We start from the raw sequence: 72,089 nt of genomic DNA, 5'->3' as shown, positions 1-72,089 counted from the left end.
CTGAAATACTTCAAGCTCAAGATTCCAATCTGCTGGTCCTATTTATACAACATTCTAGAAAGGAAAAAAAGTAATAGGAAAAAAAGCCAGGAACGTCCCTCACAGACCTCCCTCTGAATCTGCACTTTCCCCTACGACTTGCCTTCTCATACAGGGAGCTGCTGCCACCCTTCCCCCATAGGAGGGTCTCCCTTGCACTTTCCAGTCCCCCGGTCAGTGTCCCATCCCAAGCATCACTGTCTGGTAACTATAGAATTGCCATCGAGGTCCTGGAACAGGGATGGCCCTGGCGAGGCCACTTTCCCTGGTGTGAGCAGGAAGCCCTTGCAGTGAGGAGCGCTGGGGCTGGGTGGAGCTGGCCCTGAGCTGGAAAGGCTTCAGTCACGCTTCTGATAGAGAGGAAAGAGCAGGCTATCTCGACAAAAGCCCAGATCCAGCCCCAGCAACCCATGTGGCTTAGGCCCCCTCCTCACAGTCTCAACCCTACAGGCCTGGTTGAGGATTTGCCATCGTTTAGGCGCCTGCCGCAGGCTCTTGGATGATGAAGACGGACAAGCCGCGGCCCCCGCATACCACTTCAGGTAGGAGTAAAAGGGCAGGGAATGCTTCCCCTGTTTGCACAAGTCAGAATCATAACTGACACCTGTCAAGTACACAGGGAGCAGTTGACATGAGAGCTTTCCTAATGAATATTTTAATGGCACATAATCCTTGTGCATATTTACAGAGCACAGATGTGATTGTTTAAAATGTACACACGTGGGGCTGGAGGATGACGTGGTCCCTAAAGTGCCTACAGCACAAGCGTGAGTTTGGATCCCAGAACCCATATAGAAAAGCTGGGTGCAGCAGCACACAGCTGTAACCCCAGTGGGAGGAAAGTGAGGGTCTCTGGAGCTCACCGACCTCTCCAAATTGATGATCCCCAGCTCTGTCTCAAGAAGCAAGGCGAGGTGTGACCTCTGACCTCCACACACCTATGCACACATACATGCACACACATAGGTACACACCCAGGTGCACACAAACACACAGAGGTACTTACACACACTAATGTGCATACGCACACACAGAGATGCACATACACACAGGTATACATGGGTGCACACACAGGTGTACACAGGTGCACACATAAGTGCATGCACACATGTACATGCACACAGATACACACACACACACACACCACATATATTGAGCAGATCAGGTCAACAGTGTTTCATCTCCTTGAACATTTATCACCTCGTCCCAGGGCTGCACAAGCACTTCTCAGCTTCTTTCAAACCATTTAATAAGTTACTGTGAAGTCTATGCCTGACCTCCCTCTCGCCATCTCCTACCCCACTGGCCTCTGGGGACCTCATTCTGCTCTCTACAATGGAATCAGACTTTCCAGCTGCCAGGAATGGACATGAACACATGGGGTGTGTCTCCCTGCGCTGCCTGACAAATTCTAAACCTCACAGCAACACAAGTGAGATCTCATGATTATTCTCAAAGCACTGAAGGGGAAACTGAGGCCCAAAGCACTCAATCGCCAGCCAAGCGACAGTACAGCCCTAGGATGGTCCTGTGGGAAGAAGACAAAGAAACACGTGTTCTCTAAGGGCTCGGGGGTGGGAGGGTGACTAACAGCTGAGGGGAGACGGCCTTGTTCTAGAGCCTCAGGCCTCCACCTGGGAGGCAGTGTGGCCTCTGTGTGGGCAGGATGCTGGGTTACTTGGTGATGTTTGCAAATACTGATCCTAGATGGAAAAAAACAAAACCCTGCCCAAACCTATTAATGCTGACCATTGCAGCCTTGCATAACGTGCTGTCCAGTGCTAGGCACCAGCTATGCATTCTGCTGAGGGCCCATAGCCTCCCCATGGGCTGTTATGTGGCAGAACTGAGAGACCCAGACATCCCTGACAAGGGCTGTGCTCAATTATACTCCACATCTCTGAGCGCTCACCTCCTTCATCCACAGTGATTGTGAACTCAGCAGCTGCGAGAGATGTAAGGCAGGTTCCCACTCCCCCGTGCCTCCTCTGGTCTGAGCTGCGAACAGTCCAGATCTATCCCAAGCTGCCTACCCAGGTGGCCGCACATCGGGATGAATGCATAAAACGAGTGTGGGCCACTTATACAAAGGTTACCATCCTGTTATTTAAAATCCAAAACAATAATTTCGATATCGAGCCCACGTTGTAAAATATCAGCAATGCAGAGCACAGGTTAAATATTAATGCCCAACTTTCTTCCATTTTTTATGAGATTATGTGTGTTAGATGATGTGGTGCCTCAGGGGCAGACCCAGGAATGTGCTTCCTGGGCCTCGAATAGACACACATGGTAGTGGTGGGGAGGGGTTGTGGCTTTTACAGTTATGGGGATGGGGAGATCGATCTTGTAGTTCATACAGTTAAGTTGTTTTTTTTTTTTTTTAAATATGGAGGCATTTTTCTGCCTTGTTGGTTCTGAGGATTGAACTCGGGTCATCAAGCTTGGCAGCAGGCTCCTTTACCCATAGATCTGTCTTACCACCCTCATAAGGCTAGTTTTAATGAACTTTCTTGAGAGTGTGCTCTGTGCAGGCACAGAGCTAAGTGCTTTCCACCTGTCAGTTCCCTGAGTATTTCCGAACCCAGGTTGTGTTACCGTTCCCACTTGATAGATAGAAAGAAGCAGAGGTTAGCCCATCCAGGGAGTCAGCAGCAGAATGGAAATGTACCACAGCTCCTTGCAAAGTCTGTGTACAGATGTAAGAGGATTCCGGTTTTCCCTCACTCTGAGACCACAGAGCAGAGAAATAGAGGGTCCTGGGAAGACTGGAGACACTTCTCCAGAGGCAGTGCCAACGGATAGCTTTGGCCTTCCCCAGAGCAAGACACACACACACACACACACACACACACACACACACACAGAGAGAGAGAGAGAGAGAGAGAGAGAGAGACAGAGACAGAGACAGAGACAGAGACAGAGACAGAGACAGAGACAGAGAGACAGAGAGTCAGAAAGACAGAGAGACAGAGAGTCAGAAAAACAGAGACAGAGAGACAGAGTCAGAAAGACAGAGACAGAGTGACAGAGAGGCAGAGACAAAGAGACAGGCGGAAGAAAAGAATGACAAATGCAATCACATCCTTTGACATGGAAAAGCAATATTTCTCAATTCTGTATAACTTACAGAGTCATCATTATAATATCCTTTCTAATTTGATCTATAACGTGCAACCAAGGTAAACAAGATAGTTTCCATAGTTTCTTGTTTTGCTGGGTTTGGCTTGGAGTGGGTTTTTTTACTTTATGACTATTGTTGTGGTTATGGGTGGTGGTGGTGGTGGTGGGGTGTGTGTGTGTGTGTGTGTGTGTGTGTATTTATGCATGATGAAGGAAAGACATGCATGCCATATCATGCCTGTAGGATCAGAGGATAAACTCCATATTGGTGCTTTTCTCCTTCTACCTTTATGTGTGGGTCTGGGGATTACCTACCTGGCTATCTTATTGTCACCTGCCCAGACAGTCCCCTGCCCCACCATCTCATTGGCATGCTTTTGTGTTTTGAGACTCGAGTTCTCACTTACTTAACTCACAACAATCCTTCTGCCTCAGCCTGCTAGGTTCTAGGATTACAGTACGAGCCACCAGGTCTAGTCTCTCCTTCCTCACCACATACCTACAACTTCAATCCCTGGCCGACCCCAGTCTATTTCCAATGTTTCCCACTTCCCCTCTGGGGAACAGACACTAGAGCCTCCCTGGCTTCTGCACCCCTCTGCCCACGCGGAATCAGGTTGGAGTTTCAAACGTGCCTGAGCGTGAACATCTGAACAGGCCAGGGCGCTCTGCTATCCTATCTCACACAACCAATACTAGCACGAAACGAACACTGGAGATGTGTGTGGTCAATTCACCACAGAGGAGGAAGGAGCTGGGTGAAGACTGGGGATACCCCCAGCCCAAAAGATGCCACAACCACATTCAGAGACACAGAACCCACCCCACCCCTGCCCAAGCCCCTGGCCCCGCCCCTGGCCCTGACCCTGACCCCACACTCCATTGATGGCTTGAGCTGAGCAGCCTCTCCTCTCCAGCCCAGCGTGGTTAGGAGGCAAGGCAGTGGTACTGGGTGGGTAGCATCCCCTCTGACTGAACACCAAGGCACCTGGGGAGCTTGGACATAACCCTTGCCTCAGCCGCAAGCAGAAACTACCGTGGTACTGTCCAGCTGCAGCCTAGCCTGTCCCATTTTAAGCCTCATTTCTGATGAATCCGTCTGAGCTGGAGGAATAACACCCAGTTCAGCATTGACTCCTAAATCTGCATGGGAAAGTTAACCCATGCAGAAAGAAGCTGGGGATAAGGGTGTTTGGTGAGTAAGGCTTGGAGTCAAGTGGGGAAGGGAGCCATGTGTCAATAATCCCCATGGGTCCATATATGTGTGTACTTGCATATGTGTGTCTACGTGAGTGTATGCTTGCACCTATGTGCATGCACACACACAAACAGAGGTGGCGCAGAATGAAAAAGCAAAGATCTATAATCTTTTGAAGTATCCTGATGTGTTTGGAAGGCCATGGAAACTTGAGTGATACAGAGAGTGAAACCAGAGTGTTTCAGGTAATAGGGACAGCCTGTGCAAAGGGTCAGCTCTAGAGTGGGAGGAGACAGACACATTCCCTTTAAGGAAGAAGAAGAGAAAATTCTGGAAACCAGAGAGGAGGAACCAAGAGGCCTCAGGCAGGCTGGGGAAATGGCACACAGCAACCCGGGCAGCCTCAGGAACGACGGAAAAGCCTGGAAGGGGTTCCAGGCTGGGGACTGACGTGGTCCGCTTTGTAATTTCTTTTTGCAGTGGTTTTATTTTTTTTATTGAAACATTTATGACTTGAGTTTTTAATGTTCCCCACTGGCTCGTGTGTTTGAACACTTGCTCCCTGGCTGCTGGTCTCTTGGAGAGGCTGTAAAATCTTTAGGAGGTGCTGCCTCAGAGGAGGAAGTAGGTCACTGGGTGTGTCCTTAAGGGCGTGTCACCCCTGGCTCCTTCCTGTCACATTCTCTGCCTCTGTTTAGTCTACTTCACACTTACACGAACACGGGCTGAGCCATTCCTCTCTCCATGTCTGGCCTGGCATCTCGAATTGAAGACTCTTGGAGCTGTGAGCCCAAACCAAGTCCTTCCTCCCTGTGGTGGTTTGAACATGCTTGGCCCATGGGAAGCGGCACCATGAGGAGGTGTGGCCTTGTGGGAGGAAGTGCGTCACGGTGTGGGCAGGCTTTGAGGACTGCTAGTGCTCAGGCTCCGCCCAGTGAGGAAGACTTACTCTCCTCCTGACTCCCTTCAGATCAAGATGTAGACCTCTCAGCTCCCTCTCCAACACCATGTCTGTCCTTGACACTGCCATGCTTCCCGCCATGATGATAATGGACAGAGCCTCTGAAACCGTAAGCCAGCCCCAATGAAGTGTTTTCCTTATGAGTTGCCTCGGTCGCGGTGTCTCTTCGAGGTCATAGACCCTAACCAACACACTCCCTTACACTGCTTCTGTTGGGAGTTTTGTCATACCGATGAGAAAGTAAGAATATAGAAATAAAACACACGTGGCATAAAGCTTAACACTGTAGATCGTATAATCTTCCCTTTCCATGTTTTCTCATCACCATCTAACCCCAGAACATCTCCACAGTCCACAACAGTAAGCCCACGCAACCCCCGTCTCCTTCAAGCCCCTGGCAACCTCTAATCTACTTTTTGTCTGCATGGCATCCCCATCCCTAGACAATTTTATACGTGTGGGATTTTGTCACATACGATCTTTTATATACCGTTTCTCTCGCCGAGCATTCTCTCCTCCAGGCTCATCAGGGACCGCCACCTCCTCCCTTCTTGGGATCATGTAGCACCCCCCACACAGGAATATACCCCACATAACACATTTATTCTCACGCCCACTGATGGACAGACAACTGGGCTGTTGCCGCTTCTAGGATATTCCGCTGCTGTGAACAAGCACACGCCTTGCGGGTGCCTATGTTTTCAACTTTCCTGGATAAACATCTCTGAGTGGAATGGGTGGTCGAGGTAGCAAGTCCCATGTTTAACTTTGTGGAGTGCCGCCAACGCGCTTTCCACATCGATGGCCCCGTTTTTCATCCCCACCAGCCACGTGTGAGGGTTTCAGAGTCTTCCCGTGCTTGCCAACCCTTGGTATTTCCATTTTGTTTCTCAGAAAGCCATCCTACTGGCTGCAAAGTGGGATCTCGCTGTGGCTTTTACTTTAATTTCCCTAATGAGTTGTGGTGTTAAGCTTATCGTTTTATATATCATAAGCTCATTGGCCTCTTGAGACATGTTCACTTAGATTTGAAATTTAAAAATTTTGTTAATTTAAAATTCACATCCCTTCCTTGTTTTTGTTTTTGTTTTTGTTTTTAAATAAGTGTTCTTATTTATTCTTTGGGAATTTCACATCATTTACCCCAATCATACTTCCTTCCCAGCACTCCTATGTCTGCCCTCCCTTACCTTTCCCCAACAAAATAAATACATTTTTTTTAAAGTTCAATTTGTGTTGTCCGTAAACTCACTGAAGCATGGTCAAGCTCTCAGCAGCCCACCTCCTACAAAGAGTGAGCCCCTCTCCCCCTGCAGCCCCACTGGAAGCCATCAGTTGTGGCGAGCTACACCTCAGCATCCCTAGCACAACGTTTAAGAGTCCCGTTTGATGACCTCCTACTTTTTGATGGGGTAGAGTTTGAGGTGGGGGTAGGGGTTGTCACAGAAGCCTTCCATGTCCCTCTTTCTCAAGTGTGTGTCTGCAGGCATCGATATCACTGCCAACGTAGTTCCCTTTCTCTTCACGGCGAAAGACTCTGACTCTAGGCTTCCTTATGGTTTCTGAGCACAGGCCAAGGAGCTGGCACTCAGCTGCAGTAGGACCGCAGACCCAGACATGGCCCTCAGAGGCAGCCTGGACCATGGACACCACCATGGCCTCTGGTGGAAGTGCAAGCCATGCACATCAATAAGGCCCCTGGGGGCAGCATGACCCACAGACATCGACATCAACATATTTCAGGCTGCAGCATAGACCACAGACACCCGCCTGGTGTTAGGTAGTAGCATGGGCCATGGACACTGACCCAGTCTCTGGCCACATTAGGACCACTGACTCACATACGGCCCTCAGCAGCATCATGGACCAGGTGGTCCTTTTTGAAGGTCTAATCCAGAAGGTGTAATAGTTCATCTCAGGCTTTCATCATGGCCTAGAGTTGGGTGGGGGTGGGGGTGGGCTGGGGTGGAAAGAAGAAGAAGAAGAAGAAGAAGAAGGAGGAGGAGGAGGAGGAGGAGGAGGAGGAGGAGGAGGAGGAGGAGGAGGAGGAAGAAGAAGGAAGAAGGAAGAAGGAGGAGGAGGAAGAGGAGGAGGAGAAGAAGAAGGAGAAGAAGGAGAAGAAAGTGGTGGTGGTGGTGGTGGTGGTGGTGGTGGTGGTGGTGGTGGTGGTGGTGGTGGTGGTGGTGGTGGTGGTCTCGTGGCTGGGTGGTCTCATGGCTGGGTGGCCTATTCAGGAACTAAGTCTGCCTCTTTGCAAGCTCCAGGCTGCTACATATTGCCCTGTTGACCTCACTGTGGTTCCCCCAGCCCTCATAGATCTTCAGTCGACAAGGTCCATGGAGACAAAGGGAGAAGAGACGATGACGAATGGGGGTTCAGAAGCCCTGTGAGTAAGACACTGGGACTAGCTGTAAGGAGGTAGGTCAACTTTGCTTTGGGTGATTTAAGGCTTTATAAAGCTTTAGGGGACTGATGGTAGGAACATCCAGGATGGGCAAAGGTCATTGGCTGAGGGCTCAGGGTAATGAAATGCCCCAGTAGCATGGGGAAAAGAAGTTGGTCCTATAATCTAACTGAGGCTACATGACATTCCACAGGTAGAGGCATCAGGAAGGGGGTGTGAATTTCCCAGACGAGGTCACTGAATGCCAAGCCCCAGAAGACTATGTGGTCAGTAGTAGATTTCAACCTTAATTTGTAGAGTTTTCACACACCTAGGTGGGGTGATTTAAAAAAAATAGTGAGTTTTCTTACTATTGTTGAATTACAAGAACCCTTTATATATTCAAGATCCTAGATTTGCATGAGCTATATAATTTACAAATATCTTCTTCTGTTCTGTAGGTTATTTTAAAAGATTTCTTGGGGTTGGGGATTTAGCTCAGGGGTAGAGCGCTTGCCAAGGAAACCCAAGGCCCTGGGTTCAGCCCCCAGATCCGAAAAAAAAAACCAAAAAAAAAAAAAAAAAAAAAAAAGATTTCTTATTTTTTAATCGGTGTGTGTGTGCGTGTGTGCCTGTGTGCCTGTGTGCGTGCGTGCGTGCATGCATGCGTGTGTGTGTGTGCATGCGTGTGTGTGTATGTGTAGATGCCTGAGGAAGCCAGAAGAAAGCATGAGGGCTGGAGGTACAGGTGGTTGTAAGTTGCCCAATGTGGGTACTGGGAACTACTAAGTCTTAGTCTGCTAAAAGAACAGAACAGCTATGCTCTTGACCAAGTTCTCAACATAGGAAACCTGGGAGAGCAGCCACACTCAAACCTTCGGGCCCTCTTCTGAGCCTCTGTGAGGATGAAATTACTCAGTGCCTGTAAAGTCTGTAAGACTCTGTGTGGCTTGACTATCCTTAAGTCGTCAGATCCCAGCAGACGCACAGTCATGGCAGCACCTTAACAATCTGGAGGGTCTGACCCTCTTCTCTCTTCCTTTCACACTGCTTTCCGGCTTGGGCCTTTTGTGACACCGCACAGAGAGAGAATAATCAATAACTCGACTCCTTTCTTCCGGTTTCTTTTTCAATTAGTGAGCGGTTAGGCACTTCTGTGGCTCTTCTACTGTTCTTAGAACTTTATAGAATGGAGTCGCTGCTTAAAAATTCCTTTTAAGGGGCTGGACTCATCAGTAAGAGCGCTGGCTGCCCTTCCATAGGACCTGGGTTCTGTTCCCAGCTTTCCCAGGCTGGCTCAGAACCATCTGTGGCTCCACCTCCAGGGGATCTGACGCCCTCTTCTGGCATCCACTGGCACTGCATGAATAGGCATAGGTGTAGGCAGAACAGTCATACAAGTAAAATAATTTTAAAAACCCTTTCAGAAGTCACTGTTATTGTTCTGTTATCCGAGACACCCAATGTCACTCTGGACTGTGCCCAAACTGGCTGCCCAGTGTGGGACTCTAATACCGACTGATGAAGTGAGGTTACGTTGCCGTGTACTTCCCTTAGTCTGCAACATGCCAAGCTGCCTCCGTCTCCCCCACCTTCAGAGGCCGCACCACAGCTGCAGCACCCATTCCATGACTGTACCATGTCCTTCCAAAGTTCTCCTCCTCTCTGTCTGCACAAAAGTGACTCCAGAAAGTGTGCCACCACCTCACCTAGCAGAGCCAAACCAAAACCATGTCCCTAGCAATTACAGAAGAGAGACAGAGGTGGAAGGACAGACTGGAGGCCACATCAGAGCAGTCACAGACAGAGTGGTGTTTGGAGATTGCCAGGGAGAATTGGGGAGAGCCTCTTGACATTCATCTCAGTCTCTGGACAAAATTATTATTAGAAGTCTAAGCTCAGTGGTGGTGGCACACAGCTTTAGTCCCAGGCAAAGGCAGGTGGATCTCTGAGTTCAAGGCCAGCCTGGTCAACAGAACAACTTCCATACAGCCAGAGCTATACTGGGAAACCTTAGAGAGAGAGAGAGAGAGAGAGAGAGAGAGAGAGAGAGAGAGAGAGAGAGAGAGAGAGAGAGAGAAAGGGAGAAAGGGAGAAAGGAAGGAAGGAAAAGAAAGGAGAGAGAAATCTAAGGATCTTGAAGATGAGGGATTAGAGATGGTCCTCAACATGGAGTCCAAGCGACTTCTCAAGCTCTACGACCATATCCACGCACGCCCAACTCCCTGCCCCGGGCACTCCAGAGCACCCATCCTGGGAGGCAGAAGCTCCCAGGCGTGCATCCCTGACTGATCCTCAGCTCACAGGAAGATGCGGCCACGGAGCCCCCATATCCACTGGCCTCTAGGATACGGTAGACCCTTTCCCTCCATCTCCATTCATGAAAACCTCCAAGCTCCTGCCCCGGCAATAAAGAGAGTGTCATTTCAGCAGGCGAGGTGAGGGGATTGTCACAACTGATTGCAATGCATGGTGCTAATAAACTGTCAATTAGGATCAAGTGTGCTGCCCAGCCCCGGGAAGTTGGTGGCTGGTGGTAATGTTTTGAAAAAGTCTGTCTCGAATGCCTTTATACTGAGGCATTTCTTTGGGGTTATTAAGAGCCCCAATTGATACATTTCTTGTTGACTCCCCATATTCCTGAAGTGATTAATTCTAAACAATGGGGTTAATTAGTCTGCCGACTTTGGAACGCCTCTTCAGGCAGGAGCTTAAGAAACCAGTTTCCTTGGAATGCAATCTCCAAAAGAATTATATTCCTTTCTTCTAAGGAAGAGAGGAAAAAGTCTCCCCGGGGAAGAAAGGATGGCTGTGATCTCACGGAGAATTAAATGAGTGTTCAACTCCAATGAGCCTCTGTGGGTTGGTTTTTACTTTTTAATGCCCGCCCCCCATTTTTATTGCCTTCCTGAGTTAATGAGTAAATAGCTTGGACTTGAGAGGAGGAGGAGGAAGAGGAAGAGGAAGTGGAAGAGGAGGAGGGGGAAGAAGGAGTGGGGAGGGGGAGGAGGAAGAGGTGGAAAAGGAGGAGGGGGAGGAGGAGGGGAGGAGGAGGAGGGGAGGAGGTGTTGTTTAGGATCTGGCTACGAGGCTTCAGAAGAGGAGACCAATCAGGGCAGCAGAAATCACCAACCTTTGTCCAGCCCTCTAACCAGATGTGCATTCTGCCCATAGCAAGGAGTCTTTGGCCTCTCGGGCCTCCGTCCTTCATCCATAGAATGGGGACAGTGACATCTGCCCTCCCACCACCCCACGCATCTGTGGTGACATGAGATCACACATGTGAGAGCCCTTTGAGAATAAAACCTTTCTCTTTTCCTTTTTTTAACCTTTGAGAGGGGGGAAAAAAGGGAACCCATTTTAGAAGTGGGCTTTTTTAAACTCTTTTTTTATATTATTATTCCCTCTTGAAAGGGTTTCTTCTTGTAGCTGGGATTTTTCATCTTGTGTTAAAGAGAGAGAGGGGGGGAGAGAGTTTTAAAAATAGCTATTTTAATGAAAAGAACAGCTCCCCTGAAGAACTGGGCAGCCCTTTCTGCCGGCTTTGCTGCCGAACTCACGGTCCAAATTGATTTTTTTTCTCCCCTCTTCTTTAAAGGTAAGTGATGAAATACTGTGGGTTTGAAAGGGCTGACATTTTGGTAGCAATTAAACTCAGGCCCATCTAGCCAAGGCAGCTGGTGGCGGCCCCTCGTTATGGTGGAAAGGCAGTCAGAGGATTAAGGTGGGTTGATCTGGTTCTCTGAAGAGCTATGGCTGCCTTCTGCAGCCAGGTAATTAGATTTAACAAGCTGGACTGTCCCCTTCGGTCCCCCACCCTCTTTGGGCAGAGGAACCAGGCCAGGGAGCCCACCTCCCACTCCCACCCAAGCGAGGTGGCAGCAGGCAAATCCAGGTTGCTGATGAGCGCCGTGATGGATATGGGGAACTTGAACATTGAGTTTTAATGACGTACTAGAAACAGAATGGCCGAGAAGCCATGTCCAATGGTGGTGGCGGGGTGGCTTTATCATTACAATTGGCCTGAGTGTCTGCTTCTGACTGGCTAGAGAAATGTGATTCAGAAAACATGAGCTCAGAATGGAACGCTGGGCACGTGGTCCTCCATCTCTGCCGTCATCCAAGGGCCTGGGAAAAATATTATTATGGTAAATTATATTTCAAGTACTCTTAGGAAAAGCCAGGTCTCAGACTCCACCTCCCAAAGCAACTTGGGGTATCCCTGTGGAGCCAAGAGGATCTGACTGGCTGAAGGAGATCCCCTGTGGGGAATGGGTGTCAGAGACCAAAGTGAGGTTGGCTTTCTTTTATCCCACTCTCTGTAGGTGACTCTGACGTGCAGGCCACTGGGGGCCTCCTATCCACATGCAGGCTAGTGGTCTGGCCCAGTATAGAGACTCCATTTCAGTACAACACCCTGAAGACCTGGGTTTGTCTGTATTCAGAAGCAGCAAGGTTAAAAGTCTCCGGCTGCCACCTACAGTTATTTCGCTGTTGTACTGTCACAGTCCAAGGGTATCAGTGGCTTCCTGGGGTTGGGGGATCAAATCCAGTGTCTTAGCTGGGCATTGAAGACCTCTGGACTGGGAGGAATCTGGAAACTTAGATCTCATCTCTGAGATGTCCAAACCTGTCTTTAAGCGGCCCCTCCTTGAGACTCCCTTTGCTCATGCTTACAGAGACTCAGTGCGCAGGCTGAGCTTTCCAACTCTCTTGCCTAAAGGTTCAGCAAACCCATTTCCCCAGATCCTCATGGGTGCCGCCATGTAGCCTAGGGCTGTCCTAGTTTGAGTCACCACTGCTGTGATGAAACACTCTGACCAAAAGCAACCTGGGGAGGAAAGGGTTAATTTGGTTTGCAATTCCTCATCACTGAAGTCAGGACAGGAAGTCAAACAGGTCAGGAACATGGAGGCAGGAACTATGAAGAAGCCAGAGAGGGCTTAGCTGCTGCTTACTGCCTTGCTCCGCATGGCTTGCTCAGCCTGCTTTCTTATAAAACCCAGAACCACTGCCCCAGGGGTGGCCCTACCCACAATAGGCTGGGCCCTCCCCATCAATCACCAATTAAGAAAACTCTCTGTCCAGCCTGTGGTGGTTTGCACCTTTAATCCTTTAATCCTACTCCTCACATTTGATCCCAACACAGGCAAAGTCAGTGGGGTCTCTCTGAGTTTGAGACCTGCCTGGTCTCAAGTGAGTGACAGGGCAGCCAGGGTTACACTGAGAAAACCTGTCTCAAAGAAAAAGCAAGAGGAGGAAGAAGAGAAGGAAAAAGAGGAAGAAGATGAGGAGGAAGAGGAGGGAGAAAAGAAGAGGAAGAGGAAGAAGAGGAGGAGAGAGGAGGAAAAGAAAATCCTCTATAGGGGCTGGAGAGATGGCTCAGTGGTTAAGAGCACTGACTGCTCATCCAGAGGGCCTGAGTTCAAATCCCAGCAATTACACAGTGGCTCACAACCATCTGTAATGGGATCTGATGCCCTCTTCTGGTGTGTCTGAAGACAGCGACAGTGTACTTCTATACATTAAATAAATAATCTTTTTTTAAAAAGAAAGAAAGGAAATCCTCTATAGGTTTGCCTGCAGCCCAGTCTCGTGGCAGCATTTTCTCAATTGAAGCTCCCTCCTCTCCAATGACTATAGCTTGTGTCAAGTTGACATAAAACTAGCCAGCACAAATCCCTACCACTAGGTAGTGCCCCCTTAACTGTGTGCTCTCCGCATGCGTCTTTTCTCTCTGTGATATACCTTCTATCAATAGTTATTGAAATTCTTGGGGCAGGGGCCTAGTGGGTAGCGTTTCTTACCTTAACTTTCTAGGGCATCCCCTGCCGGAAGGCCTGTCCTTGCCCTGAGCCCATAACTCAGCTGTCTCCCAGCTTGTCAGTCAGGTGTGATAACTGGTGAGAATTGTCCTTGGTGATGACAGTGACATCAGTTACCCCAGCAGGGAATCACACAGGCCTCAGGCACCCAATGTACAGGGCCATAGAACTAGCCCAAGGAGCTGGCCTGTGGTTACAAGTGGTAAGTGACAAAACGTGAGTGGATATCTGAGTTTATATGCAGAAGTCTCCCCTCATGGCCTGGAAGTTTCCAGATGCTACTACAGATCTGCTCCAGGGCCTTCAGACTGTGCCCCACTCCCACCCTCACCCCCACCCCCACACACAGACATACAGCACACGCACATAAACACATTGAATCACAGACCCTGAAATCCTCCCTAGAACTCAGGAATTCCTGGGCTTTTCCTCAGGCATTTAAGATCTCCTTGTCCTTTGAGAGGCACAGAGAGCAATGAGCTGTCTGGTCACAACGGTCATGACAGCCAACCCCTCAAAACAGCCATTTTCCAGAGAATGGGTGAGTGGGCAAACACAGCCTGGTTCCAGCCAGAATGGGGTGGGGTGGGGTGTAATGTGGAGGACAGAGGGGTCATACAGGAGCTAGGGAGTTGAAGCAAAGAAGTAAACAAACCTGGGAGGTGGGAGAAGAGCTCATCAAGGGCCTCTCCCCCATACATACCCTCTAGATGTCAGGGTCTGCCATGGTGCCCCCTAACCCTCTGCTCCAGAGGACAACAGATCCCCTGGGAATGGGGACTCCATGTCAAGAGGACTCCAGGAGATACTTAGAGTGAGTAAAGTGACGTCGCAGGAGCCTCTGGGTAACTGGAGAAGTTAAAGACGACAGATTCAATTCTCATCCCCTAGCATTTATTCAATGAACAGAGCGCAGGCATCGAGCACCTTAAGTGGAAGCTATTTCACCTTTCCTCACTTCTTCCTAACACCTAATCAGTGATGAGAATGTCTAATCAAGGCTCTCTACTTCTCCCGATCTCATGACAGAGGAAGTGGACTCGGCCCAGCAATCGCTTCCAGGTTAATCCACAGCAGGTCTTACTCTACACGGGTACTGGAAACGCACCTTATTCCCAGAGGTATGGAATTAAAATAACCCTGCTGACTCCAAAAGGAATGATTCATCTGGGGAGAAACTCGCAGATGTCCCATCCTTGCCCAGAAGGTAAGGGTGGATAAAGAAGAAGGTCTTGGGGCCCAGTGTGGCTGCACTTCAGGCCTCACCCTTCGCAGACTCATCAGAAGCACGCGTGATAGCCTCACCTCCATCTGCTCGGCTTCTGTGTCTGCTGCTCAGTTGGTTCTACACCAGCTTGGCGGGAAGAGTGTGATTAATTACCATCCCGGGCATTGGAAAGCAAATATACAAACTCACCCTTGTCTCCTGTCCCTTCAAGGTGAAGAACTGGAAGAAAAATACTGGGGTGATACACGTAGGGAGGGTAAGAGGGGGGAGGGGTCTGGAGCTAGGTTGAGCGTGAGATCAAAATATAAATGTGTGGGAGGGTGTTATTAAAGGATTGATTGGGATAGAATGGACTGTGTGGGATGGGATGAGACGGGATGGGATGGATAAGACCAAGAGGGATGAGCTCCGTCATCCTGACTGGTAGGAAAAGTTCGCTGTACACATTTCCACTCTCGTCTCATTGGTACCTTTGAAGCCTGTGTCCTCTACTAGCCTGGCCGTACCAGGCAGCCCCTTCCTCAGTTGCTCAGCAAGTGCCAGAGACGAGAGAGGGAAGGAAAGCGGATGGCTCTTCAGGAGGCTGGCACCAGTCCCAAGCAATATGTTCCCGACTTCCTCCTGCGTGGGTGGCAGCGACACGTCCCCAGCCAGCCCCCGCGCCTCTCACCAGCCGTCAACGCGCCCTCACTCTCTCCTTGTGTGTGTTGTCAAATCTTCCCGATATAGCAGCCTGGAGTCTGTCAACAGTTCTGTTCCATGCCCACTTTCCCTCTCCAGAGGAGTGCAGCGACAGCCACCCTCCCTCGGTGGGCTCATTGTCTCCACCACATGCCCGTGTGTGGAGATGCCCCACCTCTGCCCCCCACCCCCGACATCCTGCCACCTTCTGAGAGGACGCATGGTTTGGTTTTTCTGACATGAGGCAAGACCTATACCAGAAGTGTTTGACGGACATTAAGAAGAGGAAGCCTGAGGACTGGGAGGCTAATCAGATGTGGGCGGTTATGGAAGTTGAAGGTGATACTCATATTTTTGACTTGCGTGATTTGGGAGAAATGCCATGCACTCGGGCAACAGAGCCTAGATGAAGAACTAGCGGCTCACGCTCTGGGGTGACTGAGAGGCCTGTGGTTCTTCCAATAGGTGGGGGTGGGGGTGTCCCTTAGGCAAAAGCAGACTGGATGCTCAAGAAAGAACCCTGGATGTACAGAAGCGGAAGAGGAATGCAGACACCCACAGGAAACATCACCATATAACCATTTGCTCGTGGGGAATTATTAGTACAGGAATCCCAGGACCTCACTTCACAGAACCTTCTTGAATCCCCAATAGGGGGTCGAAAAGTCTGACCAGGCTCAGTCTTCTGGCTGGGACTCCATCCTCTGGGCACCGTGGCAACCGATCAGCCATCTTCTCTCTCTCTCCTCACAAGCTGTCTCTGTCCTGCTCCCTAAGGACCATTTGTCTCCCTTCCCACCAGACCTTGGCAAATCCTACTGCCAAAGGCCACCACCTTCCATCCCTACTGCTTCCCCATCTAGAGGACCCCAGAGTTCTTCATGGGACTCCAGTACACTGCTCAAGGTTCCTAAGGCCTCCATAATCCCCCTGCTGTCTGTGATTCACCAGGTGACCCCACAGGTCAGAAGCCACCACTAATAATACTCAAATGGTGACATTTATGGCAGTATAGACAGCGTGTGCTTAGCTCTCAGGCTTTGTGGAAATGTCAGACACAAAGTGAATCACTTTTTACAGTGTCTCCAGCAAAATGCTTGCAGTGATCTCTCATTTGCTGACTCTAATTGAAGCTTCCCAAGGAGCTCAGACCTCTCTCCTCCCCTGCCCAGAGAGCAGACTTATTTCACGGTGACCTCACACTCAGGCCTGTCTTCACAGGACAAAGGCCAGGAGGCAAGAGTCTAAAATGAGGAAAAATGCTATGGTCCTCCAGGGAGGCAGACTGGGGTCGGGAGCACTGAGAAGTGAGCCCTTTGGGCCAAAGAGAAAGTGTCATTCAGCTATAGGCTGTGTTATTGTCTGCCCATTGTCCCCAGCTGTTCCTACCCTGAGAGGAGACACAGTCACAGCTGCCTGAGGCCACAGAACCCCTGGCCACTGGAGGATCCAGGACAATAAAAAGTCCTCCTCTGAGGGTCATCCAGTTAAGACTTGGGGAAGACAAGGAATCAGGGAGCACAGCAGTCAGAAACTACCTTGGCTCTGTGGTCATGGCTGAGGTCCTAGAAGGAGCAAGTCTGCAGAAAGAAAGGAAAGCTGTCAACTCAGGGAGGAGGGAACCATTCCACCAGCATTGGAGTTCCTGGAATCCACAGTATGCGCTGGTACGTCCATTTTGCCTTAATTGCCTTGAACTGAGTCTCCGTGTCAGTTCCACAGCTACACACTTGCTCTCTCCATCAGCCCCATGGAGGCAATCCCCTCACCTTTGATGTCTAATCCAGCCAGGTCTGGAGGATGTGACCTGGAAAGCAGGGATGAGTGGACTCGGTGACCACACCCTTCCACCCAACTCACGCCCATATAGGGTGCAGCACCTCACCTCCACTAGCCCTTGTGGCTCTCCTTTCTGCCCTCTGCTGCTCCCTACTGACCACAGGTAGCCACTGTGTCAGCCTCACATCCTAGGACAGGTTGGGGGCTGCACCACAAGGACCAGAACTGGTGGTGCATCCAGCAGTTGGGAGGCAGAAGCAGATAGAGCTCTGTGAGTTCGAAGCAAGCCTGGACTACAGAAGAGAGTTCAGGACAGCCAAAGCTACAGAGAGACCCTGTTTGGAAAACACACACACACACACACACACACACACACACACACACACTCAGACACACACACACACAGGGGGGGGGGGGGAGAGAGGGGAGGAGAGGGAAGAAAAGAGGAAGGAAAGGAAAGCAAACAGAAGCCTTGGGTCTCACAGAAGAGTCCCAATAGAAACTCTTATCTCCAGACAAAAGAGTGCATTAAAAACAAACAACAAGGGGTTGGGGATTTAGCTCAGTGGTAGGCGCTTGCCTAGCTTAAGCACAAGGCCCTAGGTTCAGTCCCCAGCTCCGAAAAAAAAAAAAAAAAGAAAAAAAAACAAACAACAAAACAAAACAAAACAAAAAAAGCCAACTTTGTCTTACACATAGGCTGAGAATTCTCCTGCCTTCCCTAGGGTGAGAATAATAGTAATATACAATGGGAGTTGCCTGGCAGAGATTTCCCTCCAAGTGAGAACATTTAAACAGCTTTCCCATGAGGCAGGAGTAGTGGGACACAGAGACAGAGCCCTGAGGGAGAGAGTCTGGGGAGAAAACAAGTGAAAAATAAGACCCACAAGGACATGCAGTGATTCTGGATACAAAGGGGCCCCAAACGGAGCAGGACTTGGGCCCTCTTTGGGCCTGTGTGCCCCACAGCACAGTGGTAGGGTAGAGCCTGTGTGTGCTTATTGTTGACAGAACACTTTAGCAAATAATACTGCACTTGATTTCACACCACCTGGCGAGGTAGCGGCTACCGTCTCCGCCAACTTTTCAAGTCAAAGAAAGGAATTCAGCAGCTTGTGAAGACAAGTCCTTTATGAACAGAAGAGCCCGGATCCAAGGCCCCATCCAGCCCCAAGTCCAAGGCTTCCTGCTAAAGGACACTCTTTGCACAGGCAGAGTTCTGCTCTTTGTGGATCTAGCCATGCAAAGTGGAAAAGTGCGGGGCTTGTCTGGAGGATAGCAGGAGCCACGGTTGAAGATGTTGACCCTGTGGCTGTGACTTTGAGCGAGCCGCTTAACCGCCCTGAGTCTTCCCCAAGAGTCCATCTCACGGGCTGTTTTGAAAGTCATCAGCTATGTAATTCATCTAAGGCAGAGTTGACATTTACTACATCTGATTATAATGGGCACTGAGTTTAACCCATTTAGTCTTCCAAATACATTTACTCCATAGGATTCTTTTGAGCCTGTGGCTTCCTGGTGAGCTCAAACTTAGATCTACCCCAGAACTTCACCATATCCATCCAACCAGAAAAAGAAAGACCCTGGGTACCTCTGATCTTTGAGAGAAGTTGATTGCTTTAAGGTCACACAGAAGTTGGGATGAATAGTCAGTGACCTTTGGGAGGTCGGTGGAGGCCAAGAAGACAAAGAGGTCAGTGAAGAGGCTTGGTGAGAGGCCATGGTGGCACACTAGCAGAAATGATGGGCAGTAAGGGCAGACTCTGCCTCTATTGAGGAGGCTGGCTTACAGCTGTGGTTGAAGTGGTGAGGCACCAACAGGCTTTCAGTTTGAGCAGCTAAGTGAGAAATGCTTCCTTCTCTGAAATGAGAAGAGGCTTCAGGGAGAGCAGAGTCAGAGATCTGCCTTGGGCCTTCTGGGCTTTGGAGCCTGTTAGATCCTCGAGGGGGAATGTATGGAGAGAGATCTGGGCAGATGTGTCTAGATTCAGGTGAGAGGCAGAGCATAGAAGACAGGAGTTAGGTGGAGTGTCCTAGAGAAGAAGTGGTCCAGGACCATGCGTTACCCTCTCCTGCAGCATTGAGACCCTATAGGGGAGAAGACGAGACATCAGGCATCTGTTAGCTACAATGTGGACCCTGGAAACCAAGGGGAAGTGAGGTGTCATGGAGACAGTGTTGTGAGAGGCTGAGTGTGAGGAAGGCCAGGAATTGACCAGTGAAGCCTGGGGCAGTGACCTTGTTTAGAGCATACGCTGTATGCAACACCTACCCCTGTGCCTAGATAGGTCCCCATTTCTACCCCATCCCTTATCCCTTCATACTTTTTTTTCTGATAGGAATGGTGGCACATCCCAGCACTTGGGAGGCAGAGAAAGACTGATCTCTGAGTTCAAGGCCAGCCTGGACTACATAGTGAGACCTTTCCTCAAAAAAAAAAAAAAAAAAAAAAAAAAAAAAAAAAAAGTTTTCCCTCTGAAACAGAGTCTTGTTATATAGTTCAGATGGGCCTTGAACTTGAAGTTTTCCTTTCTCAGCCTCCTGATCACTGCGGGTGTAGGCCATGCACCACCACACCAAGCTCATACACTGCAATTTTGAGAAAAAGAAAGCCAAAGATCTTGGAGTTTGAAGACTCCAAAGCCAGACGCACCCTGCGCCTGTTTCATATACACCACCTCCAGGCGTCAGGATGGGTCCACTGCAGGAGCAGGGGGCCCGCACGGAGAAAGGCAGAGGGTTTTACAATAGGCTGAGCGGGAGAGGGTGGCTCACTGCTCTTACTGTTGGTTTTTAAGGATGGAAGTCTTTTCATGCTCCTTTTCGTGTCACGATCTAGGATATATGACCATTTAAGTCCTGTGTTAATCATTAAAGAACTGGCCACGACCAAGATACTTCTTTGACTGGGACGTTTACGGGAGAGCAGAAGGGGACGTACCAGCGACTCTTCTCACGCTGTGGCCATGTCCTGATAGAAAACTTCACACGGGGGCTCCAGGAACTCCAAAGGATCAAAGAGAACCTCACAGGAGAAGCAATTTGGTCAAAGCCTCGAGGAATTACTGGGTGTTCAGCCAATAACAGGACTGACACCTCAAAAGAGGGGCTGAGACAAAAGGTGATTGGGTGAGAGTGCTTCAGTGGGAGGCTGGAGCCAATCATGGACGCGGAAGCGGAGAGGTGCGGGGCACCATTCTTCACCAACGTAAACGGAGAGCTAAAACACTCCGACTTTTATTCTGTAGGTCAGCATTTCCTCCCCAAGAATTACCTATAAACACGAGACCTGCTTTTGCTCTGCAAAAATCAATAAATCAATAAGTCCCAAGATAAATGCATCGGGGGCCTGCAGGGCCTCCCCTTCCTCTGGGAGATTCACTGTGTGCCTGGGCTGTTAGATCTCAAAGCTTAGAGGAACGCTACGGAGAGGAAGGCTCACAGTCTCTAAGACTGTGTCCCAGGCTCTATTTGTCTCAGTAATACCTTCCCGCTGTTGTTCCTGTGTGACAACTATTGGGGGTGGGGTGCAAACCAGGACTGGGGACCCAAGAGCTGAGGGCCCCATTAATCCTAGAACCCATAGGTGGGATCATCTGTTTCCTTTAGGAAACAAGAACAATTTTGTTTACTTTAGAAGATATCTAGCAAACATATCATCTGGGCCAGTTACTCTGGTGCTGGCCGTGGAATGAAATAACTCTGACATAGCACTGCCACAGTCCACTGAGTCACACGGAGCCCGTTCACATAATCCCTTAGGTGGGGATTTGAAGGAAAAGAATCCAGCCCTGTGAGAAAGAAATCTGGAATTGAGACGTGGTTTCTTGGTAAGCCAAACCCACTGAAGCCTGAAAAATGGATGGGGATTGGCTAGAAGGGAGTTAGGGAATGGTATTCGGACCAGAGAGAGGAGCAGCCTATGCAAAGGCCTTGTGATGGGAAAAATGTTCCAACCACATCACAGAGAGAGGAAAAACAAAAAAAACAACAACAACAAAAAAAAAACAAAAAATAAAAACAAAAAAACCAAACCAAACCAAACAAACAAACAAAAAACCCAACAACAACATCCCACAAAACCAAACTAACAAAAAAACCAGTTCCTTCCAGATCATTTAGCAACTTGACAATCATGTTGCTCTTAGCAATCTATTTGGAAAACTCTGAAAAAAGTTACCCAGGAAATTGACCAAAGGAACAGGTAGGCTGCCCAGGAGTTCCCTGCTCAATAAAGGAACGGGAACCCTGGGGGACTCCTGAGGCCAAGGTAGCACCTAACTGCAGATCCAGCTTTGGAGACCATGTTCCCATCCCCTTAAGAGTGCCTGGCTTAGCCCAGAGACTCCCCTCTCAGAAGGGGTTTCTCTCCCACTCCCAGGCTAGCAGTGGTAGCCAGGCATTGGCTGTTCTCATAGCGGGGGAGGGGGTGTGTGTGAGCGATGTGTGTGTGTGAGTGGTGTGTGTATGTGTGTGTGTATGTGTTTGTGTATAAGTGGTGTGTGTTTGTGTGTGTGTATGTGGTGTGTATGTGGTGTGTATTTATGAGTGGTGGTGTGTGGTGTGTATGTGTATGAGTGGTGTGTGTGTATGAGTGTGTGTGTGTATAAGTGGTGTATATGTTTGTGTGTATGTATGTGGTGTGTATTTATGAGTAATGTGTGGGGTGTATGAGTGTGTGTGTGCTGTGTATGTGTATGAGTGGTGTGTGTACTGTGTATGTGTATGAATGGGGTGTGTGTGTGTGTGTGTGTGTGAGTGTGTGTATGAGTGGTTTTATGTGTGTGCACCTGCGTGTATACTTTTGTGTGCATGAAAGTGGAGAAGCCAGAGGTTGACATCAGGTGGCTTCTTTAGTTGCTTTAGATCTCCACCTTGGTCTTTGAGACTGGATCTCTCCATGAACCTGGAGTTCACTGATGCCACTAGGGTGGCTGGTCCCATTTTTCTCCATGCTCCCAGTGCTGGGGTTACAGATGCCAGCCACCACACCTGCTCTTACAAGGGCACTGAGGACCTAAACTCAGGTTTTCATGCCTGTTCATCAGATACCTACCCACCAAGCAATCTCCCCAGCCCTGAGATTCATCCCCTCTTTATCGAATAAAACGATCCCAGCATGCATTTCTCCCATGTGACCAAAAATCCCGCTATCCCAACAAGGCCCAGAAACCGTAGTTCTCTTCAGTGTGACCTGTATGGTTTTTCTTCCTTGGTTGAACTTGCTCATGTCTGCAACTAGAACCTTCTCTCTACCCTGCGCTCAACCTCCGCCTTGATTACCACGGACACTACAATGCTCCTTACAAAAGAGCGTTACTAAAGGTTTCAGAGGGAGACAACCTAGCATGTCACTGAACACCGAACAGAAACTCTCAGCCTCAGCTAAGGCCGCCTTTTGCTCATCTCCCATCTTCCCACCACGTTGTTCAGATTCCCATCTCCCAAAGCCTCTTCCTATTTCTTCCCATGTTCTGGGAAACACGCAATTGGAGAATGGGGCAGACAGGACCGCTCTGTCTCACTGATGTGTGCCAAGCCCATGCCTTGGATGAGATCATCTTTACCTTCCACTTTAGAGGAACATGACACCTCTTTCCCCCAAAGACCTGAGGTTTGTAAGCAGTGATTATCAGAAGGGTGAGGGGTGGGTATATGGTCCCATATACCCATTAGGCATATGGTCCACTGAGGCATATCCAGGATGGGTGCTGTATCTAGTGAGGAGCCTCCCCCCACCCCTGCAAGGACCTGGTCCTTGTACAACCACTGGCCAAGGTCTAGCTGCAGGCAAGCCTTTGTGGGTGAACCACCGTGTGATCTTCAGGATTCAAGGAAGGCTCTCCGCTGTGCCCTGAGTGAGTGATGCATCCTTATTGCCTGTCAATCAAGGAGGGCAGGGGCCAGCCATTCTCCCTAGAAGTCCTCTGTTTCTGTACAGATTCTATTTAGACTCCAGCTTTCAGCACCAGCCAGCATCCTCAACGAACCCTGGCACTGTGGTCGGCTCAGTCTTCACCCTGTCCTTGGAAACTGCATGCACACCATTTCCCGTTTCAGCAACCTGCGTCAGCTACAGGGGCAAGCCAAGGCGACCTGCCCTTGCACAGTTTTGTGCCCTGAGACTTGGATGCCCTTCTAGTAGCCTACCGCATACCTCCATCTCAGGAGCACTGTAGACAGAACGCTACAGCATGCTACAACCAGTGTGTGACTGTTGTCCTCCCCCCGCCCCCGCCCCTACTTGCCTCTCTTAGCTCAGAGAATTCAGTGGCTAGCTCCCACTCCTTCCTCTCCCCGCCCTTTGCCAACTGAGCCTCTCTGGCCCGTATGCACACGCACCCCCTCCATTCTTCAGCCAGAGATGTCTGACAAGTTATCCTTAGCCACATCTTCTGTTCAAGCTCTTCAGTGACTCACTGATTTCTCAAGGTCAAGGCCAACCTTCGGGGCTTACGCTATCAGGTTAAAGTCACAGGGCACAGTCTTTCCTTTCTTCCCATCTACACAGACGCCTGTCATGATAATGTTGGGGTAGCTGTCCCCAAGGTTTGCAACCCACCTCCTCATGATAGAGCTGGGAACCATGTCCTTTGTCCTCTGTGGCCAATGGGGATGACAACATGGAAATGAGGCAGGACCTGGGCTGTGTCTGTGAGAATGGAGGCAGAGTGAGAGGCTGGGGAAAGTCCCTGGAGGTGGTGACTGGTGGCAGGTGGAGGGTGCGGGCGCCCCGAGGGACATGAGTCCTGGTTCCTTGTCTTGAAGGAGAAAGCTGGAGCGGGAAGGGCAGGTGCTGTCAGGGAGATACCACCTCCCTCTTGTGACCTTTTCTGAAGACATTTTCTCTGAATGTCAAGTTCATTAGACACGGGACCGGGGGTGGAGGAATTGCATTTTAGCAGAATTAAAGATGGGACAGACAGACACATCATCAGACTGCTGGTGACAAGCCAGCTGAAAGATGGGGAGACACCCCCTCCTCGGGTCACATCCTCCCTCTCTGGTCTAGGGGCAGGGATCCTGGGACGTCTCGTCTTCATATTGTTTCTATCCCATTGTCCCAAGGCCAGCTGTCCCCAAAGCAGCCCCTTTCCATGGTGTTTGTGCACCTGATCAAGCCCTGGATCCAAGAAGGGGCAGCAGCAGCTTTGGCCAACCCGACCCACCCTAGGATATTCAGAGAAGACCATTGAGCTGAGTGGTTCGTGACCTGCTGTATTTTGTCCTGCAAAGCCACCAAGGTCTGAGCCTGACTGAGAAACCCACTCAGGGTCCCCCATGCTGGACACCAGAGAACTAAATCAGGTAGTTCCCCCCCTCAGGGAACTCCAAGTGTCATGAGGAAGGCCCATAGGTCCACAGACATTATGGGGGCCCAATTGGAATGAGGTGCTATAACGAAGTAGGTATGAGGCAGGGGCATGCCCTGGAAGATGGAGTCATGAAGGACTTTTGTAACAAGGGGACATCTGATTAGGGCTTTGAGGGATGAGTAGGAGTTAGTACCTTGTTTATTCTTTCTAGGAGGCACTGGTTTCTGAAACAGAATGGATCATGAGCTCCTAGCCTACAATGTGCATGGAGACTCTGAGAACCTTGATATTCAGGTCACTTTCCCAACCTAGCAGCTCCATCCATGGCTTTGGAGAATACTGGCTCCCACTCCCTGACTCCCTCCTTCTTCCACAGTCCCTCACCATCCTTGGCAGGGCAGAGATGTGCTCTGGACACCAGCTACCAAGGCAGAGGACCCTTCCAGATCTCCAGCTTGGCTCTCAGGGGCCGGGTACTTGTACCACTGCTGTGGCTCTGTGTGGATGCCTGGGACCATGCTGGGACAGAGGAGGCAAGATGAGCCTTAGAGCAGCTGGCTCTTCCTCTCTGAGCCATTCTAGTCTTTTCACACACATGCGCACACGCCCTCCACCCTCAGTGCTGCATCCCTTATCCATACTAGCTTCCAACTCTCCACAGGCTTTGACCTTCCCTAGCAGTGGCCCTCCCTGATGGAAGTTCCTTCTCCTTCCTCTTTTCACCTTCAAAGGGATTCTCTCCCCTCAAGGACACAGCCACCCCCGTCCTCAGTGCAGAGCAGCCTCAGGGACTCCTGGCTCAGAACCGCTATAGAAACTCAGCTGCCAGCTCCTTCACACCTCCCATAGGAGCAGCTGTCGGCATGTGCTGGTGGCCAGGATGCCGGAGAGAGTGACAGAGAGAACGGTTTAGGGAAAGGGGAGGCAGACTGGGAGAGAGGAGCACCTCACGGAGACGTGGGGGATGGGCAGGGGACAGGGAGTTAGAAGCTGAGACTGGAGCAGGGAAGCAAGGCCAACCAGCAGAAAGTGGGAAGCCATGGCCCACGAAGAGGTCTCCCCCACTGTCACTTCTCTCAGGAGAAGCCTGAGGACCCAGAACCTGGGCTTTTCCAGTCCATACCTGGGAGTGAGAAGTTATGGCCTGGAGCGTAGAGCGTAGGAGCTGCGCTTGCACGGGGCTCTGGAACCAGGGCCTTGAGGAAGTAAGAAGCAAAGTTCAGCCTATGGGCAACAAAACTTCAGAGAGGAAGAGAAAAAGACAGAGACAGATACTCACCTGCACAGATACATCCATGGGCAACCACACACAAACACACACGCACCCTGCAGGAACTGAGTATTCGATGGTTCTGTTGGGAGAAAGCCCAAGGCTGTCTGTGGCCCAGGGCCGAGGCTCTTCTCCTTCAGAGTCTCTGAGAGGCCAAGTCAACCCTGACTCCCCATCTATCCCAGGGCAAGTGTGTCCACACAAGGTCCCAGTGCCCCCCCCAACCCAGCAGTTTCCCAACAAGAAGAAGAGAATTCTGGTAGAGCATCCAGGTCGCCATGCATGGAGAGCAAGCCCAGAGACGGAAAGGACTGCCCATAATCTCTCAGCCTGATCCTGCAGGCTGTGCAGAGCTGGTCTTTGAGGCATAAGTCCTCTGGTTCCAGGGATGGCAAAGGGATTTGGGAATGTTGTAAGTACAGAATCTTCTCCTTGGCACCCAGACCTGTTATCCAGGAAGAAGCCCCTGTACTAGGCTTTCCCGGCTGAATCCACCGTACCCTAGGACTATGCCCCACCCCTCTCTGCCTATGCTCCAGTCTGGATGGGTGGGTGGGAAGCAACCTTCACACTCCAGATCCCATGAGACCGGGATTGAGAAAAATCAACATGAAGGAGGAAAGGCTCACTTGGGCAACGGTCATGGAGATCTTGGTCCACAGGTAGACGGCAGCTCTTTGCTTTGGGTTGGGTCCTGTGGTGAAGTAGCACACCAAGGCCGAGGCACATTGCAGTAAAGCCATTCATCCCAAGGCAGCCAGCAAGGAGAGAGGGGGGGGGTGGAGTAGGGTGGGGTGGGAGGTAGAAAGAGGGAGACACTAAGGTCCCAATAGTCTCTCTAAGGACACACCCCCAATGACTTAACTTCTTACTAGGCCCCACCTATGGAAGTTCCCACCCCCTTACCATTGTACCAAGCAAATAGGCCTTTGGGGGACATTTGAGGTCATGGGTCATATCCTTGACCCTTCACTCAACACCTCTCGTGAAGGCAGGGGGCTCTGATGGATTCTGTGTCTTCACTGGTGTCTGCTATACAGTGAACCATGCTAATCTACACAGAGAGGCAAGTGCACACGGTCAGGGCCACATAGTAACCTCAGCCCAAGCCATCTTGGGCGAGCAATTCCGAAACTCCCAGGTACCATCCTTCTACCTCATCGTCTTCTCCATCCAGCCTGTGGCTGGCCAAGCTCGTCTCTATTCTCTTCCAACATCCCTTTCCTGGCTCCATCCACTGCTCAGCTAATGCCACCATCTGGGGCCCATCTGCAGGAGCCTGCCTGCTCACTAGAGAGGGGGCACATCTCCCATCTGCACCCTGGGGGAGCAGCCTGGCACGCCATAGTTCTCAGGACTGCCAGGGCGTAAAACACAGCCCTGTTGGTATCCTGCCAGGGAAAGCACAGGCCCTGCTCCTTGGGGGTGCTCCGGTAAGATCTGTGCAAAGAGGCGACTCGTGTGAAGGGAGTGGGCAGGCCTTCGGGATGATGTGGGATGGAGCTGTGGATCTACTTTCGCTGCGGGGACTCTGGACAAGTGGGCCCAGTTATCTGAGCACAGGAGCCAGTTTTTCTCTGCATATGTGAAGGGAATATAAGACAGATGTCACCAGTACCCCATGTGAATTATTTATGCAGACATGCATGCCCGTGTGTGTGTGTGAGTGTGTGTGTGTGTGTGTGTGTGTGTCCTGTGTATGCATGGAGAGGGGTACACTTATCTGTTCCCACAACTGCCAGGTGTCCTGTTGCATCACTTTTTACCTTATTCCTTAGAGACAGACAGGTTATCTCATTGAACCTTGGGTGATGGTGGAGGATCCAATCTTTGTCATGCGAATGCATGTGCCTGTAGCATGCATGTATGAGCACATGCACATGCACACATACACATACACACACATACACATACACACACATACACATACGCACACGCACATGAATGCACACACATGTGCACACTCACACACACATGCACATGCACACACACACGTACACACACACCTGCATGCATATGCACACACCTGCACACGCATACACACACGTACATGCATGCACATGCACACACACGCACACACATGCGCACACTCCCACACACACATATGCACACACATACACACACACATGCATGCACATGCACATACATGCACACACATGTGCACACTCTCACACACACGCACATACACACACACACACTCACACACGCACACACATGTGCACACTCTCACACACACATGCACATGCACACACATGCACACACATGCACACACAGCACTGGTTTACACGTAAGTGCCTAGCTACACTTGGCTTTTACACAGGTGCTGGGATTCTACCTCAGGCCCTTAGTAGGTGCTCTTACAGCCGAGCTATCTCCCCTTATCTGTGCATTCTTTGTCGTCAAGACAGGACAGCACAGGAAACATGTCTGCAGAAGAAAGAAACGTGTGTCCCCCATCCCCCAACCAGCGTTCTGCCCTCCTTCTTGCTCTCAGAGCCCAATCCAGGTGGGCAATTATACCTCCTGGATCAGAGCACCTGGAGCACACAGAACTGGACATGTGACTCATTTCCAGCCAGCGGCATACAAAGGGGAACTGCTGAGGCTCCTGGGAAGGGTTTCCGAAGACACATGAGGGGAGCTGCTGGGGTCATTGATCCCGCTCTTGGATAGTGGAGGCACAGGGGATGGCAGAGAACTTAGCCAAATGGTAAGCATCAGTGGGATGCTACCACCAAGGGCTGTGGAGGGGCGGCAGAGAGGCGGTAACCAACTCTGGGACGTCCCAGAAATGTGTTCCTTGACAGCCTATCCACTGTGCTCAAGCCATTTCTACTTAGATATTCGAGTGCTTGTGGGCAGCCGGTGACTGAGTGAGTGAAAGGTGTATCAATGAATCAGTCTGGTAGCCTGCAAAACACTGTGCAAATATTTGTTAGTATTGACAATATTAATATGATAACACTCCATTTGTTTAAGAACTCCATTGTTTATCAGCAACGGTTTGGTTTGTTTTTTTCCCCTCAGAAGGAAAATTTCAAGGTAATTGAAGATATTTTTTTCTAACACCCTTTAGGCTCCAAAATGTTGTTTCAGTTTCAACTGGTTCCAATTAAAAATAATAATAATAACATGTGGATCGAGTCACTCCTTCATCCATCTGTCCTCTGTAACTCTCTCCCCACCACAAATACACAGTCAGTGAGGCTGATGGAAATGGATTGAACTCGGCCTGTACATTGTGCTCACGGACGAAGACACAGAGCAGAGGCAAGAGGAGCCTGACATTGCCCTGGAGCTGGCAAAGGGAGGGGACCATGGGGCTACCTCCCAGCAAGCCTCTGCCTGTCACCAGATGACTGCCCCTGCAGCCTCCTCAGCGGCTCTGGGGGTCACTCTCTGCTCTGGGCTGTGAAGCTAAATCATCATGCTCACGAGACTCGTGTGCTAAATGGATTCTTGCCACGGAGCCTGGACCAAGAGGGTTTATTCATTCAGCAAATCAAACTGATACTGGGGACTTACTAAGCCGGGGGACAGAGGTGAAGCACGCAAGCTTGGAAATCAGAGGTCTGAGTTCAAACCGCAGCTCTGCTGCTCACGATGGGATGCAGATCATATCACCTACTACAGACACAATTATCCTCGTCTATAAACGGAACTAATCATGATCCCTTCTTTCCATGGTGATGGGGCAAGGGATGAAGAGTCCGTGTGTTTGGTGCTCTTTTTTTCCCCCACAGCTAGTATTTTAGTCAGAGAGCAGTCTCATTACACATGGTCCAGGACCATTCAAATAAGAACTCAAACTGGAAGTTAAAGATTGGTCTTCAAACATCATAGCCAACAACGCCATGTTTGCCTATGATCTCTCCGACATAAAACCACATCCACACCTCAGTGGCCACCAAACCGTTCAACACAGCTTCCTTCACTGTAAGGTGTTTGAAGCTGCCAGCTTTAGCCCTGTGAATTATTTTTTCATGCTCTGAATAGCTGTAGGGATTTCACCAGGGGTTGGGGGAACCAGCTCAACCTTGGTGTAGTGCCAAAATGTGGCCAATCAAGGCTCCAAGTAAGTCACAGCAGCGGCCACCATGGACAGTGCCTCCTTCACAAAATCACGGATGAACTCGGCCAATGTCTAAGGTGGAAGGTACGTCTCCCCGAACCACCGGCTGAATGTCCAATGCATGGTGCTCTTAGAACACAGCCTTTTACTCTGTGTGTTCTCCAACGAGTGGGATTGTCGTCATTTTTACCATGCATGTCAGCAGAGTTCTGCCCAGAGAAGTATCCGTCAGACAGGCCGGCTGTATTGCTAATGCATGGAATCTACCTAATAGAAAATCATATATCATCTTTTTTTTTTTTTTTTTGGTTTTTTTTTTCGAAGCTGGGGACCGTACCCAGGGCCTTGCGCTTGGTAGGCAAGCGCTCTACCACTGAGCTAAATCCCCAACCCCATCATATATCATCTTGATTGCCCATATAGAAGTCAGAAGCCCAAGGGAAAGAAATCTGGGGATGCAAGTCTGCTGGTAGAGTGTTTGCCTAGCACCTATGGGTGAGCCTCTTGGTTCACACCCCAGCACTGTATACAACTGGACGTGGTGGTGCACACCTGTAAGCCTAGCACTTGGGAAACAGAGAAAGGAGGATCCAAAGTCAGACTCAGCAGCTACCTGACAGGTGAATTCCATCCCAGCCCCTGAGCTACGTGACAAAAGGAGGGGGGTTGTGACCCCAGACAGAGAGGGAAGGGCTTCCCAGAGCCAAGGCTCAAATGCTAGAGAACATACTGGTTTCCCAAGGTTGCCCACAAGCTGAGAGGGTTACCACCAAAGACCCTGTCCCCTCACAGCCCCTGAGACCAGAAGTAAAAACCATGTGTAGGCAGAGTCCCTCCGAATGTTCTAGGAGTCCAGCTATCCTTGCTTTTCCCAGATGCGGACAGCAGTCAGAACCCCTGGTGACCATGCCCATTCAGTCTGCTTGGCTCCACAGACCCTCTACTCTGGACGCACATGTCCTCTCTCTTCCATTATAAAGGCAGCTCTCATCAAAGGCAGAGCCCACGGGGACGATCCAGTACCGTCTTTTCTCAATACCCTTCATTCAACTATGTTTGCAGAGACCTTCTGTTCCAGATAAGTTCACACTAACCAGTCCTGGGGGTGAAGAAATGACATTCATTTTTATGGGTTATCAATTATCTGTCATAGCGATGACCTTCCAGGCAAGAGGAAGCCAGCCGTGGCCTCAGATCACTGAAGACACCGAAAGACAATGAAAACGACTACTAGGACGGGTTTCAGGGCAGGAGAGGCGCTTGCCTGATCTAAGGAAAGTGAGACCAGACAGAGGCAAGCAGCCTAGAGTGCCAGCACCCAGACAGCCTTGGATATCAGCAGCAACATCAGCGGGGTGCCCACATCTCCACTGCATGTGGAATGCTTGCCTTCTAAAGGGAACCTCAGCTTTACATCACCGTGGCAAAATGCTGGAGGCAGACCCACTTAAAAGAACAAAAAAAAGGTTTCTTTTGGTTCACAGCATCAGAGGGTCCAGTCCACAGCCAGTTAGCTCTGCCGATTTGGGGCCTGTGGTGAGGAAGGGTTCAGTGGTACAGGGCTGACCACCTCATGAGTCACAGGAAGTGGGTGGAGGTCTCAGTATCTTTCCAGGACACGCCCCCAATGACCTCACTTCCTCCCACTGGGCCCCACCTCCTAAAGCTTCTGCCATCTCTTAGTAGCCCCACAGACTGCTGACCACGCTTTTAGTAGGTGGACTTTAGGGGATATTCGACCAAGCTCTGGGGCTGAGGATGGAAAAAAAGGGGGCTCTGCTCTTCTCCCAGTCCTCCTGCTTCCTGGGCATGGAATGTTGATGTCAGATTAAAAAGAAACAGACTTACTTGAATTTAATATGTGTGTGCATATGTATGCAGGTGCCTGCAGAGGCCAGAAGAGGGCGTAAGATCCCCTGGAGCTGGAGTCCCGGGTGTTTGTGAGCTGCTGTACAAACTCAGTCCTCTGCAAAGGCAGCAAGCACGCTTCCTCACTGAGCCATCTCTCAGGCACCCCCATCAGTCCTTTCGAAATGAATGCGCGCCTGCGTTTGGTACACTCACTTATAAATCATATTCCCATGCCGCCAAGTTGGTTCTTTATATTCATTATAAGATATAATTGAAATTACTCAGAATCAGAGTGATAAGATAAAATATTTTAAATTATTGCATACATCTAATGGCTCAAAGCACTTTTTCTGCTCTCGCAAAAAGAGAAAAAATTTGTGCAAACCATGTGATTGGAAATGCTCTAGTTTTCCAAAACAAAGCTTTATGATACAACAACTCAACGGTCTGCTCCTTAATTCAGATTATTTTTATACTTGGTTTTAATTGATGTTATGGCTGGAGAAGAAAAGAAAAAAAAAAAAAAAACAAAAACAGAGAGAAGGATATCCCGGCGAAGATGCGCTGATCCAAATGGGAAGGCAGCAGTGCCAGGCTGGGCTTACTAAATCCTCAATTCTTTTTCCTTCCTATCCACCAATTATGCAAAGTTTTTTGTTGAAATTCAGCAAGCAGATTTCCATCTTCTCCAATGTCAATCAGCAGTTCTTACAAACTAATCAAAAGGTGTTACATTTTTATATTTTTAGCAAACAGGTTCGGGAACACTTGGGAAGATTTTTTTTTTAATATAAATCAGGTTAAATTATTCTGCTTCCAAGTTCTTAAAGTTTACATATAGAGGAGCTGTAATAGGTGACACGCACGAAATGCTTCCCGTCAGAGAGACTCACACAACAATGGAAACATGTCCAAATGTTTGTTTTAAAAATACTCTCTACTGGTTCCTCTTTCGGTTATTATTTACATATCAGACGTACTGGAGGGAAGCAGAGAAAAATATGTACTTTTTTTCCCCTTTCTTTTCAAAAATCTCAGTTACCTAAATGCAATGGGGGTGTGCCTGGATTGGACCACGGGACAGAAGAGAGATGTTAGTGGAAAAGCTGGTGGAGATTTGTTAATAATAAATACATCAAGAACATTTTTTTTTCAGTTTTTTTGGAACAGGATCTCACTGTGCATCCAGGCTCGTCTAGGACCGACTCATAAGCCTCAGTGCCTCGAGGGCTGGGATTCTTGGCTTTCACAAACCTACCATGGCCACACAAAAAGTTGCACTAGGGGGTCTTCAAGAGGCTCAGCGGGTAAAGGTACTTACCAAGCCTCGCTCACCTGAGGACGAGAGTTCAAGCCCCGGTAACCTCATGGTGGACAGAAAGACCTGATTCCCACTGTGAGATTCTTAGGGGCTGTCACACTTGACACATGCCTACAATTCCAGGACTGGGAGATTAAGCGAGAGGATCAGGACTTCAAGGTCTCATTTAAAAACAAAATTAATGTATTTAAACGGTTTTTAGCTGGGATGGTGGAACACACCTTTAATCCCAGCACTTGGGAAGGGGACACAAAAGGATCTCTGTGAGTTTGTGGCCATCCTGGTCTACATAGTGAGTGTGCCAGGCTAGCCAGGGCTACATAGAGAGACCCTGTCTCATAAACAAACAACCAAAAAAGTTTTTGATTCTCTCACATACATTTCAAGCGTAAAAATTGTCATTAAAAAAAAATAGCCAAAAAGCTCGACTCACTTCTCAGCTTGAAAAAGACTCTGTGATTCATCTTCAAGTCCCCTTTTCATTATTTTGCAACGTAACCGCCAAAGCTGTATACACACTTGTTATAAAACACTGAGAAGTCTGCCATGCCAACGGTCTTATTTTATATTAACCCACATCAAGGACATCCTGTTCTTATTGTCACTTTGCTCTCCCACCCTCGACTCCTTTGTCTCCACAGCCGCTCCTGAAGGGATGTCATGTCTGTGATAATCTGTGGCGACTCAGCTCCAAACCCTTCATGCACCGCAGTTAAGCGGCCAACCTCTCAGAGTGACACTTATACTGTTTTTCCATAAAACATTGTTTTCATTAAATAAGTCGCTGATTATTGAAACTAAATCTTCCCCGGTACAATTCATAAAAAAAGGTAATTCTTTTGTGTGTTTCATTATTGAGACCCAAATCCAGCCGGTAGCCTCAGCCGAGAGGCCACATTGGGTGCCTGGCAGATCCCATAGGCTGCCCGGTTTCATCCGGTCCTCGGGCCTCCCCATCTTCAGCAGAGTCCTCGTCTCCAGCTGCACGTGCTGACAAAGAGATGCATTTAAGTTTGTGCCTGGATTGTTTCCTGTGAGTTATTTCATCTATTTTTTTCCCAAGGCAGGGAGAACAAGTGCTTTCTTGAGGGTATGAGGCTTTTTATCTGTCACTATTAAGTAAGAAATACTCTCAAACGAATCATCTAAACACTTGTCACAAACTGTAAGAACTCATGTAAGGAACCAGAGGGGGCACCACATGACTTCAGACATGACTAGGGGTGAGGGAGTAGGAGCTTGCCTCTGTAATCCAATGATCGATGATAGTGTATCAGTCAGGGAGTACCAATTTGCCTCTGTGATCTGAATGCTTCATTGTTAATGATTTTGTATCAGTCAGGGAAGGCTACATTATGTTCTGATAACAAACACTCCCATGTGTGGCTCAGTGCCATATGTGTATACCAAACACTACGTGATGTCATAGGTCAGCTGTGTGGGGATCATTCTAGGATCCAGGCACACAGAATAACATCTTCCAGAACGAAATCGTCCCCTTCACCTAGTGTTCTGTTGGATCTGATTAAACCATCATTTGCTCAGAGTAGAGGTGCCAGCCTGTAAATTCCTAACTGCTTGCTGAACTCCTGTCTGTTTGCAGCCACTGCCTTCAGTCCACTGCACGATGACGGCCTGACCCCGTCTTAAGATCAGTAGCCAACCTGTTACAGGTCAAGATTAGTTTGTTTCTGTTTTCTATAAAACATAACTTTCTGTGTCTTAGAATTTGACCTGACCTGGAATTTGAACCATCCTGGAATTCAGCTTGATCTACACCCAACTGAGCCTTGACCTACATCTACCTCATAAGTTGTTCTGCCAAATGATGTTGGCATGTTCCGCAAGCTTCTTCCTAACCAAGACTCCTCTGGGAATCCCCCACCCCAATTTCGAGGTTGTAAAAACATGGCTTTTCCTGTGCTCAGGATTGACCTCTCAAACTCCACATTTAGGAAGAGGCCGTTGCTATATTATTCGCTATTTAATATATATATTGCATCTATAATAAAGCTTGCTATAAATTTGGCGAATCCGAGTGGTGGTCTTTCCTCTCAGTTGGTGGGATTAACGGTATCGTAGTAAGGCCACATGAGCATTTTGTAGAGGACTGGTTCAAACCAAATTGTTTCCTAATGATGTGCATTTGAATGTTCTTGGTGTCTCTGCTTGGAACCACTCTCTGTCCCTTTCCTCGTCACACTGACTAAACACCTGCCAGCAGCAGGTTAAGGGGGGGATTTCATTTTGACTCACAATGCAGAGGTCCAGTTCATCATAGCAGAGAAGGCGCCAGAGCAGGAGACAAGGCAGCCGGGAGACACAGAGAGAGGAATGTGTGCGTTCAGCCCCCTTTCCCCCATTTCACACGATCTAGGACCACAATCCATGGAATGGTGCTCCCACTCCCCCAACATTAATTTACCTTAATTAGCCTAAATCCCTCACAGACATGCACAGATAGATGTATCTCGGAGATGCTCCTAGATCCCGCCAAGGTGACAATATAAACCACTACAGTCCCCGAACTATGAAAGCCAAAAACTGTCCATTTATTTATAGGAGAGGTATGTGCAATGGACTATTGGACAAAGAGAAAATCACACTAAATTTGATACGGACCAGCCTCACCGCTGCACAGTTTGCTGAAGGAAACTGTTCTGTGTACTAGTTCATCTACATGAAACTCAAAATAAGACATGTGAAAATCCTAGCTGGCCCCCAAAACCAGGATGGGGGCTACTTGGGGTAGACAGTGACTGTAAGGCACTGGCTTCTAGCATATCAGGAGTTTTCTCTCTCCTTTCCTTTTCTCTTTGACTTTATGTGCAGGGGTATTTTGCCTACATGTACGTCTATGCACCACATGTATGCATGCTCCCAGAGGCCAGAGGAGTGCATCCATTAGGCCCCTTAGAACTAGACACAGGCAGTTGTGAGCTGCCATGTGGGTTCTGGAAACCAAACCATTGAGCCATCTCTCCAGCCCCAATTTTGTTTCTTGATCTGGATCCTGACCATATGGACAGGTTTGTGTCATGAAACTCATTGGCCTGCATCCCTAAAATGTGTATGTGTTTCTTGTATCTAGATTATATTTCAATCAGAAGCTTAATTTGAAGTAGGATGTGTAATGCATAGATCTCACCACCTATAAACTGGAAACAAAGACGGAGAAGCTATCAGTGGCCGCTGTCAACCCTGGATGACTTTCTAACTGCGCCCTGGACGCACTTCGCCCCACCCTATGCGCAGCAGCTGCCCAACACGGATGACAAAACACCGACATTAATCCACGTGTTAAATAGCAAAGCCGAACTTGATCTTTAAAGTAGGCCGGTCAATGCCAACCATGGACTCTATTTTCTTTCCATCTCCAGAGAATTTCTTAAACAGTCCGCTTGGCAGACAGCTGCTGCTGTAGGTCTGGGGCCCGCGTCAGGACCACGGACAGGGCCTCCAGAACTAACCAAGGAGAAGTCCTTCTCTGACTCCTCCTAGTCAGCTTGTGATGGGAACCACTGCACTGGGAACCTGAGAACTTTTTTAGAGGAAATCCACGAGCCCCGGGAATGCAAAGCTAAGGGGTCTTATTAAGCAAAATAAGCCCAGAAGTCTGGAGTATCCCACCCTGTGCTGACACCAATGCTGTATTGAAGCCAATATTCAGCATACCCTGGTGACAGGAAAAACTTCTCTCTAACACCGCACTAGCCAGGGGGGATGCTTTGGATAACAGAGAAAAACAACAGAGACTCAGGGGTGCTTTGAGACACATTCTTCATAAGAAATTGGGTTTGCATCTGAATTTGTGCTCTAAAATACATGTACTTTTCCTCCACCGTGTTATTATTGGTTTCTTTTTTTTTAAATGATATAATCATAAAAATATAGAAAGCTCACAGGGGCTGGAGAGATGATGCAGCAGGTGAAGCACCTGTCATGCGAGTGTGCTGGAGTTTAGATTCCCCAGCGCCCACCTAAACGCCAGGCCGTGTGGCAGCCCACCTCTAACTCTAACGTTTGAAAGACAGAGAAAGAATTCCCTGAGCAAGCTAGCTAGCTAGACTGCTCCGTCAGCAGGCTCTGGATTCAACTGAGAGACTGTGCCTCAAGGAATAAATAGACTGATCAAGGAAGACACCAGACATCAACCTATATGCCTGAACACACAGGCACTCACACACACACACACACACACACACACACACACACACACACACCACATATACTCACACTCACAGGAAGGAAGGAAGGAAGGAAGGAAGGAAGGAAGGAAGGAAGGAAGGTTGGTTGCTCAAAGGACTGCGAGAGAGAACACACCCGTAACTCAGACTCACAGGCTTCTGATACTGCTCATGTTTCTTCCAAATAGACCCTAACACCAAGGGCGTAAATGCTTTACCTGAGATGAGATCCCCAAGATCATGTGAGAAAATGGGGACATAAGCAGGGAAAGCAAAGCTAAGGCAGGAGAGTTGCCTCGAGTTCCAAGATAGCCTAGGCTGCACTCATGTCACAAAGGACGAGGGGAAACGGATGTGGAGGGGAGAGGAAAGAGTTCCTGAGTGGGTTACTGCTGTGAGCAAGTGCCCACACCCGAAATCCATATCCCATCCCCAGAGCCCGTGGACATCTTTTATGTGCTAAGAGAGACTTTGCGGATTTGATTAAGAACCCCATGGTATGACTGGGCAGTATGGTGAGTGCCCATACCCAAGTCCTCAGTAGGCTGATGCAGGAAGATCTAGAGTTCAAGGCCAGCCTGAACTACAAAATGACACCCCATCTCAAAAGACAAAGTCACAGATCTTGAGAGGGGAAGATTCTCATGGGCTATCTAAGGGGTAATCTCAGGACAATTAAAATGTTCATCTGAGAGGGAGGCCTGAGCAACAAAACATGAGAAAGGGAATCACAGGGGACTGGAACACGTGTTATTACTGGATTTGAAGACAAGAGGAGTCAGGAGCCAACGAAGGCAGGATGCTTCTGGAAGCTGGAAAAGGCAAGGAAATGGATTCCTCCTTAGGGCGTTTGTGGAGGAGCACAGATCTGTAAACACCTTCATCCTCCCCTGCAAGACTCATTTTAGACTTCTGACCTCCAGAATTATGAAATAACAAGTGTGTGCTGTTCCGAGCCATTAGATTCGTGGTGAATCGTTACAATGGCAATAAGAAGCCCATGGATCCACGCGCGCGCACCACACAGCCGTATTTACGCGAGGGCGCTGATGCTGTGTTGGTTCCTCATCCATTTACTCTCCTTTTTTCACGAGTTAAAGGCTCTAAAGCGATGTTTCCCTCAGCCAGGGAACTTCGAACTTCCAGGCACAGGAAGCCTAGATGTTAGGAAATGTATGCAAGTGTCGAGTGGTAAGGTTGGCAGCGAGCATCCTAGCAACTGCGAGCAATGAAAGAGAAGACCGGTTTAAGGGGCCTCTTCCCTCCTCCTCTCCCTCCACCCCTCGCCCATGCCGGGCAACCACCTGCCTTGGAGGTACTTTCTCAATCCACGGTTTATTGAGACAGGACTCACTCTGTTTCTGGCTGGCTTTGAACTCTAGATTCTCCTGCTTCCTCCCTCCCTCCTTCCCTCCGCCCCCTGTCCCCACCTTTTCCTGATGCTGTCTTGGGAACAAATTTTCTCTAAGAATGTGAGAGGCACATGATTATAGCACTGGTCATAGCACTACCACAGAGCAGCCAGCTAACTATCAAGGCCTGAGTGTTCCCAGCCCAAACCAGTCGAGCCTCCTCCATGGCAGAAAAGCCAACTATCTGACCTGCAGAGCCATGAGCAGTAACAAGCTGTTGCCATGAACAAACATTGGGATATTTTGTTACACAGCAGTAGCTGACTATGGTACACAGACTGGTACAGGACTGGGTCCCAAGCTTGTCCACAAAAGAGTGACCATGAAGAAGTCAGTTCATCAGTTTAACTTCAGTGGACACCAACCTCCCTAAGGAGTTACTTCTCTTCTACTGCAGCCTGCACGAGCTGGGCTACAAATGTCACCAGCATCCCCATGTGACAGAACTTCTGACCTGTGCACAGGCCGCCTGCAAGTGACTTTATGACCTTCATAGGACATTGGTAAAAATGGACCTTTGCTCACCCAAAACAAAAGCTTTCAGATCTCAACACCACAGTGAGACAGGGGAATTCACAGAGGAAAGGAGGGAAGGGAGAGAGATGATGGAAGGGAGGAAGAGAGATGGAGGGAGGGAGGGAGGGGAGGGGAGAGAGATGGAGGGAGGGAGGAAGAGACAGAGGAAGAAAAGGATGGACAGAGATGATCAAATTTGTTCCAATAGCTTGGAGAACAAGGTCACCTAAAAGCCACATCAAATCGGAGTTCAGCTAATAGAAAGAGAACGGAGGCTGCAGCCTGGGTTGGGGCGACTGTAGACTGAAGTCTGATCTCCGGAATGCTTGCTCCTCCTTGCTCTGATTCTCAAGTGTTTAAACCCAGGATACCTGGACATTAACTCTCAGACAAGAGGAGAGGCCACATGGATACAGAATCTTGCCCTGCATAAAAAAATGCCTTTGATGGGATTTCCCCCTCGAAGGACATCCACTGCTGTCGATGAAGTCCAGGCACTCGCTGTTAAACACCCAGGTAAGAAGTCCAAGTGCAGGCGGGATAGGCTGCCGGAAACAGCCTTGCCTGGCCCGTGTGCAGCAGCGTCCCCACAGACCAATACACATCTATTACTCTGACTACATGTGATTGGGCATCTGTATTGTCATCCCGCTAAGAAATTGTAACCAGATTATATGACCCATGATTTCCTGTTATCTGTTCCTCGTAGGAACTGTCAGCCTAACTGTGACGGATGGCGTCTATTTTCACTCTGATACTTCCTTACACGAACGCAGCACATATATTGCCATAGCTGTGTGGCACTGCACGTTCCCTCTCTAGCTCTGTTCCCTGGCTGTTTATCCACTGTGGTGTAGCTCCAGGTCTTCTGCATGCGGGTAGCCATGGCTGCATGTTACGGCGATGACCTTCCTACATCTGCATGTTGACGAATCCACACAACGCAAGTATCTGTGTGCCGGTCTCTCCTCATGTCCCCATAGCTGTGGCCCTCGTGGTTCCGTGACTGCATCTGAGTGTTGTTGACAGTTCATCCCCAAGCTCCGTTTTCTGCGACACAATAGGTGTTGCTGTGGGATGGCACTCACACCGATGACAAAATAGTCAACTACGGTTCGTCACGCACCTTCTGGGGCTGGGGCCACAGCTCAGTGAGCCCTGTGATTCCTGCAGAAGCATGAGGTCCTGAGTTCAGATCTTCAGGACGCACATAAAATAAAAAACAACAAAAATAAAAACAAAACACAACAACCAAAACCCTGGTGTGCTGACGCATGTCTATGACACCAGGGCTCAGGGAGAGGTGGAAATAGGTGGCTCCTGAATCCCTTCTGTTTTATTCTCTTTTGCTATCAGCTTCACAAACAACTACCTCGCTAAATCTTCCAACACTTCTGCAAGGCTATTGGAACTGTACCCATTTTATAGATAGAGAAACTGAGGTATGGGTAGGCTGTTACTTGCCCAAGGGCATCCAGAAAAACCTGGAGCCCAGGACTGTCTGACCAGCTGTCACAGTGACGGCATAACCATGACCTTGAACCACGATCTTGATCCATGACCTTGACACATGTTCATTATTGTAGGATCCAAGTGCAGACTCTGGGTGCGGAGGTAGGAAAAGCCACTTTCCAGATATAAAATAGTGTTTTTTTTTAACTATCCACTCTATTTCTTGACACTTTTGTTGAGTTAGGGCTTCTTCCATAGCAATGAAATTAAGTGGCTAAAAGAATCCTGATTGAGTTAGCACATAATAAATTCAGAGTAGAAGGAAATCCATTCTCCTGCCTTCCCATGAATTTGCAGAGAAAGATGGTTACATGAACTTAATTGTTGACTGGGCTCTGTGCTCATGAACTTGATCAATCCTCCAGCAGCCTCCATGCCAGGGACCCTTGTGTCTGTGACATATAATCTCTCAAAACACCTCCAGGATGGTATCTTCTTCAGGATGGCACCCATTCCCTCTTACCCTTGGCTCTAGCTACATTCAATCCTGCAATCTAGAAGGACCTCATGTCTCTGCAAAAACTATTTTAGAACTTCTCACGCACAGGCCAAGTCATCTCAGCCTTTGTATCTTACCTGCAGTCTATGTTCAGGAGGCAGCTGTGGCAGGAACTAGGCCAATATGGCTGAGGGTTTGGGCTACAGTCCAGAAACGGAAGTTCCCAGTACAAAGGCTTGCCATGTCCCAGCCCCACCACCTAGAAAATGGGAAGAGCCACCCGTGAGAAGGGCTCCCTTGGTTTCATTGACTAAAACCCCTCTGGCTCCAGGCCTCAGTTCATAGGCCTGCCTGCTTCTGGCACTTTGTGACATTTACAGGCCTGCCCCCTGCCCAGCTAGTCATGGTCACATCATATACTTCCCCTCCTAGTAAAAGACTGCTTTTCATGGTGGTCACATGCTCTATACCACGGATCTATAGTAGATGGTGTTTCCCACCAATCTGAGAAATAATGAAGTGCAGGGAATGGAGCTTCCTAGAATTAATGCCTAGATTTTGTCTAGACGATTAGTATCATGGTGAACACTCACAGCACTGAGAAGTTTCTAGATCAAGTATGTGAACCCCTCCAAAATCAAGCAACCAGCAAAGACAAGATGCACAGAGTACCTCTTCTCCATCTTGCACCCACTGCAGACATCACTAATCGATAGCAGATAGTCTGTCCTACTGAGCCTGAACTCAGCTACTACCATAAGAATAGTATAGGAAACCAAATCAATTTCCCTTCTATACCAGCTCCTTCTTTCTATAGATAGAATCACAAAGAAAAAGCAAATGGCCCATATTCACACAAGTCAGAAACAAACCCAGAAAGAGAACCCAGAGTTCCTGGCTTCTGACCCCAGGCATGAGGGCAAAACATTGTAGCCATATCATGGGGCTGACCTGGGTTGGGAGGGCACTGGGTCTGGATTCTAAGGATCCCAAAGCACCAAACAGAGAGCAGCCAATGAGAACCCTGATCCTCTAACCCACGGTTGCCATAGCAAACCTCTGGTTCACCCTAGTTTGTGATGAGGATGGGAAATGGGACGTGCGAAGCATTCCATTGCAGACAAAGGATGCACCAAAGCCAAAGTCAAGACCATTCATTGGTTAATGAACAGCCTTATGAGTGGGTATGGAGGCTGCCTCTCTTTTCCCACCTGGAAACTAAGACATGGAAAAACAAGTGACTTGTCTGCAGCCACATAGTTTCAAACTCCATTGACTGCAGAGTTGATGGAGCAAATCCCTTACAACACACACACACACACACACACACACACACACATCCCTACCCTGTGAACTTATTTCTCTTGTGATTCTGCAAACTCTACTGTCCCGTACCTGGTGGAAGACCCACCCTAGCCCCAGTGCAGACCACAGACTCCCCTGGGCAGGGAGACTCGGTCAGAGCACCATCCCTAAAGGTGCAAGGCTTCTTCCTGCAGGAGCGAAGGGGCAGCACTCTAGCCTAGGGAGCATCTGCCTCTGCAGAGGAGGGCCAGCTACAGAGGAGACCTGAGCAGAGGACAATAGATCATCAGTCACTGGGATTAATGAGGCTTCCCTGTGTTTGTGGAGAGGTGATTAAGGAGCTCGTAGCTGCTTCGCCTCCTGTCAACAGAACAAAAGACTCAGTAGCCTTTGAGGAACTGGAGGCTTGGAGGGAGGGGTGTGCAAAGGGGCTCGGTAGTCTGTGCTTCGTTCTGACTCTGTGTGTTCCCGAGTAGATGGGCCAAGTAGGCCTCATCCCCACCCTCATTCCCTTGCTACCATGTTCTCTGGGATCTGTGAAGCCACTGATATGTGGCAGTCACCATGCTATGTCCTGCGGCTACAGAGAGCCAGGCCAGAAACAGGTCCTGACAGAACTTGTAGTCAGGCAGGAAGTGTGACAATGATGTCACAGCTGGGGTGTTGTGTTGCTACAAGAAAGCAGGAGAGTGAGGTGTGTGTGTGTGTGTGTGTGTGTGTGTGTGTGTGTGTGTAGAGAGAGAGAGAGAGAGAGAGAGAGAGAGAGAGAGAGAGAGAGAGAGAATCAGAGGAGTCTCCTGGGAGAAAGAGGAAGGGAACTCAGGGTCTCAGCCACATTCAGGGTCTCTTAGGGAAGGCAGATTTGCCAGGACTCAGCATCTGGTCACATGGTGGAGGTGAAAATGACAAGGCCAGGGAATATGATGGGATGTACCACTAACCTACAGGGGAAGATGGAATAGCAGTAGGGATTTGGAGGAAGGACCATGGGTCCAGGCACCTGTGAGTCGCTGTCTAGATAGGCATGGTACATGGGAGCCCCATGTGGGCTGAAGACTCGGGGTTAAAAGAGTAAGGCACTCCTCCAGGAAAGAGATCAAAGGGCCAAGAACTGTTCTTCAAAGGAGCCACAGCAACCAGAGAAAGGACTGAGGAGAGAGGAGACAGGTGGAATCCAGAAAAAGCCGGTGTTTCCGACCTAGAGAAGAGAGTCAGCAGAACAGCGCAGCTGACCCTGTCGGGTGCTGCCAGGAGATCCACTAGGATAAGACACTCAGAAGTGTCTCTAGATTGGATAAGTGGGTCGCTGGTGGCCTTGATGAGAATGTGGTGTAAGTGGGGCCAGCAGGGAGAATAGAGTGGGTGGGAAGGAGGAGGAGGAAGCACGGAGGAAACAGGAAACAGGAAGGAAGCTTCTCAGAATGGCAGTGTGAGGTGAGGAGAAATGGGGCAATTGCTGAGGCGGCTCTGCCAAGCCTAATCTGAGGCTGGAAAGGCCTGAGCCTTGTACCACTGGAGAAAGGCCAGGGACGTCGAGTGGATGGATGGATGGATGGATGGATGGATGGATGGATGGATGGATGCATAAATACATGAATGCATGTATAAATGGATGAATGCATGCATGAATGAATTCATGGATGAATGCATAGATGGATGGATGCATGGGTGCATGGATGGATGGATAGATGGATGTATGGATGGATGCATGGGTGCATGGATGGATGGATGGATGGATTGATGCATAGATGGATGTGTGCATGGATGGATGGATAGATGGATGAATGCATAGATGGATGTGTGCATGGATGCACGTATAAATGGATGGATGCATGGATGAATTCACAGATGAATGCATAGATGAATGGATGTATGGATGGATGATGGATGGATGGATGGATGGATGGATGGATGAATGGATAGATGGATAAATGGATAAGTGGATGCCTGGATGCATGCACAGATGGATGCATGTATGGATGTGTGGGTACATGGATGGATGGATATATGGATGGACAGACAGACGAACAAAGACGACGAGCAGAGACCTGTTGGAGGAGGGCATGGGAGCCCTCAAAACCAGAAGCCCGGGGGGAGCCCCAGAAATAGAAGGAACTCATAGTTGATGTCTTTGACCTACACAGCAAAGGGTAGAGGTTGAAGCAATGTTCAGAATGTGACCATGGTGTAGAGAAGGTGAAGGTGAGAGAGGTGGGGAATTGGGGTCACAGAGCAGTTGGAAGTCATTATCAGTGTCCATTAGTTAAGCATCTGTCCATAAGCAACTAAAAGCCCAGAGAGAAACTTCTTTATCTCTCACATATAGGCCAAGAAACTGAGCCACAGCGAAACTGAGTAACTTAGAACATAAGATACAAGGTCATAAGCAATGTTAACATACAGTGCCACCGATACCAAGCCTTGGAGGGGAGCCTCCGAGTCTGTCGGGTACCAACTCTTGTGCCCTTAACAACGACTTGTGAACCACACCCTGTCATTGTCTTCAGCACTACCTGTGAGCCCAGAAAGGAGACAATGGTGTGGGATCTGCCCAGGCCTTAGGATGGCGTTGACTAGAAGGATCATGGGATGGTAGACTGGTGAGATCCAGAGAATAGTGGTCAGGCTCTGGCTAACAAGGAGACAGAATAGATGCTGGAGGACTGAGATGGGTTAGGACAGTAGAGAAAGCTAAAGTTATACAAGGGACAGCACAGGCAGAGGGAAGCATCATCCAAAAGCCTGGAGATGAGACCAGGAAAGAGAAGGCTGGGCAGAATTCAGGATGCTCCTTAGTGAAATGGAATCTGATTCCCTCTGTCATTATGATATCGATCAAGCAGCTTAAATCCTTTGTGCCTCATTCTCTTCCATCTGCAGAATGGCACCAGTCACCCTTCTACCCCTGTACCTAGACATAGCATTCTCCAAAGATGCCCCATCCAGATTCCCACCCAGCCTGCATAAACTGGTCCTGCTCATCATTCCAACCATCAGTGCCCTCACTCCCTAGAGCCATGATAATCCTAGGCAACCATCTCTCCCCTAACTCTGTGTCTGTGAATTGACTGGGTTTCGGCTGCTCTAACTGCTCTTGACTACTAGCTGTATATTTGAGTTTTGGTCTCCCACCCAAGTGTCTTATTCTTCTGGGACACTGAGAGTCTGGGGCATTGTTAGGCGTGCCTTGCTCTTAGCAGTGGCAGAGTATGTACAAATGGAACATTTCAAGATGTCTACTTGACATCCTGCTGGGCAAGGCGGGTTGCGTGGTAAATATGCTCCCAACACCATGAGACCGTGGCAAGTACGTGGGCATGTGATGCAGTCACAGAGTGCAGACTTGGCATCTGTCCCGGTTAGGTTTACTCTGGCTGTGATGAAATGCCATGACCAAAGCAACTTGGGAGGGAAGGGTTTATCTTACTTATGCTTCCACATCACAGTTCATCATCAAGGGAAGTCAGGACAGAAACTCAAGCTGGCCAGGAACGAAGAGCAGAGCCTAGAGCGCAAGTAGAAGCCATGGAGGACTGCTGCTTACTGGCTTGCTCCCCATGGGTTGCTCAGGCTGCTTTCTTATAGAACCCAGGACCATTAGCCTAGGAATAGCTCCACCCACAAGGGGCTTAACCCTCCCACATGGATCACTAATTAAGGAAATGCCCCAAAGGCTTGCCTACAGTCAGAACAGGAGGTTCCCTCCTGTGTCATGTTGACAAAGAACTAACCGGAACACCATCCATTACTCCCTCTCCCAAATCCATTCGTCCAAGTATCCATTCATTCCAGCATCATACACCTGTCTCCATCTTTTAAATCTTAAACATCTTCTTCCTAGTTTTTATTACATGTGTGCCTGTGCAGATGCATATGTATGGGCCTTCACATGCTGTCCTGGCTAGCTCTGTGTCAGTTTGACACAAGTTAGAGTCATGTGGGAAAGGGGACTCTCATTTGAGAAGTGCCCCCATAAAGTTTGCCTGTGGGCAAGTCTATAGTGCTTCTTCACTAGTGACTGATGAGAGTCTAGCTTATTGTGGGTGGCACAACCCCTGGGAATGGTGATACTAGATGCTAGGCAAACTAGAAAAGCAACCTAGGAATTAGCATTCCTCCGTGGCCTCTGCTTCAGTTCCTGCCTCTAGGTTCCTGCCTTTACTTCCTGCATCATCTTCCTTCCATGATGGACTATGATGTAGAAGTGTAAAAGAAATAAACTCTTTGCTCCCCCCAAAAGTTGCTTTTGGTCATGGCATTTTATCACAGCAATAGGACCCCTAAGACACCCACCTCGAAGTTCATGTGGAGGTCAAAGGACAACTGTGGAAGTTACTTCTCTTCTTCCACCACTTGGGTCCCAGGGATTGAGCTCAAGCCATTAGCCTTGGCTGCAAGCACCTTGATGAGCTGAGCCATCTCACCAGCCCCCAGCATCATCTCTGTTTAGAGGCTGGAAAAGGTAGTCTTGCAATCTGCCCAGAGAAAGAAATAAAATAGGATTTGGTGAGCATATCACGTTCTTTCTACCGCCACCCTCCAATCAAACAGAATAAGGATCCCTGTCTGCTAAAGCAGCCTGCCAAAATGAACAGAGATTAGGGCAGAACCCCAAGAAAACAGACAGAGGTAATTAGAGGCCAGGAAATACAACCAAAGAGAAGGAGGGGGGAGAGGTAAGGAGAGGGACAGAGGCCACAGGGTTCAATGGGAAGAAGCCACAGAGTAAGTGCCCATGGCTATACAGATGAGTCACTGAGTCACTGAGCCACTGAGCGGTCCAACCCACCAGGGGGCTGCAGGAGAGATGAGGGTGGGGCAAGCTGAGGCAAACTTGCAAACTCACAAAGTCGGAGCTTGCAGCTTTTGGCGCACTTCTTCGCTTCATCCCTCGGCTGTCACCCACGCACACCAGGCTCTGAAATCTAATTTGGCCTTTGTCAACTCCGTAAATGGTGTTCTTTTGGGGCAATTCACTGGTAAATGGACGGAAATTCTAAATTGGATATCCGCATTGGCCATCCGGGACCCGTTCTCCAGAACTCTGAGCCCCTCGTCTGCAGCGGACAGGTCGTTGTGTGAGGACTAATGCCAGTGACAAATGGGAGGGCGTCAAGATGCTTAGGCGGCAACTTCGTACAACGCACTCCACGGCCCCAGAGATCTCATCAGCCCAGACCAGACCCCTGATCGCTGTGGCAGCAGGAAATAACTAGGCCTCAAGAGGACTAAAACCTGGAGCTAATTAGTGCAGGGAGGGGAAGTCGGGGTCCAGAGGAGGCTCCTGTCCCATCTTCCTGGGGTACAGAAACCATTTCCTCCCCAGCCCTCAGACCTGTCTTGTACTGACAATCACACTTCGACTGCCTTTCTGTGTCTTCCTACTTCTGCCTCAGGACCAAGGAGCCTCGGATCTCCTCAGCCAGAAAGTTCATCTGGGTGTTATTGCCAGAGAGCGAGCATCCTGCCTCTGCAGAGAGGCCGGGCCTGTCAGGAGGTCTGTGGTCCCACTGTCCGCAGAAGCATCAAGGACTACTTACTTTACTTATTTTTTTTCCCAGTGTGTATGTGTGAGTGTCTCATCTACATGCATGTCTGTGCACCTGAAGAGACCAGAAAGAGGGCGGGTGGGACTGGAAGTTACTAGTTGTTGTGAGCTGCCATGTGGGTGCTGAGAATTGAACCTGGATCCTCTGGAAGAACAGTCAGTGCTCTTAACCACTGAGCCATCTCTCCAGCCTGTCTCTCCAGCCCCAGGCCCAGTTGTTCTGCAGACTTCTCCTTCCCTGTCTGACTTCCCTTCTCTTGTCCCTAAATCCTTATACTCCCTAGAAAACCCTGCCTATATTCAGTGACCTGTATTCTGCCTATATTCAGTTCCACTTCCGGTGATTTTCAGAGGGTGTTCCTCTGAACCCCAGGGCATCTTGGGATGCTCTGGCCTCTCTCCCATCCCATTCCCGTTGGAGCAGAAGCTCTGCTGTGACCATCTTGACATTTTTAATCTTGAACAAGGAACTCCCATGTTTTCATTTTACATTGTACCCTGCACAGTGTGTGCATGGCCTACTCAGATGGCTGGCTCTCAACTAAGCCTGGAACTTCAAATGGAGCATTGGGCTTCTGCCCCTTGCCCCCCTCTTCTCTCCAGTTCCCCTGGTTTGCTCCTGACCTGGGTCTCAAAGGCTGTCAGGACTCTGGGTAAAACAGCAAGAAGAGCAATACCTGGGGATTTTCCTAGGGCAGAAGGGAAGAGGGAGGCTGTGTTTTGCATCCTGCTGTCCCTGCGATCTTCTCTGGTCACCTCCCCCCCCCCCCGGTGAGGAACCCACAGGCTCTCGGTCCAAAATGTCATTGCAAGGTTTTTCCTCCGCAGTTTAAAAGACTCCATTCGAGATGATGCGGAATGGCCCTAGCTCTAAACCTTGATCACAGAGAACAGCTTGCCACAGTGACGGGGTCGTGCACCCAACACGCTACAAAGACCAAGGTCGGCTGAGGAGCTCGAGATTTAGACGCAAACAGACTCTAGACAAGACACGGCTCCAAAGGTGGAGGGTTTGGCCAGGAGATGAGATCAAGAGAAGAAACGCTTTTCTTAATTGGAAAAAAAGAAAAAAGAAAAAAAGACAGCCCCGGGAAAATAGAGCACGCATGTCGCATGCTCCCTTGCTCTGCGGTTTTGCACTCTGAACGCAGAAGACGTAGGGGCTGGAAGCTCAGACAAAGGAGACCAAAGGCCTTTCCAGGGATTTGCAGAAAGCAATCATAGATAAGGTTCTTTCATGGGGCAGTTAAAGCTGCAGGAGGGGAAGGTGGAGGAAGGTGGCTTAACACCTTGAATGGCTGACCAGAGGTCTCAGGGGGCTCAGACATGGCTCAAAGAAGCCAAAATTAAATTGCTCAAAGGAGTGAGGAGTAAAAGTAAAATTAAGCTTAATTATTAGCAGTTAAGGGATAATGAGGATGCCTGATTTACCTAAGCAGTTGGCTATTTCTACATCTTGCTCCAAATTAGCCTTCACGTTTTATATGCAGTTATTAAATTGGTTACTATATGCTATTTAATAAATCCTGCTACATGTGCGTGTGTGTGTGAGTGTGTGTGTGTGTGTGTGTGTGTGTGTGTGTGTGTATGGGGGGGGGTTCCTGTTTGTTTCATTGTTGTGATGCACAGACTTGTTATTTAATGTCTCTAATTACCGAGCCCAGACTCTCCAGCCCACCTAGTGGCAGCTAACAAAATTGCATTCAGCACGGCCTAGCAAAACCAACCGCTTCTAAAGCTGGAATGGTAAGCAGGCTGATTATAGGGGAGGGCTCAGTCCCATGTTGGGGGATCAAGAGGGCACCATCAGGATGACTACTTGCAGCAATTCTGGGGGGTTCTTGGAGGCCAGGGAGGTCTAGGTGACTATGCTGGGGTTAGAGACCACCCAGATTCAGAATGAGACCCTGGTTGGGTGCGAGAAGTAAGGGGGCGATGGTGAGAACCTTGGCCGGGAATCACAGCTCCAGGAAGTCAGCTGAGAAGCCAGACGGCAGTGGGCAGGTGCGGGTGGCGTTTCAGAGGGGTCCAAAAGGGATCGGAAATGCAGAAAATTGGCCAATGAGAGAAGGAAGACAGAGGAAACCCAGTTCCTGGTTTCAGCTAGCCCAATCACATGCCTCCCTGGCATGGACGCATGGAAAGGAGGAAATAGCTCACCTGTCTCAGCCAATCCTCTCTGCCTCACAGTACCTGCCCCAGCACCTTCCCTCATCCAGTTGTAAATTTTTTTTAGGGAGCTGAGGACCGAACACAGGGCTTTGCACCTGCTAGGCAAGCGCTCTACCACTGAGCTAAATCCCCAAGCCCTCCAGCTGTAAATCTAAACCAGGCTCCAGCCAGAGCTCTCTGGAATGCGAAGCTGTAGGATTCCTGGACATCACTTTCTATGTGGATGCTCTCAGGGGTTCAAAGCCCCATCTTCCACGTGGTTACTGGACATCACTTTCTATGTGGATGCTCTCAGGGGCTCAAAGCCCCATCTTCCACGTGGTTACTTGTTCGAACCTCAATAGCATTCCCTCTCTTGACCTGATCCCTGAGCTGACCGTTTCCCTGGAGACCCAGCAGTGTGGAATATCAGAAGGTGAGGTGACAGTTACCAGCCTTAGAAGCGACTTGAAATGGAGGCTGGAACGGGGCTTCTGGCTGCTTCATTGGGTTCTTTTTTTTCTACCACACCCTTCGCCCTCCCAACCCCACAACACTAGGTAGGAGAGAAAGAGGGTTAGAGGAGAAAGGGGGGTATCAATTTCATTAGACTTCTTCCTGCTGATTAGGGGTGTCAAGTTTCCTGGGGCCAGTTTGATCTTGGTTGTCAGGGTGTCTCCATCCAGCAAACAAACAATAGAGGCCACAGCCCCTGTTACACCCCCTCAAGAGTCCCCAGAATTCCAAATGTGAACTGTCTTCAGCTGGTAAAATCACGCTCCTCAAGAGCACGAGACAAATCATAGTCAGCGGCCGTAGACAATCTGAAGCAGCCCAGTATTCCACACCTGGGATTAAAACAGAAACATAGTCACATAACATGTCTAAAGGACCCAAAATTCTCACTACGAGAGTGCACTACCCAGGAGTCTTACACCCCACACACTGTCTCTCAGGAAGACCTCCCTGGTTCCTGGATATCCCATGATCCAACTCTGAAACAGCAGCGTGTGTCTGGGTCAAAGCCAGCGAGCTGAGGAATAGGCAGCCTCCTCCAGCCTCGCAGCACAGTTTGTCTATAAGCACCTCCGAATCCCTGTCTCCGGCCTGACCCAGAGAGCTAGACCAACGTGACCATGTTTGATGGCCGCCCAGGGTCCATCAGCTTCTCACTGACTTCTTGAGCAGCCTTTACTCAGGCTCTGGGACCCCCGCCCAGAACTGGGTTTTCTCCCTCAAAACTGTGGCATGTGGGGGGGGAGAGAACAGCAGGCTCCCAGTGAGGCCTGTGCTCCTCAGACGGGGCCCGAGGTCCCAGAAGGATAGCAGTCTCTGAGGAACCATGGTTCTGGGCAGATATACAGTAGTCTTTGGGTGAGAAAACTGACCAAGCCCTATGCCTGATAGGTGGGCAAGCAGGGCAGCCCGCAGCCAGAACGAATGAATCTCTGTTTCCACGTCGTTTGCTCCAGCCCCATACCTCTCTCCCACCCCAAGGCAGCCTCAGGGAGGTCTCAAACAGACAGTCTCGGCCACCACCGCAAGGACCACTTCCAGGACACAGGCTGGAGAGACTCTTCCCACTTCAAAACCATGTGACCTGGGACACGCTATCTCCCTGCCCTGAGTCACCTTGTACACTCAACACAGTAGGTGGTAGAGAGGAAACAGCCAAACTCGGGGAGAAAGAGGTGAGGAGACTCATAAAGGATGAGGGAGCCTCCCGAGGAGAGAGGCCCAAGGCAAGGAATCAGTGAAGCCCTGCAGACTACAGTGGAGGGGGCTTGCCAAGGAGGAGTCCACGAGAGGGTTCCAGAAGATGGCAGACTGGAGGGTGAGTCAGTTCTCACTGCTGTGAATTATTCACAGCGCAGCCAGGGTGACATTTGCTTCTTCCAAACCACCCCTCCTGCTCCCCATCAGTTGCCTGGGAAACAGCCTCTTCCTCATGGAGGAAGGGTTCCACCACCACCACCACCCCACCCCTTGTGAACCTAGGCAGGAGGGCCAGAGAGGAGAGAGTCATAGACCCAGAGAAGAGTCATCTGTGTGAGTCCCTGCCAGGTCAGACAGTAGAGACACCTAGTAAGCAAGAGTCAGGCGCACCCCCATCATAAGCCCTAGAGATGCTACAGGAATTCTCAGTAAGGAACAGAAGCTGAAGGAGCTGACTCCAGAGCTCACAGATGAGATGGGCATGGGTGGCCAGGTCTGGGACAAACATGCGCTCAGGGTCGGGGATCTGTAGGAACTCAACTCTCTTTCTAGGTCTGGTATCTGGCTTCCTCCTGGATAACACTCGTTCCCTGTCCGAAGTTTCCAAAAGCCACGGAGACCCAATCCTCTTTAGGCTTCATTGGGCCTCTATTTCAATCCTTCCCAGCCCAATCTCACACATATTAGCCAGCACCAGCCTCCTGCCTGTGGAGGCCACATGGTCCTCGGGTTACCCCTTTCCAGCTGCCTTCCCCATGGCCTCAAGGCCCTGCCCATCACCCAAGTCCTGGTTTCTTATCCCACATTCTCAAACACCCCCAAGAATCTTCTCATGCCTGTGCTGCTCAGTTCTCCCTTGCTATGACAAAATACCCGAGCTAAACAACTTAAAAAGTGAACGGGATCGGGTTTTACTCTCAGTTTTAGACGTTTCCGTCAATGGTCACTTGGCCCCATCGCTTGGGACCTAACTGGGAGGAGTGGCTATGAGTGTGTGGTGCTTATCCAATAGCAGTCAAGAAGCAGGGACACAGAGATAGAGAGGAATGGGCCAGGGTCCTAATCTATCTCTCTCTCTCTCTCTCTCTCTCTCTCTCTCTCTCTCCCCTTTTCCCATTTGCATTTGTTTCTTCTTTCTTTTTTCCTTCCTTCTTTTCTTTCTGGATCAACAGATAAATGGATAATGAAAATTTGAGACTATGTATTTATGTATATTATCAAATAGAAACATATTTGAATACATCAATATATTTATATAAGTGTATACTAGAACTAGTTAACTCTAAAGAAAGATGAAGTGAAAATTGGCAGGGAAATTATGAACTTGGGATGTATGATATTCAGTGAGGTTACACAATCTCACCAAGAAAGGCACGCCATGTTCTCTCTCATGTGTGGAATCGGGCCCATCATATATGTACATACATATTGAAATGTACACATGGGCTGAGTATAATATGCAGAAAAGACAACCAAGTAGGCTGAAGGTTAGGGGCTGAGGAAGAACCAAATGTAGTCAAGGGAGAGGAATATAAAGAGGATGAAAAGTTCATGGTTTTTCCAGTGCTAATTCTATCCTGGGTTTTTTGGGCTGAGCGGTAGATGAGTGCATAAAATATATTCGAAACTGAAGGTGTAAAATTTGACATGAAGCTTCTCAGCTTCCATTCCAGATGCCAATTCTGACTGTATAGCAGTTCATTGCGTTATACAGACTTTAGGTCTGGTTAATTTTTGCCAGGTCATGTCTTTATTTGTAAGGTTTTTTTTTTTAAGTTCATAAAACCAATTTTTAAAAGACAGTCATCTTGAAAATCACGCTGTCCCTTTTAAGGCCACACCTTAAAATGTCCTAACTTAATGTTGAGCCATATCCCAGTGCCACCAGGTGGGGACCAAGTCTACAGCACCTGGGCCTGCCAGGGACATGAGGGATCCAAACCACAGCACCTGCCTGATCCTTCCAGGGCTCCAAAGTGCCCTAGCGTTCCCAGATGGCTTCCCAAGGCCGAAGACATTCATATCCGCCTTACATGGTACAAAATACAACATCGGAAGGCCAAAGGATTGAAGTCGTCTCCAAGAGGTAGTTGTTATGGAACTGGGTCTAGATGGAACTGAGAGCTTTATGGCATCCTGACAGAAAATCTTTACTCACAAATGCACCCAAAAACATCCTTCCCAGCCATAGAATCTTATGTATGTGATCTAATCTCTCTGGACCTCAGTTTTCCCTTCTGTAAAATAGGCAGAGCCCGGCCTCATAGGGCTATATAAAATAAGAGAGTAGATACCATGGTGAGAGTGTACGTGTTCATGTTGTCTTAATACCTGTTTTACTACTAGAGTAAGTACCTGAGGCAAACTAACTTTAGAAAGAAAACATGTTTACATACTCCTGTTGGCTGCACCGAAAGTCCAAACAGCATGGTATTGGTTCTGGTAAGGCCTCTCTTGTTGGCTTACCTCCTGCCAGGGGCTGGTGGGCAGCAGAGAGGAGAGATCACAGCTTGAAGTGGGATCCAGAGAGCAGCTTCAAGTGTAGGCTCACTCATAGCAGCTCCCTCTTGGAAACAACTTTAATCCTTTCCAAGTGCAGCCCCCAATGACCTCAAACCCCATCCAGAGTCACAGTCCTGCGGTTCCTTCCTCCGGAGTCCCAGGATTACAGGCCTGGGCCATGACACGCAGCAACCAACATCGGCTTTTGAGAGACCCGCACAAACCATTACCCAGACCTCTTCCCTCTATTCAAGACTCCAGGCCAGAGCTGGTGTCCCCCTGGGTCCAGTTCCAGGAAGGCAGGTCTTTTCCCCCCTGGCCTCAGTTTTGCCCTTTTTCCTGTGTGTTATCTCATATCAGCTGCAAAGGATGGAATGGCACCCTCCCTCCTCCCCCATATAAGAAATATGTTAAAAGTCTGATTCCCTAGCACCTGTGAGTGTGGCATTATTTGAATGTGAGTTATGATTGTTGCTTTGTTTTTGTTTACTTCTGTAAGTATATTTTGATTGTTTTATGTATGGGTGTCTGTCTGCATGTATATCTATGCACTGTAAGTATGTGTGATGCCCAGGGAGGCCAGAAGAGGCATTGGATCTCCTGGAACTGGAGCTACAGACAGTTGTAAGCTGCTATATGGGTGCTGAGGAAGGAAGCTGGATCCTCTGAGGAAGCAGCCAGTACTGTTAACCACTAAGCCATCTCTCCAGGCCTGTTTACTTTCCGTTTTGTAAGAGACTGTCTAAGTTGCCGGGGCTGGCTTTAAATTCACTCTATAGCCCAGATAGGTCTTAGCCTTTCAATCCTCCTGCCTCAGCATCTGGAGTGGCTGGGAAGACAGGCCAAGGAGGAGACAGCGGTGTTGGACAGAAGGATCCAGAAGACATGATCTTGGAGACAAACCATGGCAGGGTGAGAAAGCTTGTACCAAGGAACTCCCTGACTCCACCCCATCCCACGGCTGTTCTAATAGAGTGGAGTGTGGCTGCTGAGAGAGGCCAGGTAGGGGCCAGGGACTCCAGAAGGACCAAATGGCTGGTCTAGACAGTGAGGAGAATGGAACGGGCAAAAGGGTCCTGGATGGTGATGCTTCTATCAGGCGGGGGCAGTGGGGGCAGGATGAGGGCAGGGGAGGCACTCTGCCAGTCTGGGCTCGTTCGTGTGTTCTGCGATCGCTCTCTGACTGTCAGACTGTGTGTCCTGGTTTCTGAAAGGAAAAATATGTCGCCTGCTGTATCAGTTAGGGTCTCAGTGGGAAACAGATGGCACACTCAAATTGGGTGATTTAAGGAGAGCGAGTGAGAGGTCTATTTACAAAGGTGTGGGCAGGGTGTACGGAGCTGCGTCAACAGCGAGGCTCCCTCGGGCTTGTGGAGAGCTGGAGGGGGCTGTTACTACGTTATCTCACTAGAGCTGAAGAGACTGAGAGGAACCACGAGAGCGCCTGGTGGCTGATGGAGACCTTTGCTCAGCCAACAGGGATGAACACCAGAAATAAACAAACATCCAGCCATGCTCTCCTCCCTCCCTCCAATCTCCTGCTGGCCTCCCATTGGCTGAACAGGAAGCCAGAAGGCAATAGAGCCCATAGTTATGGGTCCCTGCAGGTCAGCACAGGAAACAGAATGGGCTGGACTAAGCCAGAGAGTGGATCTGGAAGGGGCAAACACAAGACTAGAACAGAGAATGCAGCCCCACTGTGGGGATTTTTTCTTGCAGACACTGCCTTACCAGTAAAGAAGAGAAGACTCATGGGGGCCACCAGAAGGCTCAGCCATCTGAGGCAGATTCCTGTATACGTCAGGAAGGGAGGGTATGATGTGGGGAACTAGAAACACTTCTCATGGGCGTCACAGATCCCCCCCATTCTGCTCCCTGCCAACGCCTGATTCCTCTCTGGCAGCAAAGTGGCAGTACTCCTGGTTAGAAAGGAGGTTGGCGATAAGCTTGTGTGATTATGAGGGAAAGAGAGGGTGGCAGTCGGGGAGAAAGAGAACACAGCAGTGGGTGAGAGCCTCCCAGGCTCTAGGGACAGCTGGGTAACCAGGCAGACAGACTAAGAACTCCCCACACCCGCTGACCCCAACCCTCCTTCGCGTCCCATCAAGTCCAATTGAGTCAAAGGTGCTGATAGATCTCTGGGAAAGATAGATGGAGTAATCAGAGTAAATGAAATTAACATGCACAGGGTAATCAACACTCATTAAGCCAATTTAGTCAAGTGATGACCTCAGTCAGCTTTTATTTAATCATATACTTAAATGTCAAATCAATATGCAAATCTCACCCAGGCCTTTTCCAATTATAACCCATTAAAACTTTCAAGTAAATCAATGCAGCCAGGCAGGGTGGAAGGGCGCGGTGAGAAGAACCCAGTAGCCCAGCCGATTGGATAGTGGGCCTTTATCATGCATAGTTCTTATCCCAGCTCCATCATGAAGCATGCAGATTACCTTCTCCAGGTCTGCCTCTCTCTCCCCCGCCATGGTATTAAAAGAAAACAGAGAACTGCCTTATCTCCTAAAAGCCTCCTCCTCAAGACCGTCCCGTCACTGCTGCAGGGTGCTCAGTGCTCCTCGTATACAGTGATATTGTGTCTGGTGTCCCTACTGGACCTATCCCAACCTCCTGTGAGGTAGACATTCATGGCCCAGCTCACAGATAACCAAAGGAAGCTGAGGGCAGCCCAGGGAGCAGGGTATGGTGGCTCAGGCCAGTAATCCCAGCTACTGAGGCAGGAGGATGGCAATTTCAAGATCTGGCTGGACCCCAGAGTGACTTCAAGGCTAGCTTAGGCAACCTAGTGAGACCCTGTCTCAAAATAAAAAGTAAAAAGAGGCTGAAGAGTGTGGCTCAGTGGTAGAGGTCTTGCCTAGCATGTCTGAAGCCCCAGATCCACCACCAGGCCACAGAAGAGAACCACACCACGCCAAGACGGTTCTTCTTCTGCGGTGATGTCATGTTGACCAGAGATCAACACTACAGGTTATAAAAGGAGCAGGGTCAGAGCAGGTGGTTACTATCCCCGAAGCTGCACAGCAAGTGAATGGGGAGTTTAGGAATAAGCACCAGATCTTCCTGAATCAAAGACCTCAAAGCCCATAGGTCATGTGTGTCCAGGGGAGCCCAAGGACGCATTCACATAAGCCCTTTCCCGCCATCCACTGTCCTGGGGATAGGAGCCTGCTTCCTGGAGCCCAGGCCCAGAGTCTGCTGGCACAGCAAAAGTAAAAAGACCTCTTGGACCCTGCTTCCCAGGCAGCCAGGAGCTGTCAGGTGAATCCTAGAAGTTTCTGCATACTATAGTAGCTGACCCAGATTGGATATGTGTCCCTGGAGAAATGCCCGGTAATTGACTTGCATATGGCACTGTGGCATCAGGTAAGCCGGCTGATGGGAAATGACTGGGCCTATCAGTGACCATTGGTGTGAAAGAACCACTGCTGACAGCTTTGATGGTTTTAGGGCCGCCTGTGCAGCCCTGATTACCCGCAAGAGGTTGGAGCTAGGAGGCCCCAGGATGAGTGAGGCATGAACCTACATATCAGTGGCCCTGGCCCAGGGCTGCAACCATCAGCCATGAAAAGGTCCCTGCCCATTGTCCCAGGTAAGTCAGAGACAGCATGGGCGGAGCCTGATCCTGGCCACAGAGTGCCCAGAGAGAGCCACTGAGCAAGGTGACAATGAGGGCTGGTCTGCCCGGCACTTTCTGGGGGTCAGCCCTGAAAGTCTGTGAATCAAGAACCCTTCCATTCTAGGTAAAAAACAGATGGCTGGCCCTCTAGAGATGAGCTGGAGCTGGGCTTGGATGAGAACGGCAGCCTTCCGTCTTCCACGGGAGCTCAGGCCTCGGGCGTGGTACTCCTGAGGGTTCACGGCCTAAAGGTAGAAAAGAGAGAAACAAATAGCAAGAAAGGAAGCTGGACGGAGACAATGGTCAGCCAGGGCTTACAGGCTCACTGAGCTGGGACCTCTGGGACATGCTATCTATCTCATGTCATCTCTTTTAGCTTTTATTCCTTTTTATATATATAAGCCCTTTGCCTACCTGTAAGGATGGGTACCACATCCATGCCCAGTGCCACAGAGATCAGAGGAAGGCATTTGGATCAGCTAGATCTGCAGTGAGCTGCTATGTGGGTGCCGGAAACCAAACCAGGGTCCTCTGGCCTCTCTCCAGCACCCTCATCTAGTCTTTGAACAGCCTCGGCAGTGAGGGGCTGCTGAGATCTTATGTGCCAATAAGAAGTCAGAGCTGAGGTAGGCAGGATGATGGAGTGGTGAGAATATGGTTTCTGGACAGGCTTCCCTGTACATCGCCTCTAGGGAAGAAAGAGGAGGGGCATCTAGGGGCCTGGCTGTGCCAGGACAAGCCAAAGCAAACCACAGTCTGACGGGTGACTATCCCATGGGGAAAGGTGGCTTCGAAAGCAGTTTCTTCATAGACTGCTGCCAGCTTTCGGCCAGGGCTTTGGAGGGGAATGGGAGTCCTAGCGGGGCAGCAATAGGAAGGCCTGAGGTTCCCATGGCGGTTCCCAGTGTGGTGGGATCGAAGGCGGATCATTTTGGTACACTTTTCAAACTGTTTTACAAAGTGAAGACTTGGTGCTTGCTGGTAGGTTTCCCACCCCTCCTCTCTCCAGGATTCCCTAGACTTTCTTGCCTTCCTGTTGGGAATTCTCTGGGGTCTGCTTTGTCCCTTCCTGGCAGGACCAGCTCCCTCGGTGCCTCTTGCTTCTGCTTCCCCTGGAGTGACTTACTGAAAAGTCTGTCCAGAAAAACAGCACCGGCTGGGGCAGAGTTACAGCCCCATGGGAACCATCAAAGCTCCGAGTTGCCGGGCTGCCAAAAAAAGCCAATGGGATTGGATCACAAAGAAGAAAAGCCAGGCATACATCTCCAGACACTGGGGGAAAATTCTCATAAGGGCATGCAAAACAGTAAAAGAAATCCTGGAAAGCCAAAGGGGGGGGGGGGTGGGGATAGGCGTGGGAATGGGGGTGGGGGTGGGGCAACCTGCCAGCAGGTGTCTCCCTTTTGTGAATAGGAAAAGTGCAAGTTGGGGAGCAATTAATTTCCCAGGGTTCAAACCACACTCGTGAGATACCCTCTCAGTCCTCTTTCTGCCCAAGGATCCTACGAAGATTTAAAGCAATCTCCCAGCCTTCCAGTAGACAAGAGCTCAAGAGACAGGCTAGCCGCAGGTGGTTCAGACACAGTGGCCAATGGCTTGGTAGAAGGAACATCGAGATTTGCTGAGAGTCTCCGTCCTGGGTATTCCTGGCCATGTCAGACTGAGGAAGTAGATGAGCAAAGGCTACAGGATGCTAACCTCTTATGACTCAGCCCTGGGCCCACCCATACCTCGGACATTCTTCTGATGCTGTGAAACACCTTCTACATGCTGGGCATGCCTCCTAGCTCTGGCCCACTACCATGCTAAGGGAGAGAGCTAAGGCCACTGTCCTGGTAATAGTTTGAACTCTACCCACCCACCTGCCAGCCTTCCCCTCTCCACACCACTCTCAGCAGGTGCCATGCATTTAAATGTTCCTGGTTCACTGAGGCCTCTGAGTTTGTGTCTCCAGCTGAGACCTCACCCCTGCTGCCTGCCCCATACTCTCAATGACCTCCCTCGAGTCTGCTTGTGGAATTTCTAACAAGTATCTGACCCAGCATCCCTGAAGCAAAATGAGTCCATACTGTAGCCCTCTGCAAAGGCTGTTTCTACCCTTCACCCACTTCCGAGGAAAATCCTGGAAGTGAAGCTGTTCTCCCTTCACTCCACGTAAGCATGCTCACACAGTCCAGTCCATTGCCAAGGCCTTTTGGTCTCAATGGTGGAAAAAAAGGGGATAGAGAGCTCATATACCAAATAGACCAGCTCTTCCAGCCATTCACCTGCTCAACCCACCGTGTGTTCCAGGTAGCCTTGAGTTTAGAGCTACCCTTTGGCTTCAGCCCCTGAGTGCTGTGATTACGGGCCACGGACCATCACGCCTGGCTCTACTTGTTTTAACAGTCTACCAGACTGTTTCAGAACCATCAACAAACCCAGCTAGTACCTCCCTCCTCGGAAAAAAACACCTACAGGACACCTGACCCTCTCCCTGCTCCCCAACAGCCACCATCTTTAAAGGACTTGCCTCTTCTCTCATTTTCTCTGTTCCATTGCCCCCAGGACCCCAGCAGCCAGTACAGCTCTGTCTCAGTGTGATTCAAAACTGTTCCGTGGCCAGATCTAAGCTCTACTCAATCTCCTGGATCTCCCTGGGGTCTCTGGATAGCCGTGGCCCTCCTTGGTTCTCTTGTTTCTTTTGCAGCCACCCCCTCTCTATCTCTTTCTCTAATTGAGATATTAACTTTTTATTGCTACATAACAAACCGCCCCAAGGCTGCAGGGCTCAGAATCACTGTCATCGTAGTATATGCGTCTGTGTGTTGGTTAAGATTAGTTGGGCTTGAGCCGGCCACTCACGGTCTGGGGGAGACCCACTTGGCTCTAGTCTGGACCTCATGGGCACATCCTCCTCTCAAAATGTTCAAGGTCTCTCAAGACTCAGACTCAGAACTGACACACAGTTAATTTACACAGTTGGTATCCCAGACAATATGTGCAACTGAACTAGTATCTTAAAGTTGGGGAAACATACTGAGGCCTTGGTGGAAAGATCTACAAGTCACCTAGCAACAAGTCTGGGGCAGACCTGAGATTTTAAGCCATTCATGTAACTCGCTAGAATAGCTTCCCATTCTCTGTGGGGTTAATTATTATCGCAACCTTCTCACAGGAAGTGCCCTGGCTGCAGCCACCTTTCCTGCCTCTTCTCCGCGGCTCTGAGCCTCTGCTCGCTAGCTTACCAAGCTAGCCAAATGTTTCCTCTCACCTCACAGACCAGGTTTGCCTCTGCACAAACCTCCTCTTTGGTCCCAAGGCCATTTCACTTCGGGGACTAAGTTAGGGTTTCTATTCCTGCACAAACTTCATGACCAAGAAGCAAGTTGGGGAGGGAAGGGTTTATTCAGCTTACACTTCCACATTGCTGTTCATCAGCAAAGGAGTCAGGACTGGAACTCAAGCAGGTCAGGAAGCAGGAGTTGATGCAGAGGCCATGGAGGGATGTTACTTACTGGCTTGCTCCCCCTGGCTTGCTCAGCTTGCTCTCTTATAGAACCCAAGACCACCAGCCCAGAAACGGCACCACCCACAATGGGCTGGGTCCTCCCCTCTTGATCACGAGTTGAGAAAATGCCTTACAGCTGGGTCTCATGAAGGCATTTCCTCAACTGAGGCTCCTTTTTCTGCGATAACTCCAGCTTGTGTCAAATTGACACACAAAACCAGCCAGTACAGTCACAGCCTCACAAAAAATGTCCATTTGTTAACAGCTGGTGAAGTGCCCGAGGGCAGTAATTTTGTATGACATTGCCACTGTGAGAACCTGGGTACTTGGTGACTATGTCGGTTTGAATGAAAATGGCTCCCACAGACTCAGAGGGAGTGGCATTATTGGAGGCGTGGCCTTGTTGAAGGAAGTGTGTCACTGGGAGTGGATTTCAGCTGCTCAACCCCAGGCCCACTGTCTCTCTCTCTCTCTCTCTCTCTCTCTCTCTCTCTCTCTCTCTCTCTCTCTCTGCCTGTTGCCTGCACATCCAGATGTAGAAGTCTCAGCTCCTTCTCCTGCACTATGTCTGCCTGCTTGCTGCTGTGCTTTCCTGCCATGAAAATAATGGACTAAACCTCTGAATGGAAGCCAGTACCAATTAAATATTTTCCTTTATAAGAGTTGCCATGGTCATGGTGTCTCTTCATAGCAATAAAACCCTAATTAAGACAGACATTGATAGCAGGAGTGAGGTATTGCTATAATAGGCCAGACCATGATTATTTTATTTTATTTTATTTTATTTTATTTCATTTTATTTTTGAGAGATGTGAACTTTAGAGCTTTGGATTAAGAAAGCAGTAGAATGGGATTGGGGATTTAGCTCAGTGGTAGAGTGCTTGCCTAGCAAGCGCAAGGCCCTGGGTTCGGTCCCCAGCTCCGGAAAAAAAAAAACAAAACAAAAAACAAACAAACAAACAAAACCAAAAGAAAGCAGTAGAATGATTTAAATGGGGGCTTAATGGTCCATCCCAGTAGGAACATGGAAGACAGCGGTACTGAGGGTGATTTGAACTCTGGGGATCCAGGTCAAGAGGTTTCGGAGGAGAAGAATTTTAGTATGTGGCCTAGAGACTGATCTTGTGATAGTTTGGCAAAGAATGTGGCTGAATTTTTTGCTCTTGCCCGAAGAGTCTGCCTGAGGCTAAATTGAAGAAGAGTTTTGGATTAATTACAAAGTTGGCAGAGAAAATCTCAGAACAGCCTAGTATCGACTCTGTCGTGTGGTTATTAATGTTCACTCTTATGAAGATCTATAATGAAAAGGAGCAAGCTGGGCAAGGGACAATACAAAATGTACAGCTTGAGGGAAAGGGGGGGACGGGGAGACCAGGAGATGGAGTGGAGCTAAATCCTGTGTTCAAGGAGATAAACAGACTTAAAAAAAAAAAAAAAAAAAAGCCTGGGGCTGGAGAGATGGCTCAATGGTTAAGAGCACTGAAATGAGATCTGATGCCCTCTTCTGGTGTGTCCAAAGAGAGCTACAGTGTACTTATATAGAATAAATAAATAAATAAATAAATAAATCTTTAAACGATTTTTTAAAAGCCTGATATAAAATGGAACAAAGGAAATGGAGACCTGATGGCAAGACCCAACCCAGCTAAGCTTCCAGTCTGTGAAAAGGAATTAAAGAAAATTTAGGGTTAGGTAGTACCCACATTTAATCCAGCACTGTAGAGGCAGAGGCAGAGGCAGAGGCAGAGGCAGAGGCAGAGGCAGAGGCAGAGGCAGAGGCAGAGGCAGAGGCAGAGGCAGAGGCAGAGGCAGAGGCAGAGGCAGAGGCAGAGGAAGAGGCAGAGGCAGAGGAAAGGAGAACTATGAATATGAGGACAGCTTGGTCTGTAAAGCAAATACCAGGACAGGACAGCCAAGTTTAGCCAGTGAAGGAAACCATCAAAAACAGAAAGATGGTTAAAAAAAAAAAAACTGTATTTGAACAAGGGTGCCATGTTCTAGTCCCAGAAAGCAGGAGAATTTAGCAGTTCAGGTACATGGTTCTGGATTTAGAGGCAGGGATACAAGAAAGGGGTTATAGAATCTCCTTCTGCAAGTAAGAAAAGCCAGTGAGGCCAGGTGTGTGTCAGGTGTGTCCCAGCTTGGAGGCCTAGAGAGACCATCGTGTGAAGTTGGGAAGATGAAGCCTGGATTGCCTGGGAGACCCCGAGATGTTGGAGATGTCAGAGGCATGCGATACCTGCTGAGGAAAGCTGTTAACAGGGAGTGGAACCAGCCCAAGAGAAAGAAGTGTGTTGCCGTCAACACAGCTGAAAGGAGTTGGAGATTTGAAAAGTGCTTTGATATCAGCCATGGAGATGCACGGTTTGGAGTTTGCTCAGCTGGTTTTCAGTCTTGCTTTGATCCAGTATTTCCTCACTGTTCTCCTCCCCGCCTTGGAATGGTAATGTATATCCTGTGACGTTGTATGTTGGGAGTATGTGAGATCTGTTTTTTCATTTTGATTTTTATAGAAGATTACAGTTAAGAGATTGCATGAGACACGGCAGAAATTGTGGACTTTTAAACAGAGTTGAGACTGTAATAGGCTACGAGGACGTTTGAAGTTGGACTAAATGCATTTCAAATTATTATATGGCTACAACCTATGGCAGGCAGGAAGTGGAATGTGGTAGTTTGAATGAAAATGCCCCCCCATAGACTCACAGGGAGTGGCATTATTGCAGGAGAAGGTGTGACCTTGTTGGAGGAAGTGTGTCATGGTGGCAGACTTTAAGGTCTCAGATGTTCAAGCCAGGCCCAGTGTCACTCTCTCTTCCTGCTGCCTTCAGACCTGGTTGTAAACTCTCAGCTCCTCGCTAGCACCATGTCTTGCCACCATGCTTCCCTCCATGACCTTAACGAGCTAACCTTCTGAAACTGTAAGCTAGCCCCAATTAAATGTTTTCCTTTTTTAAGAGTTGCCCTGGTCACGCCGAGTCTCTTCCCAGCCACAAAACCCTAAACAGACTATGACTTAAAGCATTAACGGGCTTGCTACAGTTCTGAGGCCAGAAGTTCAGTCAGTCCCACCAGGCTAAGGGGAAGTACATCAGGCTAGTTCCTCCTGGAACCTCCCAAAAGATGTTCTGTTTCCTGACCTTCTCAGCAGCTAATGGCTGTGTGCATTCCTCGGTGTGCAGACCCCTCTTCCAAGGCCAAAGAACTCTGGTGTCATTCACCCTGCTTGCCCCGCCTCCTCTGTGCCAAAGCTCCTGCCACCTTCACCTCCAAGAAGCCTGTGAAGACATTGATTGGTTTTATCTGATCAGGCTGAGAGGCACCCCCTCCCCTCTACTCTCAAGATCCTTTAAGTGGTCGGCATGGTCTACACTGCCCTCTAAGGGAAGAGACACAGGTGCTGAGACTCGGGTGGGGATCAAGCTTTCAGGAATGTCCTCCAACCTGACACAGGAAGCTTCCAGGCTTGCTCGAGTGATCCACCTGGATCGGGACTCGGTGCACAGAGTGCTTGATGCACTTAATGAATGAAAACAATGGATGGAGAACAGAACAAGTGTCGGGGCTCCATCGGAGGCCCAGGGGCCGCAGCAGGCCAGCTATGAGGTCAGCCGTGAAAACTGAGGCTCCCAAGACTCCTTCCCCTCCACTCACCATGACAGAGAATATTCTCTGTAATAAATAAGAGATCAAACCAGGCAAGTCTGTGCAACGCGGGAGTCAGGCTGCTGGAGCTAAAAGGGAAAGGCCTCCTCCTGGGGACTGGGGACTGAGTGTGGAGGGTTAACAACCCCTCCTCCCAACCCACACACCTCCTGCCACCTTTTCCCAGCTGCACCCATAACAAGGTGCTGTTTCCCAGTGAGCACTCTCCCAGTCCTGCTGGTCATCCATCAGAGAACCCCAGATGCTACTCTGGGGTAGTTAACAGAAATCTAGTCACCAGCCCCTGAGCTGCCCTTAGTATGCTAGCCACATACTGAGTACTGAAACATCCTGTCTCATGTGCCCTTTGCACCGTAGGGCTGTCCCTTGAGCATTCCTGACCCTGGGCTTATGTACCCCTGGGGCTTCTGCAGCCACAGCCCCTCTCAAATACTGCAGAGAAGTCAATACCCAGAAGGTGGCTGGAGTGGCCACTGGGAAGTAGTGGGCGATCCAAACTGTAGAGCATTTGGTAGGTAGTGGAAGGAACCAGGTTGCAGTCAGCTAAGGACCGCATGGGAGGTGAGACTCCTTTGATAGAACCAAAGCAACAAGAACGGCAATGGCTTCTGCTTCTAGCTGTCATTGTGCCAGGCTGCTGTGTGCACAGCAAGCATGAACTCCTTCCATCCATCTCAGGTGCTGGGGAGGTGAAGATTATTAAGCTACTCTACAGGTGAAGAAACCAAGGCACAGAGAAAGAAAGAAACTTGCCAAGGTGAGCAGCTGCAAAGGCGGGATTTGAATGAACTGTGTCTAGACTATTACTTCTAAAAATCTGACTCCAAGAGAAAGTAAGGAAATGGGGGTGGGGGGGGTGATGGGCTACATTCATGGCTCTCATGGGTGGGGATATAGTTTCCTAAGAATGTGTTATATACACAGGAGTCCCTCCACGTACAGTGGGAATTTCAGCCTGTCATAGGTGGACATGATCAGAGGCCAAAAACGGATCTTATACAGGAACGCACCTGTCCTGCTGAGTGTCACAGCTCGGGATGCAGACTCTGCAGAACATCAGCTGTCTTCCCTCATCAGTGTGTGGCTGCCTGATGCTGTGCTCACTGCTGCTCGCTGGTATGAAGGAAGAAAAGCGTGCTGCAAACTGCTAGGTGGAGAAAATCAAGATTCTCTACAGAAGTGTGGCTGCTACTGACTGAGAATCCGTTTTGCACCACCGTTAAGTTAATAGTCAGAAGGTTGAACCATTGTAGGTCAAAGGCTGCCTATAAGATGTGCTGGGGGGCGGGGCTCAGGTGACAGAGAAGAGAATCCTGGATCTGGAGGATGGCCAGGCTCAGAAGAGAGAGAGAGAAGGGGATGGTATGCTGGTCAGCTGACCTGAGGACAAGTACCAAGCTGGATGTAGATGGGGTCAAATGAGTTCTACAAGTTGCTTGGTATGTCCTCCCAGCAAACCATGAAATGGGTGTGGACAAAGCAGTCAGGTGTGTGTTGTGTGACGCTGTACCTGGGGAGACAAGAACAGATATCTACTGTCGAGGGCTCCAACAACAGACCAAAATAATAATACCACCAAACTGGTAAACTCTTGAGTATATTAGAGTCACTTTCCAAAGTATGGGAAAGAGGTTACTCATAGGAGCATGGAAGATGCAAAAACAGATGCATCATTAAAAGACCACCCCAGTCTGGGTGACAGACTGTGAAAGTTGCAACCCTCTGCACAACCTACAGACAACTCAACAGGAAGATCTCCTCTTCTCAGCAGTCTTTACTACTTATATAACTTTGTGGAGGGTGGGGACTTGTGGTAAGTTTCAGGGGCTTCCTAAGACTTGTGAATTGTTTATTTCCTGAGCCTTAAGGAGCCTTCCTTACAACTTCATGAGTCTTAGGGAGCTTCCCTCTGGAATGAAATACTTCAATTCAGAGGAAATTGCTACACAATGATGTGGTGAGGTCATGTGACTGTCCAAGGGTCCAGAAGTAGTGCCAGAGCTGAAGCCCAAACCTACTTGTTCCACAGATCAATGTCAGACCCTATGTAAAGGGGATGGGTACAAGGGACTCAGAAACAGCTCTGTCCCCCCAGAGCTTACAGCCCAAGGACACACAACCATCTTGTACTATGGAGGAACTGCCTCACCAGCGAGAGGTAGAATCATGTGACTGTGCCACTCACATAGCAGGGCCACATCACACATGTTCGGTGCCTTCTATAAAGCACCTTCTGCTCGTTATCTGTCAAACCATCTGTCTTAGGGTTTCAATTGTTTTGACAAAACACCATTACCAAAAAGCAAGTTGTGAAAAAAAGGGTTTATTTAGCTTATACTTCCACATTACCATTCATCCTCAAAAGAAATCAGGATAGGAACTCAAACAGGACAGGAACCTAGACACAGGAGCTGATACAGAGGCCGTGGAGGGATGCTGCTTACCGGCTTGCTCCCCATGGCTTGCTCAGCCTGTTTTCTTATAGAACCAGGACTACCACCCATAATGGGCTGGGCTCTCCCCCATCAATCACTAACTGTTAAAATGCCTTACAGCCGGATGATATGGAGGCAACCTCTCCACTGAGGTTCCCTTCTTTCAGAGGACTCTAGTTCGTAATGTAAGACTAGCCAGTACACCCAAGGCCAAGCAGCCCCAGAGCAAGGGGTGGACTTCAAACCTGACTGTTAGGTTCTCGTTCTCACTAGCTCCAGGACTTCCCTTCTGCCTGGGTGGGAGGGGGGAGGAGTGGAAGATCCCAGAATGTGGACCAGAGATCCACTAAGTTGGCAAATCTTAGGGTCTGTCTCAGTTTTGTTTTGGTTTTAGAGACAGTGTCTTGGTATATAGCCCAGGCTGACTTTGAACTCATAGTCCTCCCGCCTCAGCCTCCCAACTGCTAGGATTACAATCATAAACCACATTGTCTAGCTTTGTTCTGCTAATCCCTTTTTCAAAAAAAATTTACAAGTACGAGTGTTTGTTCTCATGTCTGGGTATCAGATGTGCTGGATTGTTTTATTTCAACCTGACACAAGCTAAAGTCATCTGAGAGGGGAGGAACCACAATTATGAAAATGCCTTCATAATATTGGGCTGTAGGCAAACCTGTAGGGCATTTTCTTAATCAGTGCCTAGTAGGAGAGGGTCCAGCCAATTTCAAGTCATGCCATCCCTAAACTGGTGGTCCTGGGTTCTGTAAGAAAGCAGGCTGAACAAGCCCTGAGGAGCAAGTCAGTGGGCAGCACTCCTCCATGGTTTCTGCATCAGCTCCTGCCTCCTGTTTGAGTTCCTGCCCTGACTTCCCTCAGCAATGGACTATTTCCTGGAAGTATAAGCTGAAATAAACCCTTCCCTCCCCAAGTTGCTTTGGCCATGGTGTTCCATCATAGCAATAGTAACCCAAACTAGGACACCATGTATATGCCTAGTACCCTCAAAAACCAGTAGAGAGCATCAGACTCCCAGAAACTAGAGTTACAGATGGTTATGGCTGCCATGTGGGTGATGGAAAACAAACCTGGGAGCGCTGGAAGAGCAGCCAGTGCTGTTAATCACTGAGCTGCTCCTCCAACCCCTATTCTACTTAACTTACAACAACACTGGGTAGGCAGCAGCAAAGCCTCCAGGTTGAATGACTCAGGAATGTGGGAGGGGCTATGTGGGAGAGGGTCTCCAGGAAGACAGTGTTGAGAGGAAAGGCTTTGGGCTGCAAGGGGGCTTGCAGAACCCCAAACCTTGGAAACAGAACAACTCAAGTCACAAGCAGGGTTGACCTTATACAAATACTACAGTCAGACAGGTGTGGGTTTGAACTGTGGCTGTTAACCCACCCACTATGTGACCTGGAGCTCATGGCTTCACTTCTCTGAGACTCTACTTCCTAAGGTTGGGTGCAGTCAGGTGTGGGTGGGCTTCCATTGTACAACTGATACAAGGAGACTGGTTCTCATGGACGGTGGGTTTCTCCTCCCAATACAGTCTATGCTTTGTGGACACATGGGTGAGACACTGAAGGGACATTGAGATCAGGGCTTGAGATAACATGTGCTAAGGTTGGTGAGAACATCCTATCGCAGTCAAAGTTTCAATTCAAACTACAATTATGTAGACTAACGGTACTAGCATAGATTAAAAATGGAACCAGCGGTGTGTGTAATCGCTGGCAACATATGGGTTACCCGCACTAAGACTAGCAGCTAATGCTCAAATAGAACTTGTTCTGTGCCCTAGTCTAATTGGGGCTCCAATCTTTCTAAGACACTTAATTCTCAGAATAATTCTAACTAGTAAATACACCAGAAATTCCATGTTTGCAGGCAACACCTTGAGATGTTTAGCAATCTTCCTGAGGCCATCCAGCTAGTAAGGTCCAGTACCTAGGTCTAAACCAAGGCAGTTGGACTCCAGAGCCCAAGCATGTCCAGGTTTCCCAAGCACTCACTCTAACACAGCCTTCCACTGCTCCGCACATCAACGCTTTGACGCTGTGTCCATCTTGCTGCTTCTAGTTCCTAGATGAAGAAACTGAGGCTTAGACTGCAAGTTGGACTGGGTCAAGGTCATACAGCTAATATCAATGGCTGAATTTAGATTCCAGGACTTGAGGGTGGCAGGGGTTGGAGTGACGAAAAAAGAAATTGGATCACTGGGGCGATATTTGGTGTCAACAAGCTGACTCATTCATTACTTTGGGGAAAGGAAGATTTGTTGAAATGACATAGGTGCACAGGTATGATAGAATAATAAAAAATATCATATTCTGTCCCCCAATTCCTGGCACACAGCCCCTAAAACCCTTGTCTCTCCAGGGTGATAAGAATGCCTTTTGCTTGCTACTAAGATTACCAGTAACAGGACCCCTAAGTTGCTTCAGGAGAGGACCTGATGAGAGGGCTGGAAAATGGCAGCCCCACAGCCCGTCGTCCAGGGAAAGGGGAAGAGAGATATATCATCAGGTTATCACAGATGACTAACACCAGAGTGGGAACTGCCTGCCAGTGGCTGTCTGCCTCCACAAACTGCTGAATGAGGGGGAGGGGGCTGGTGAGCAAGAGGTGCCTGGAGATGCTGGAAGACGACACAGCATCCAGAGAGGGTAGGAAAGCCTGGTATGACCTTCTCAATACCTTGCCCTGTGCATCTTCTGGATTTGACTGCTGCACTTAAGCTATATTCTCCCCCTCCCTCTTTCCCCTCCCTCCCTCCTTGCCCCGCCCCTGTGTGTGTGTGTGTGTCTGTGTGTGTGTGTGTGTCTGTGTGTCTGTGTGTCTGTGTGTCTGTGTGTCCGTGCATGCACGCATATATGTATGCATGCTTGTTGAGGTGAGAGAGGCTGACATCCAGTATCTTCTGTGGCTTCTTTTTCCCACCCTTTACCCCACAGTTTCACCCACTGCTAACACCAGATAGGGGAGAAACAAGGAGAGCAGGGAGAGAGAAATTAGAAAAAAAAATAATCCCTGAATCTAAATTCTTTTTCCCTTTGTTTCTCCTTTCAGCACAACTACTAACGAAGCACAGCCAACCGCCACCAAACCCGCCCAGCAGGGCTCTACCATTTATAGACCCTGAAAAGTTCCCAGAATCCCATATCACACAGTCACGAAACTATCCAAAGCTGGCAAAACCACAGATCTCCGAGGGCACGAGGCAAATCCATGGCTGCGGTGGACAGTCGGGAGCAGCCCAGCAGCCCCATACCTGGGATTAAATCGAAAGCATTCTTACAATATTTGTGGGTTGTTTTTTTTTTTTTTTGGTTCTTTTTTTCAGAGCTGGGGACCGAACCCAGAGCCTTGCGCTTCCTAGGCAAGCGCTCTACCACTGAGCTAAATCCCCAACCCCTGTGTTTTTTTTAAGAAACCAAAATTTGAGAATCATCACTACAGCCTTCCTCAGATACTTTCCACCTTGTTCTTTGAGACAGGGTCTCTCACTTAAGCCAGAGCTCCGTTTTGGCTAGACTGGCTGACCACCGAGATCCAGGGACCCAGCATGGTGGGGGCAGGGGTTACAGGCACATGCTGTCATGCCCAGCTTTTATGTGGGTTCTGGGGAATCAAGTCCCCAAGTTTATCCAACAGACACTTTACTGGTGGAGTCCTTTCCCCAGCCCCTGAGTTGCAGTCTTACCAGTGAGCTGTCTGTCATAAGTAAAATGTCCCTCAAAGCCGTGCAAAGCCAGTCAAGCACATTACAGAGAGTGTGGTGAAGATCAGGGGTATCCTCAACCCACAGCAGGCCTGGAATTTAAACCTGGTGTCAGACATAGGCGCAAGTCCCGAGGACTGGATCCCTAAATGTGTAGGGTCTGACACTTACTCCAGGCTGACAGCATCAGGGTTGAGCTGGTTGGCTGAATACCCACTTGATGTCCAGAGAAGCAGAAAATCAGTCATGATGTCTGGAGATTCTGCGTTCCTGGAGTCAGAGTGTCGTGAACATAACCAGTTCAGTGGGGCCATGGCCAACCTGTGGAGAGACCTCCCTTGCCAGGGTGTGGCCACACGCGCTCAGTTAGAAAAGGGCAATGCACACATCGGGTGGAGAGCAGGTGTTGTGGGAGTGGCTGAACACTCACCAAGGGTCTTAAGGCTGAGCAGAGGCAGTTAGCTTAGGGCACGGGGGAGGGGCAGGTGGGATGGAGCAGGGACAGCGAGGAGGGTCCTGTATGAAGATGAGCACCAAGAGCCCGTGGTGGAGAGCCGGTTGCTGGTGACACGTTAGCCGGGAGGGGATGGAGAAGAAATCTAGCCAGGCTTCCCAACTGGCCAGGAAGGTCAGCAGAAGGAGGGGCTGGTGAACCGGAGTTCTGGGGATGTCCACAGGGCCTGAGAGATGTCAGAGTGGTGGAATGTAGCTGTCTCGGCCACAGTCGGTGTTTCTCCGTGTCAGCTCCGTGGAATCTTGCCGGAGCAAACCGTGCTGCTGACTGCAGGCAGATTGGAGTGACAGGGCGCAG

The 72,089-nt window shown here is 49.3% G+C and overlaps 1 pseudogene; it reads right to left on the bottom strand.

The window, feature by feature from the left end:
* Positions 1-29,633: 29,633 nt before the first annotated feature.
* Positions 29,634-33,095, bottom strand: LOC116902275 (annotated as a pseudogene).
* Between the last annotated feature and the right edge of the window lie 38,994 nt (positions 33,096-72,089).

The sequence above is a fragment of the Rattus rattus genome, chromosome 1, assembly GCF_011064425.1.
Source record: "Rattus rattus isolate New Zealand chromosome 1, Rrattus_CSIRO_v1, whole genome shotgun sequence".
In the NCBI taxonomy this organism is placed as follows: Eukaryota; Metazoa; Chordata; class Mammalia; order Rodentia; family Muridae; genus Rattus; species Rattus rattus.
The sequence above is the reverse complement of the archived record's forward strand: the minus strand, read 5'-3'. Positions and strand labels throughout refer to the sequence as shown.